The sequence below is a fragment of the Theobroma cacao genome, chromosome 8, assembly GCF_053813885.1.
Source record: "Theobroma cacao isolate CCN51 chromosome 8, ASM5381388v1, whole genome shotgun sequence".
Lineage (NCBI taxonomy): Eukaryota > Viridiplantae > Streptophyta > Magnoliopsida > Malvales > Malvaceae > Theobroma > Theobroma cacao.
Genome location: NC_142646.1, coordinates 24,860,566 through 24,932,281, shown reverse-complemented (window position 1 = coordinate 24,932,281; position 71,716 = coordinate 24,860,566). Strand labels below are relative to the sequence as shown.

General features: G+C 33.5%; 5 protein-coding genes and 1 long non-coding RNA gene across 8 annotated transcripts; 4 read left to right on the top strand and 2 right to left on the bottom strand.

Moving 5' to 3' along the window:
* Positions 1–10,463: 10,463 nt before the first annotated feature.
* Positions 10,464–12,211, top strand: LOC148761246 (uncharacterized). The gene is made up of 3 exons (XR_016027839.1): positions 10,464–10,596; positions 11,245–11,328; positions 12,164–12,211. It is a non-coding gene; the product is annotated as an uncharacterized LOC148761246 (long non-coding RNA).
* A 768-nt stretch (positions 12,212–12,979) lies between these two features.
* LOC148761245 (uncharacterized) lies at positions 12,980–20,374 on the top strand. The gene is made up of 4 exons (XM_088809273.1): positions 12,980–14,345; positions 18,484–18,615; positions 19,264–19,347; positions 20,183–20,374. Exons 1-3 carry the CDS (start codon positions 12,980–12,982, stop codon positions 19,311–19,313), a joined length of 1,548 nt encoding a protein of 515 aa, XP_088665399.1. The 3' UTR covers positions 19,314–19,347; positions 20,183–20,374.
* A 7,531-nt stretch (positions 20,375–27,905) lies between these two features.
* On the top strand, positions 27,906–34,425 carry LOC18592778 (vacuolar protein sorting-associated protein 9A-like). 2 transcript variants are annotated; one of them, XM_007019663.3, is made up of 7 exons: positions 27,906–28,167; positions 28,763–28,910; positions 29,346–29,516; positions 30,470–30,649; positions 31,403–31,709; positions 32,107–32,368; positions 32,746–34,425. In XM_007019663.3, exons 1-6 carry the CDS (start codon positions 28,079–28,081, stop codon positions 32,364–32,366), a joined length of 1,155 nt encoding a protein of 384 aa, XP_007019725.3. In that variant the 5' UTR covers positions 27,906–28,078; the 3' UTR covers positions 32,367–32,368; positions 32,746–34,425. The 2 variants fall into 2 exon arrangements, with proteins under 2 accessions (XP_007019725.3, XP_017981563.2); XM_018126074.2 differs by having other exon boundaries at positions 27,908–28,167; positions 33,894–34,425.
* Positions 32,405–35,656, bottom strand: LOC18592777 (RING/FYVE/PHD zinc finger superfamily protein). The gene is made up of 5 exons (XM_007019657.3): positions 35,112–35,656; positions 34,821–34,920; positions 34,496–34,714; positions 33,502–34,110; positions 32,405–33,410 (listed from the first exon to the last, which is right to left on the bottom strand). Exons 1-5 carry the CDS (start codon positions 35,464–35,466, stop codon positions 32,582–32,584), a joined length of 2,112 nt encoding a protein of 703 aa, XP_007019719.3. The 5' UTR covers positions 35,467–35,656; the 3' UTR covers positions 32,405–32,581.
* Positions 35,657–43,097: 7,441 nt separating this feature from the next.
* Positions 43,098–48,882, top strand: LOC18592776 (Leucine-rich repeat protein kinase family protein). The gene is made up of 19 exons (XM_007019654.3): positions 43,098–43,371; positions 43,805–43,928; positions 44,072–44,143; positions 44,316–44,390; positions 44,502–44,573; positions 44,669–44,830; positions 44,963–45,037; positions 45,122–45,193; positions 45,305–45,376; positions 45,462–45,530; positions 45,622–45,696; positions 45,779–45,850; positions 45,950–46,084; positions 46,181–46,653; positions 46,744–46,893; positions 46,981–47,120; positions 47,199–47,418; positions 47,736–47,971; positions 48,131–48,882. Exons 1-19 carry the CDS (start codon positions 43,287–43,289, stop codon positions 48,641–48,643), a joined length of 2,892 nt encoding a protein of 963 aa, XP_007019716.3. The 5' UTR covers positions 43,098–43,286; the 3' UTR covers positions 48,644–48,882.
* Positions 48,883–48,941: 59 nt separating this feature from the next.
* Positions 48,942–51,189, bottom strand: LOC18592775 (Galactosyltransferase family protein). Of its 2 annotated transcripts, none has more exons than XM_007019652.3 (8): positions 50,980–51,189; positions 50,803–50,867; positions 50,513–50,709; positions 50,116–50,373; positions 49,892–49,979; positions 49,630–49,755; positions 49,418–49,527; positions 48,942–49,321 (listed from the first exon to the last, which is right to left on the bottom strand). In XM_007019652.3, the coding sequence occupies exons 1-8, from the start codon at positions 51,169–51,171 to the stop codon at positions 49,173–49,175; spliced, it is 1,185 nt and encodes a 394-aa protein (XP_007019714.3). In that variant the 5' UTR covers positions 51,172–51,189; the 3' UTR covers positions 48,942–49,172. The 2 variants fall into 2 exon arrangements, with proteins under 2 accessions (XP_007019714.3, XP_088665150.1); XM_088809024.1 differs by having other exon boundaries at positions 50,803–50,891; positions 51,007–51,171.
* Between the last annotated feature and the right edge of the window lie 20,527 nt (positions 51,190–71,716).

The following is a 71,716-nucleotide window of genomic DNA, read 5'->3' as shown; positions in this document are numbered from 1 at the left end:
ATTTTGCCCCTGAGGTGGCAAAATTACCATTTTACCCCTATACTCCAAATTATACCGAAATTAAAATTTTTCACTTCTAAACCTCAAATCATACTTCAATAAGTCAAATTATACTCTAATAAGTCAAATGGGGTCAAAAAAATCTTTTCTAAAAATCCCATTTTGTCCCCAGGTGGCAAATGACCATTTTGCCCCTAGTTAGTGAAAATTCCGATTTGACTCCAAATTGATCCTCAAACTCCAAATTACCATTTTAAGTCATCCATGAACTGTGAAACTCTTAATCTCACCTTAAAATTCCTATTTGATCTAGTTCGAGGATTAAATAAACTTTGTTGTACCTCTAGGTACAATACCGACTTTTGTAAATTTTTCGGGACTCTCCTAGCATGCAATCATGCTATCATCACATGTATGTCATGAATAGTATTTTATAAGGTCGGGCTTTACATTTAATCCCTTGGCTTCCCTTACTATGCAAAGCAAAGTTCAAGCTCATCCTTAGAGCAGATTTATTTACTAACTTCTTACTTCATGACCACACATCAATTATAGTAATCATTGATGCTCACTCTCGAGTTAATTCATGTGCTTATATCCATGAACTATAATAGGTCCAATCAATTCTTGAAATCTCATAGTCCCTAAATCTTTTTCTAATTGACAACCATGAGTTCAATTATAACTCTACCAAATGAATAAATTATCACGGCCTATTTATCCAACTCCAAATTTCTCCATCCTTAATCAGAGGGATATATTATTTCATTAATCTTTCATTAGGAGCATTTGTCACGACCCAGAACTCTTATCGAGCCCATGACAACCGCCCCGACATCTCGATAAGCACTCATTACCTCGAATGCCGATCGGAACCCCGCAAGGCTTAGCATCAGCTTCCGCATCTCCCCGGTGAGCAACAATTATTAAATCTCGTCTTTCAAGAAATCATAAGTCGTTTCCAAATCAAAACAATAAAATACTATTTTCTCACTCATAGGGGCATTTTCGTCTTTTTTTTTAAATACCGAAACCCGCCAAAAACTTGGTGTAAAAGATAAACATGTTCATACATACTTTAAATTAAATAACTAAAGTATAAAATTACTTTTACAGTGACACGTGGGCCCCCAACTAACCAAGTAGGTGTAGGGCTACGAACCCTTACTTTCTAGGATGCAACTTCAAGATTAATTCTCGTCTTAATCAACTATCAACAAACTGTCCTGAGCTTGAAAAATGGATAGGAAGAGGGGTGAGATTATGACTACATAATCCCAATGAGTAAACATATACCATCTAAACTATCTAAAGGTGAGTAAATGAAAACGAATTAAAATATCCTTTTCCAATATATGTTTCATAACATGAATATTCAGTATACTCAATTAATCAACATGGCTTATATATCTCACAAAACTTGGCTCCTGCCAAAATCATTCCCGAGGATGCCTTGGCCTAGGCATCTGACCGAGACCACTAAGGCTATTAAATATCTTTACATCTGAAATTATAGCCATGCCTTGGCATTGGCTGAGTCTCACTCTCACGCGGTGGTCCACGTGAAGTGCACTAAAAAAGCCCACCTCAGGAGATACCCTATGTGCCTCTACGACCGAGGTGAGAATATAAAGGAGTTTACCATGCCCTTCTAATAGGTTGGTCCATGGAACCTCGCCACTGCAGTAGCTAATCTTTATTTTATCTACCACCTGATTTATAAAATCTTTATCTGCATGACATGGCAATTTATCACAATCTAGCCTCCCAAGGCTGAATACATAGTATATATATATAATTTTGATACAAATACCAACTTTGACATTCATGCTCACATATTGATATAAGACATATAATTTAAAACACAATTTATAACACAAGCAGGCAGTCTCCAATTACTCTACTTTCAAAATCAGTATTCAATTTTTCAGAAAATTTATAAAATCATTTTATGAAATCACAATTTTTCCTAAACCATAGCAATTTACCATTTAAACCCATTTTCCATAAAATTACACAATTGAATAAAACTACTCTAGATAATTAAGACGATAATAAGTTCACTCACAGTTTTCGAAAACTAAATTCGGGTACTCCAACTATTACTCCTCGGGTGCGATTTCTTTGCCCTTGCTAGAGGATTCGCTACCTTGACAAATTACACAATTAAGAGGTTTACTACTTTGGTACTAAACCAAAATAAACTAATTTATACTACTAATGCATGATATGAAGTGCAGAATGTCTAAATTTTGCCTAAACGCGATGTTAGCCTATTTCGGTCTTTTACCCGATAAATCAATATACGCGTCTGTTTAAACTCCAAATTAACTTTTTTCAGTTTCTATACCTCAATTGCACCCAAATTAACTTAATGTCCCTCAGTGTGGTGCAAATTATTAGTCCTGGCAATAAATTACGAAAATACCCCTAGTGGGTAAAAATTCGTATTTTTGCTCCGAAAATTTCCATTTTTTTTCTAGGCTCATAATTCATCATTATTCATCATAATTCCTCAAATAAACATCAAGATCAGCAGCCAATATTCCCCTAGAAAATTTGGCATAATGGGTTTCAATGGGAGAAAATTATTTCTCTAGCTTATTTTTACTATATTTCAATATAACCTAACTAAAATCACTTAATTCAATTAAAATCAACCAAAACTCAAGCTCAAAACTCATCCATGGAGGTTTGGCCAACATGGGTGTCCTTACCCACTTTCTAATTTTGCATGAAAATGAGAAAAAAATTGCATGGGTAGTGAAAATCATAAGGAAAATCAATGAAATTTACCTTTTTAATGCTTGATTTCTTGATTTCTCTTTATTCTCCCCAAATTTTTCAGCTAGGGTTCTTATTTCTTTTCCCCTCTTTTCTCTCCTGGTTTGGACGGCTTGAAGAAGATGAGAATTCTGGAAATTTTGACCTTTTTAAAGGCTAAAATAATATAATATTATTTTATTTGTTTTTTTAATGTTTTATTAATTCCTTAAATTCTAGCCATCCATTTGTTTCCAAATTTTCACCATACACTTGTCCCACATATCCATAGCTTAGATAAAATTCTCAGACTTATCCAAAGTCTTGGTGGAGTAATTTTTAAAATTTACACTTTTGCACTCGTAAAAGTTAAAAATTACATTTTTGCCCCAAAAACTGAAAAATTGCCCATAGACATATTTTTTATCCCTTATACTCATACCATTCTCCAATTTTTCAAATTTGATCTAAATTCTCTCAAAATCTCAAATTTTGTCTACGGGTGGTAAAATTACGATTTTGCCCATACACTCCAAAAATCACCGGAATTAAACTTTTTCACTGCCAAACCTTCAAATTATACTCCAATAAGTCTAATATAATCAATCTTCATCAAACGAGATTAAAAAATCTTTTTTTTCTAAAAATTCCATATTCATCCTCAAGTGGCAAATTACCATTTTGCCCCTGAAATAATTAAAGTTCGGATTAACTTCAAATCGGACCTCAAACTCTGAATCCTCATTTTAAATCAATCCATGGGTTTTAGTTTTCTCAAATTCATCCTCGATTCTCTGTTTCAATTAGTTCAAGACTTATTTAATTGAATCGTACCATTAGGGGTAATACAATCATTTAACTTGTTTTTTGGGGCAATTCAATATACAAACATGTTATCCAAAGCATGTGAATGATATATCACAGATAATTTAGGGTCTGGTGTTACAGCATTTGTTTTAAGATCTCTCTAATACTGGCTCGTGTCACAGGTGGCATCTCAAACCCGGACAACGGCCCTACTTATGACATTTGCATGACATTAACAAGGAAGTGGATTACTGGGAACAGGAGTTCATGTAGCTTCCTATCTATGACTTATGCTCCCATAAGATCTATAAGAAGAAACAGAACGAGTCTAAATAACTCCAAATTCTATATGCAGATGCACGTATTCTATTCTATCAAACTTAATTTAACTTAACTTAACTTGGGCCACACTGAAACTATAGCTTTTAAAAATAACTTTAAAACTAAAAGCTCTGATCTTTAAAACCAAAAGCTTTGATACCACTCGAATTGTCGCGACCCGAAACTCCCCTCGAGCCAGTGCAACCTCCGCGATGCCCCGATCGACACTCATTACTCGGATTGTCAACTGGAACCCCGCAAAGCTTTAATATCAGCTTATCATTTCCCCTGTAAGTAATTGTTGCCAATTACCACGTTCTAAAAGATTTTAAACTGTTTTCAACTTAAAACAAATAAAATAATAATTTTTGTCTCATAGGGGTATTTTGGTCATTTTTTTCAAAAATTTTGAAACTGGCTAAAATGTAATATATAAGTATAAAACACATAATTCATAATCAAAATGAGTTTAAAAGTCTAAAATCTTCATTTAAAACGAAATTACGATTATTTGGATATAATAAGAAAATAAAAGAAATATTAAGTAAAATATTCTATTTTCCTATAAAACAATATTTTTAAAGTTATACGTAAATAATTTTTGTAGCGTAAAAAATGAATAAATTCATACATACTGTAATACAGTGAGGCAAAGTATTTAATTTAATTTAATTTATAATATCAAGTGGGCCCACGAATAACTAGAAGTAAGGAAAACTGTGAACCTACGGTTTGGAGGACGCAAATCCAATGGTAGTCCTCGATGAAATGAGCTATCTACCGACTATCCTGAGCCTGAAATGGGTGGAAAGGAGGGTGGTGAGATTATATAATCCCAGTAAGTAAACAAATATCATTTAAAATATCTAAAGTCGAGTAAATGGAGACAGATAAAATAAATCATCATACTTTAATTTATCATCTTTCAACTCATTTCAACCAAAAAAAATTCAATTCATTTAAATCGAGTAATCAACATGGCTTATGAATTTCTTAAAACTTAGCTCATGCCAAAAATTATTCTCATACTCAGTTATCAGGGATACATTGACCGAGGGCTATCCCAAACCAAGTCCACCAAGGCTATTAAAAATTTATGTACACATAAATCATGTTTTTATTTTCAAAATATAAGAGTTCCTTGGCGTTGGCCGAGTTTCCCCTCACGTGGTGGTTTAGCGTGAAGTGAACTCTAAAAGTTATACCTCGGGAGTTACCCTACTCACCTCTCCAACCGAGGTAAAATATGTCAGGATTCCGTGCCCCTCTAATAGGCTAGTTCAAAGAATCTAGCTCACTGCAGCAAGCAATACCCACCATATAATAAAATTTTGACAGCATGATAGGGTTAATTTAATACTACCCAGCCTACAAATGTAAAATAGAACAATTCATACAGTTCACAAAAACCATAACCCAGCCAATCATGCCAACACATTAACATAAGCCATTTATTCAAATCATAAATTTACAACATATCAATGGTCTCCAATTACTCTATTTTTCAAAATCATTATTCAATTTCAAGACAATTTATAAAATCATTTCGTTTAAACACATTTTGTTTATAAAACATAAAGATTTACCATTTAAACTCATTTTTCATAAAATCATAAAATTGAATAAAAACCACTTTAGATAATTAAGACGATAGTAAGGTTACTCACTATTTCAGGAGTCGAATTTCTATAGTACTCCAACTATCGATCCTCGGGTACAATTTCTTTGCCCTTGTCGAATAACTCACCAGCTTGACACAGTACAAAATCGAGAAACTTACTACATTGGTACTCAATCAAAATTAAACTAATTTAGTCTACTAATGCATGATATGGAATGCAAAATGTCCGATTAATCGCTTAAATGTGATATTAGACCTAAGTCACACTATACTCGGTCTAATCGGCTAAAATCTCCAATTTAACTCCAAATCAATTCTTCTCACTTTCTACACTCCAATTATACCTAAATTACCTCAATGACTGTGAATGAAATTCAATTTATCAGTCCCAAGTCAATAATCACGCATATCTATACGTTGAGCAAAAATTTAGATTTTCACACCAAAATTTCCCATTTAATTTCTAACCTCACCAAACATCAAATATCACCAAAATATCATGCAATATCATCAATTTCAGCCTCAATATTCTCCCTAGAAAATTCGGCCTCTTATGGGTAATGGGAGAAAATGAATTTTTCTTATTGGCTTTTCTTGCTACACATCACTAACTAACTAAAAACACTAACATAACTTGAAATCAAATCAATCCAACATCATTCTCTCTCCATACCCATTCGGCCAGCCATGAATTCACCATGAAAACATGAAATTTAACCATGAAAAATAAGGAGAAATGCATGGGAAAGGTAGATCACAAGTCAAATCAAGAAATTTTACCTTTGATTGCTTGATTACTTGAAATCCACCAATTTTCTCTTGAATTTTCCCACCTAGGGTTCTTGTTCTTCTTTTCTTCCTTTGTTCTTCCTTTTGTTTTCCTTTGGCGGGCCAGATGAAGAAAATGGGTTGATTTTGTGCTAAATTTAAAGTTAAATAATAAATGGTTATAAACTTGACACATGTCACCTTATTATTGGTCCATGTGTCATTTCTTAACTATTAAGCTTTCTCTCTCCACCATATAAATTCCTTCAACTATCCATGATAATATTGGGTAAAATCCATGTGCTGGACAAGTGTTGGTGTGTAAAATTAAAATTTTGCCCCTGGGGTGGAAAAATTACCATTTTACCCCTATACTCCGAAAAATACAGGGATTACAATTTTTCACTTCTCAACCTCAAATCATACTCCAATAAGTCAAATGTGATTAAAATCTTTCAAAAAAATTTTCATTTTGTCCTCGAATGGCAAAATTACCACTTTGCCCCTAGATAGTGAAATTTCTAGTTTGACTCCAAATTAATCCTCGAACTCCAAATCACTATTTTAAATCATTCATGAACTGTAAAATTTTTAATTTCACCCTATAATCTCTATTTGATTTAGTTCGAGGCTTAAATCAACTTTGTTGTGCCCCTAAGTACAATACCGACTTTTATAAATTTTTCAAGACTCTCCTAGCATACAAACATGTTATCCATCACATGTATGTCCTGTCAGCATTTTATAAGGTCGGGCTTTACAATGGAGGATCAGAGTGGCTAGCTAGGGGAAAAAAAGAAGAAGGAAGGAAATAAAAAAAAAGTAATAAAAGAAGAACTGCCATTTAGCAGTAAGAAAGAAATCAAGAGAAGAATAAGGAGTGGCTGGCTGAGGGAAGAAAAGAAAGAAGAATGAGCGTCTGTCTGCTATGTGGCTAGGTAAAAAAAGGAAAGAAAGAAAAGAAAGGAGTGGTTAGGTTTTTTACCCTTAATATATTATTATTAAATTATAAAAATTAATATTATTATTATTTTTTAAGAATAAAAATCAATATTATTTTATTGTTTAGTAATTATTAACTTATATAATAGTAATTATATTCTTTATAAATGAACATAATATATGATATAAAGTGTATGTATTAAAAGATATTACAAGTTATATACTACAAAGGTGTGTATATATATATATTATAATTAATAATTTTAGAAGTTATAATTTTTATAATGTTAACACAAAATAAAAAGGTAAATATATTTATATTTAAAGTATATATATATATATATTAAAAGTATTTTAGTGTATATATATAACAATAATTATATTCCTTATAAATTAACCCAATATATATAAAGTATAGATATTAACAAACATTACAAATTAATTAATAATTATAGTTTTATTAATTAATTAATTATATGAGTTTGTCTTTAATTACATGAAATTAAAAAAAAATATCTAAGCTTCAAAACTATTCTAATCTCATAACTTCTTTTTAGATAACTAAGTTTATATAAACAAAGGTATATATATTATAATTAATAATTTTTTAAGTTATAATTTTTCTAATATTAACACAAAATAAAAAGTAAATATGTTTATAGTTAAAGTGTACACACACAAACACACACACACACACACACACACACACTAAAAGTATTGTAGTATATATGTAATAGTAATTATATTTTTTATAAATGAACCCAATATATACAAAGTAAATATATTAAAAGACATTACAAAGTAATTAATAATCATAGTTTCATGAATTAATCGAATTAATTATATGGGTTTGTCCTTAATTACATGAAATTAAAAAAATAACTAGGTTTCAAAATTATTTTAATCTCACAACTTCTCTTTAAGGTTTTTATATTAGAAGTTTATATATTATAATTAATAATTTTACAAGTTATAATTTTTGTAATGTCAACATAAAATAGAAAGTAAATATATTTATATTTAAAGTATATATATTCTAAAAGTATTAGTATATATATAATATAGTAATTATATTTCTTATAAATGAACCCAATATATATAGTGTATTTATTAAAAAACATTTCAAGTTAATTACTAATCATGGTTACATGAATTAATTTAATTAACTATATGGGTTTGTCTTTAATTATATGAAATTAAAAAAAAATAGATATATTCCAAAACTATTCTAATATCCAATACTCTCTTTAAGTATATATATTACAAGTTAAATTTTTGTAATATTAACATAAAATAAAAAGTAAATATTTTTATATTAAAAGCATATATATAATAATAATTATATTCTTTTGTAATATGATATGATATTTATATTATTTAAACATAATTAATAATCTAATAATTTTTTTAATTTAAATATATTAATGTCATCATATTAATAATTTGAGTAATCATACTTTTAATATATTTGTTAATTTTTAATAAAAGAAATTATTTGTAAAGTTGGTAAATGTTTTGATTGTTTTGTCTCTTTTCTTGGGTTCGAATCTAAACACCAGCAAAAGTGGATATTTTTTATTTAATTATTTAAATAAAAATAAAATATATATAAATGAGCATTAGAATCGAGTTCAGGGTGATAACCGAACCCGATATGGGTAGTAAAATCACTACTCGAACTAGTCTCAAACTCGATTATAAGATACCTTAATCCTATATAACCGAGTAAATAATCTAACACCAACAAAAGTGGATTTTTTTATTTAATTATATAAATAACACTAAAATATATATAAACGAGTATTGAAATCGAGTTTTGAGTAATACCCGAACTCGATACGGATAGTAAAATCATTACTCGAACCTGTATTAAACTCGATTATGAAATACCCTAATTCGATATAACCGAGTTGGATATCTACGAATAGCCTTACCATCCCTAGTTTTAAGTGTCATAAACCTACCTTGGAGCATTTGTGTAAAGCCCGACCTTATAAAATACTTAACATGACATACATGTGATGGATAGCATGTTTACATACTAGGAGAGCCCCGAAAAATTAACAAAAGTCGATATTGTACCTAGAGGTATAATAAAGTTGATCTAAGCCTCGAACTAGGTCAAATAGGGATTTTAAGGTGAAATTCAAAATTTTACAGTTCAATAATGACTTAAAATGGTGATTCGGGGTTCGAGGATCAATTCGGAGTCAAATCAGAATTTTTACTATTTAAGGGCAAAATGGTAATTTTGCCACATGAGGATCAAAATTAGAATATTGGAAGAAGTTTTTGATCAATATTGATCACATTTGACTCATTGGAGTATAATTTGAGGTTGATAAGTGAAAAAGTTATAATTTCGGTGTTTTTGGAGTATAGGGGCAAAACGATAATTTTACCGTCTCGAGGGCAAATCGGTAAATTTTCACCCCTGACACTTGTCAAGACCAAGGAATTTTATTCATCATGAAAATGGATAAACATGAGAAATGTGTGGTGGAGAATTAAAGAATTAAAAGTCAAATATTTAAAATTTGAACCAATAAGAAAATGCCATGTGTCATGTTTTTTATTATTTTATTGTTTCTTTATAAAAAAGGCATACAATGTAAAGCCCGACCTTATAAAATACTATTCATGACATACATGTGATGCTAGCATGATTGCATGCTAGGAGAGTCCCGAAAAATTTACAAAAGTCGGTATTGTACCTAGAGGTACAATAAAGTTTATTTAATCCTCGAACTAGATCAAATAGGAATTTTAAGGTGAGATTAAGAGTTTCACAGTTCATGGATGACTTAAAATGGTAATTTGGAGTTTGAGGATCAATTTGGAGTCAAATCGGAATTTTCACTAACTAGGGGCAAAATGGTCATTTGCCACCTGGGGACAAAATGGGAATTTTAGAAAAGATTTTTTTGACCCCATTTGACTTATTAGAGTATAATTTGACTTATTGAAGTATGATTTGAGGTTTAGAAGTGAAAAATTTTAATTTCGGTATAATTTGGAGTATAGGGGTAAAATGGTAATTTTGCCACTTCAGGGGCAAAATTGTAATTTTCCACCACCAGGATATTTTTTCCAGCACATGGTCTTCCTTGTCTTCATCTTTGACTCTTGACTAAACATGTGGTGGAGATAAAATGTTTAAATTTTTAAAATTTTAAAAACGGGCCAATGACATGATGCCATGTGTCATGCCTTTATTAATTTATTATTTTCCTTTTTAAAAGGCACAAAATCAGCCCATCTTCCACCCCATGGCCGGCCAAACCAGCAAGAAGAGAGAGAAAACAGAAAACAAAACCCTAGAGAGAGAAAATCAAAGAAAAAGTGTGAATTTTCAAGGAAATTAAGTGAAAAAGGTGAGTTTTTTCTATTAAGCTTGAGTTTTCTTATTCCCAAGCATTTCTCTTTATTTTCCATGATTAAATTACATGTTTTCATGATGAATTAAATTCTGGAAAAATGGGTTAGGAGAGAGAAAGTTGTTGGATTTATTTGATTTTAATTTATGTTAGTGTTTTTAGTTGGTTTAGCATATTTAGAAACAAAACAATAAGAAAAGAATTTATTTTCTCCCCCAACCATTAATGGCTGAATTTACCATGTAGTGAGTGAGGATGAGTTTAATTTTATTCTAGGAGAATTGGTTAAGGAATGATGAATTATGAGCCTAGAAAAATAATGGGAATTTTCGGAGCAAAAATAAGAATTTTTACCCACTAGGGGTATTTTCGTAATTTGCTGTTGGGACTGATAATTTGCACCACACTGAGGGACATTAAGTTAATTTGGGTGCAATTGAGGTATAGAAACTGAAAAGAATTAAATTGGAGTTTAAACGGACCCGTTAGGAATTTAATCGGGTGATAAGACGAATTAGGCCAATACCGAGTTTAGATAGTTACCAGTGCATTTTTGCATTCCATATCATGCATTGGTAGTCTAAATTAGTTTAATTTTGATTTAGTACCAACTTGGTGAAACTCTCGATTTTGTACTGTGTCAAGGTGGTGAGTCCTCCGATAAAGGCAAGGAAATTGCATCCGAGGACCAGTAGACAGAGTGCTTCGAAAGTCCGCATTCTAGACATTGTGAGTAAACTTACTGTCATTTTAATTATCTATGGTGGTTTTTAGATGCTTTCATGAATTCTATGGAAAAAGGAATTTAAAAAGATAAATTTTCATGTTTTATGAATAAATGAGTTTCAATGAAATTAAATTATAAATTGTTTTGAAATTAATAGTGATTTTGAAAAATAGAGTACACGGAGACTGTTAATTGTGGCAATTTGATTGTTTAAATTAACTGGCTTATGATAAATTGAGCATGATTGGCTAGTTGGAAATTGTATTGAAATGCGAATTGTTTGGTTACCTTGAAAAACTACGAATTACAAAATTGCCATATCATGTTATTGAGTTTTATTATATGGTGAATTATATATTAATTAATCACTGCAGTAGGGGGTTTCTGTGGACCAGCCTTTTAGAGGGGCACGATAAACCCCATTATATTCTTACCTCGAACGGAGAGGCGCGTAGGGTATCTCCTGGGGTAAAGTTTAGGGTTCATTTCACGCTAAACCACCACGTGAGGGGGAACTCAGCCAACGCCAAGGAACGGCTATGTTTTCAAAACAAAAACATGATTTATGTGAAATGTGAATTTTAATAGCCTTGGCGGTCTCGGTAGGATGCCTCGGCCAAGGTGTCCCCGAGAATGGATTTATGGCACAAGCCTAGATTTTTATGAGATTCATAAGCCTCTTTACGTGTTTCGAACAAAATGTGTTCTAATGCTATAACCCAGTTTATGATGATTTACTTTATTGTCTCCATGTACTCAACTCTAGATGTTTAGGATGATGTTTGTTTACTCATTGAGATTTTATAATCTCACCACCCTCCTTTCCACCCATTTCAGGTTCAGTATAGACTGTAGATAGCTGATCTCATCGAGGACTACAGTGGGATTTGCATTTTCCAAACCGTAGGTTCAAAGTCCTCTTTACTTTTGTTTATTCGGGGGCACTCTTGTTATTGTAAATTAAATTAAATATTTTGGCTTACTGTATTTAAGTATGTATAAATATATTTAACTTTTACGTTATAAAAATTATTCACGTATAACTCTATAAATATTGTTTTATAAGAAAATAGAATATTTTACTTAATATTTCTTTTATTTTCTTATTATATTCAAATAACCATAATTTCGTTTTAAATGAAGATTTTAGACTTTTAAACTCATTTTGAATATGAATTGTGTGTTTTGTACTTGTATATTACGTTTTAGCCAGTTTTAAAATTTTTGAGAAAAATGACCAAAATACCCTTGTGAGACAAAAAAATTAATATTTTATTTGTTTAAAGTTGGAAACAGCTTAAAATATTTTAGAACACGATATTTGACAATGGTTGCTCACAAGGGAACAGAGAAACTGATAGTAAAGCCTTGCGGGGTTTCGGGTTGACATTCCGGGCAATAAGTGTCTACCGGGACACCGCGGCGGTTGTCACGGGCTCGAGGGGAGTACCGGGTCGTGACAATTCGATTGGTATCAGAGCTTTTTGTTTTCAAGATCAAAGTTTTTAGTTTTAAAGTTGTTTTAAAAATTTACAATATCAGTGTGGCCCCGGATTAAGTTAAATTAGGTTAGGTTGAATAGAATGCATGCATTTGCATATAGAGCCTAAGGTTACCTAAACTTGCTCGTATATTTTTTTTATATAGATTATAATGCCTCCTCGACGCGGACGCCCACCTCTCACTAGATCGGTTGGGAGGGGAAGAGGTCGTTCCCAACGTCATCAGCCAGATACAGTAGAGGAGGAATCAGCTGCATCTACCATTCGGGCAGCACCTGCTGCTGAGCAGGCCGATAGTCCTCCACATCCTCCATCTCCTCAGCCACCTACGGGTATTCCCGCCATGCCTACTGAGGCAGCACAGGCATTGGCAGCTTTCTTTGCAGCAATAGCTGGTCAAGTTCCACTTGTAGTGCCTCCAGCTACTCCTTTAGTTCCACCACCAATACAGGATGTATCCATTTCCAAGAAGCTGAAGGAGGCTAGGCAATTGGGTTGTGTATCTTTCACTGGTGAGTTGGATGCCACTGTGGCAAAGGATTGGATTAATCAGGTGTCCGAGACTCTTTCTGATATGGGATTAGATGATGACATGAAGCTGATGGTGGCTACGAGATTATTAGAGAAGAGGGCTCGTACTTGGTGGAATTCGGTGAAGTCCCGTTCCGCTACTCCTCAGACATGGTCCGATTTTCTCAGGGAATTCGATGGTCAGTATTTCACTTATTTCCATCAAAAAGAAAAGAAGAGAGAATTTCTGAGTTTGAAACAGGGAAATCTAACTGTAGAGGAGTACGAGACTCGTTTTAACGAGTTGATGTTATATGTGCCGGATCTGGTGAAATCTGAGCAGGATCAGGCCAGCTATTTCGAGGAAGGGCTCCGTAATGAGATCAGAGAGCGAATGACAGTGATTGGTAGGGAGCCACATAAGGAGGTGGTACAGATGGCTTTACGGGCTGAGAAGCTCGCGATTGAGAATAGAAGGATTCGGACTGAGTTTGCAAAAAGGAGGAATCCTGGTATGTCTTCTAGTCAGCCAGTAAAAAGAGGCAAGGACTCAGCGACTTCAGGGAGCACTACTTCTGTTTCCGTGACATCTCCTCGACCTTCATTTCCACCATCACAGCAGAGACCTTCGAGGTTTAGCAGATCTGCTATGACTGGTTCTGGGAAGAGTCTCGGAGGTTTTGACAGATGCAGAAATTGTGGGAATTATCATAGTGGGCTATGTAGAGGGCCAACAAGATGTTTCCAATGTGGACAGACGGGTCACATTAGGAGTAATTGCCCACAGTTAGGACGAGCCACTGTAGCTGCATCATCTCCACCAGCTCGCACAGATATACAAAGGAGAGATTCTTCTGGGTTACCACAGAGACAGGGAGTAGCCATACGGTCTGGTGTGGAGAGTAATACCCCGTCACATCCACCTTCGAGACCACAGACTCGTACCGCGACAAGAGTTTTTGCTGTGACAGAAGATGAGGCACGAGTCCGACCTGGAGCAGTGACAGGTACTATGTCTTTATTTGATAAAGATGCTTATGTTTTGATAGATTCTGGCTCAGATAGATCTTATGTGAGTACGACATTTGCATCAATTACTGATAGAAACCTGTCACCATTAGAGGAAGAAATTGTAGTGCATACCCCTCTAGGAGAACAGTTGATTAGAAATACTTGTTATAGAGACTGTGGGGTAAGGGTAGGTGAGGAAGAATTTAGGGGTGACTTAATTCCTCTAGAGATCTTGGATTTTGATTTAATATTAGGTATGGACTGGTTAACTGCACATCGGACGAACGTGGATTGTTTTCGAAAAGAAGTTGTTCTTCGGAATTCGGAGGGAGCAGAGATTGTGTTTGTAGGGGAACGTCGAGTATTACCATCTTGTGTAATCTCGGCCATCAAAGCTTCAAAATTAGTGCAAAAAGGGTATCCGACTTATTTGGCATACGTGATCGATACTTCAAAGGGGGAACCTAAGTTAGAGGATGTCCCAATAGTAAGTGAGTTTCCTGATGTATTTCCTGATGATTTACCGGGAATACCTCCTAATCGAGAGCTTGAGTTCCCTATTGATTTACTTCCGGGTACCGCACCTATTTCTATTCCTCCATATAGAATGGCTCCAGCAGAGTTGAAGGAACTGAAAGCCCAGTTGCAAGATTTGGTGGATAAAGGTTTCATTCGCCCTAGCATTTCTCCTTGGGGAGCACCAGTCCTATTTGTAAAGAAGAAAGATGGCACTCTTCGATTGTGTATTGATTACCGTCAGTTGAACCGAGTGACCATCAAGAATAAATACCCTTTACCCCGGATAGATGATCTTTTTGATCAATTACGAGGTGCTATGGTATTCTCTAAGATTGATTTGAGATCTGGGTACTATCAGTTGAGGATTAAGGAGCAGGATGTACCTAAGACTGCCTTCAGAACGCGTTATGGGCATTATGAGTTTCTGGTGATGCCGTTTGGTTTGACTAATGCCCCGGCAGTTTTTATGGATCTTATGAACAGGGTGTTCCATCCATACTTGGATAAGTTTGTGATAGTATTCATCGATGACATCCTGGTTTATTCGAAGAATGATGATGAACATGCTGCCCATTTGCGCATTGTGTTGCAAACTTTGCGCGAGAGACAACTCTATGCCAAGTTCTCTAAATGTGAATTCTGGTTGAAGGAAGTGGTTTTCTTGGGACATGTGGTGTCCGGAGCTGGAATTTATGTCGATCCCAAGAAGATTGAGGCAATCTTGCAATGGGAGCAACCGAGAACGGTAACTGAGATTCGTAGTTTCCTTGGCTTAGCCGGTTATTACCGGAGATTTGTTCAGGGATTTTCTTTGATAGCAGCTCCTCTGACTCGTTTAACTCGTAAAGGAGTTAAGTATGAGTGGGATGATGTTTGTGAGAATCGATTTCAGGAGCTAAAGAACCGGTTAACCTCCGCTCCCGTTTTAACACTTCCTGTTAGTGGAAAAGAATTTGTGGTATATAGCGATGCATCTAAGTTGGGATTAGGGTGTGTGTTGATGCAGGACGAGAAAGTAATAGCTTATGCTTCCCGACAGTTGAAGAAGCACGAGACGAATTACCCTACTCATGACTTGGAGTTAGCAGCAGTAGTATTCGCATTGAAGATTTGGAGACATTATTTATATGGTGAGCGTTGTCGGATTTTTTCTGATCATAAAAGTTTGAAGTATTTGCTCACCCAGAAAGAGCTTAACTTGAGACAGAGACGATGGTTGGAGTTGATTAAGGATTATGACTTAGTGATTGATTATCATCCGGGAAAAGCAAATGTTGTAGCGGATGCCTTAAGTCGTAAATCCTCATCGTCGTTAGCAACACTTCAAAGTTCTTATTTTCCGATGTTACTTGAGATGAAATCTCTAGGGATCCAGTTGAATAATGGTGAGGATGGAACCCTACTTGCTAGTTTCGTCGTGAGACCTTCATTGTTGAATCAAATAAGAGAATTGCAGAAATCTGATGATTGGTTGAAACAGGAAGTTCAAAAGCTGCAAGATGGAGAAGCTAGTGAGTTTAGACTCAGCGATGATGGTACTTTCATGCTTAGAGACCGAATTTGTGTTCCTAAGGATGATCAATTGAGACGAGCTATTTTGGAGGAAGCTCATTCTTCCGCCTACGCTTTACATCCCGGAAGCACCAAGATGTATCGGACTATTAAAGAAAGTTATTGGTGGCCGGGTATGAAACGAGACATAGCAGAGTTTGTAGCGAAATATCTCACATGCCAACAGATCAAGGCGGAGCATCAAAAACCGTCAGGTACTCTTCAACCTTTACCGATTCCTGAATGGAAGCGGGAACATGTGACTATGGACTTTGTATTGGGTTTGCCGCGGACACAAAGTGGGAAGGATGCTATTTGGGTGATTGTGGATAGATTGACTAAGTCCGCCCATTTCTTGGCTATCCATAGCACGTATTCTATTGAGAGGCTGGCAAGACTTTATATAGATGAGATTGTGAGATTACACGGAGTCCCAGTTTCTATTGTGTCAGATCGAGACCCTCGATTTACTTCTCGATTTTGGCCGAAATTTCAGGAAGCTCTTGGAACTAAATTGAGATTTAGTACTGCCTTTCATCCACAGACAGATGGTCAATCTGAGAGAACTATTCAGACCTTGGAGGATATGTTACGGGCTTGTGTCATTGACTTTATCGGGAGTTGGGACAAACACTTGCCATTGGTGGAGTTTGCTTATAATAACAGTTTTCAGTCTAGTATTGGGATGGCACCATACGAGGCTTTGTATGGAAGGAAATGCCGAACTCCGCTCTGTTGGGATGAAGTAGGTGAGAGGAAATTGGTGAATGTGGAATTGATTGATTTGACAAACGATAAGGTCAAAGTTATCCGAGAGCGATTAAAGACAGCTCAAGATAGGCAGAAGAATTATTCGGATAAACGAAGGAAAGATTTGGAGTTTGAAGTCGACGATAAAGTTTTTCTTAAGGTTTCTCCTTGGAAAGGTAATAATTTGAAATTTCCAAGAATTAAATCTTATTTGATTATACTATTGTGATAATTTGTGGTATTTATTGGATGATGAAAGGTGTGATTCGATTCGCGAAGAGGGGAAAGCTCAATCCAAGATACATTGGACCTTTTCGTATCATTGAAAGGATTGGGCCAGTGGCTTACAGACTTGAATTACCCCCAGAGTTAGATCGAATTCATAATGTCTTCCATGTCTCGATGTTGAAAAAGTATGTTCCCGATCCCTCTCACATTTTAGAGACACCTCCCATTGAGTTGCATGAGGATTTGAAGTTCGAGGTGCAGCCTGTACGTATTCTAGATCGAAAGGATCGAGTGCTAAGGAACAAGAGCATTCCAATGGTGAAAGTATTGTGGAAGAATGCTCGAATGGAGGAGATGACGTGGGAAGTCGAGAGCCAGATGAGAAACCAATATCCACATCTTTTATTTGAATTAGGTAAGTGAAATTTTGAGGTCAAAATTTTATTTTAAGGGGGGTAGTGCTGTAAAGCTCGACCTTATAAAATACTATTCATGACATACATGTGATGATAGCATGCTAGGAGAGTCCCGAAAAATTTACAAAAGTCGGTATTGTACCTAGAGGTACAATAAAGTTTATTTAATCCTCGAACTAGATCAAATAGGAATTTTAAGGTGAGATTAAGAGTTTCACAGTTCATGGATGACTTAAAATGGTAATTTGGAGTTTGAGGATCAATTTGGAGTCAAATCGGAATTTTCACTAACTAGGGGCAAAATGGTCATTTGCCACCTGGGGACAAAATGGGAATTTTAGAAAAGATTTTTTTGACCCCATTTGACTTATTAGAGTATAATTTGACTTATTGAAGTATGATTTGAGGTTTAGAAGTGAAAAATTTTAATTTCGGTATAATTTGGAGTATAGGGGTAAAATGGTAATTTTGCCACTTCAGGGGCAAAATTGTAATTTTCCACCACCAGGATATTTTTTCCAGCACATGGTCTTCCTTGTCTTCATCTTTGACTCTTGACTAAACATGTGGTGGAGATAAAATGTTTAAATTTTTAAAATTTTAAAAACGGGCCAATGACATGATGCCATGTGTCATGCCTTTATTAATTTATTATTTTCCTTTTTAAAAGGCACAAAATCAGCCCATCTTCCACCCCATGGCCGGCCAAACCAGCAAGAAGAGAGAGAAAACAGAAAACAAAACCCTAGAGAGAGAAAATCAAAGAAAAAGTGTGAATTTTCAAGGAAATTAAGTGAAAAAGGTGAGTTTTTTCTATTAAGCTTGAGTTTTCTTATTCCCAAGCATTTCTCTTTATTTTCCATGATTAAATTACATGTTTTCATGATGAATTAAATTCTGGAAAAATGGGTTAGGAGAGAGAAAGTTGTTGGATTTATTTGATTTTAATTTATGTTAGTGTTTTTAGTTAGTTTAGCATATTTAGAAACAAAACAACAAGAAAAGAATTTATTTTCTCCCCCAACCATTAATGGCTGAATTTACCATGTAGTGAGTGAGGATGAGTTTGATTTTATTCTAGGAGAATTGGTTAAGGAATGATGAATTATGAGCCTAGAAAAATAATGGGAATTTTCGGAGCAAAAATAAGAATTTTTACCCACTAGGGGTATTTTCGTAATTTGCTGTTGGGACTGATAATTTGCACCACACTGAGGGACATTAAGTTAATTTGGGTGCAATTGAGGTATAGAAACTGAAAAGAATTAAATTGGAGTTTAAACGGACCCGTTAGGAATTTAATCGGGTGATAAGACGAATTAGGCCAATACCGGGTTTAGATAGTTACCAGTGCATTTTTGCATTCCATATCATGCATTGGTAGTCTAAATTAGTTTAATTTTGATTTAGTACCAACTTGGTGAAACTCTCGATTTTGTACTGTGTCAAGGTGGTGAGTCCTCCGATAAAGGCAAGGAAATTGCATCCGAGGACCAGTAGACAGAGTGCTTCGAAAGTCCGCATTCTAGACATTGTGAGTAAACTTACTGTCATTTTAATTATCTATGGTGGTTTTTAGATGCTTTCATGAATTCTATGGAAAAAGGAATTTAAAAAGATAAATTTTCATGTTTTATGAATAAATGAGTTTCAATGAAATTAAATTATAAATTGTTTTGAAATTAATAGTGATTTTGAAAAATAGAGTACACGGAGACTGTTAATTGTGGCAATTTGATTGTTTAAATTAACTGGCTTATGATAAATTGAGCATGATTGGCTAGTTGGAAATTGTATTGAAATGCGAATTGTTTGGTTACCTTGAAAAACTACGAATTACAAAATTGCCATATCATGTTATTGAGTTTTATTATATGGTGGATTATATATTAATTAATCACTGCAGTAGGGGGTTTCTGTGGACCAGCCTTTTAGAGGGGCACGGTAAACCCCATTATATTCTTACCTCGAACGGAGAGGCGCGTAGGGTATCTCCTGGGGTAAAGTTTAGGGTTCACTTCACGCTAAACCACCACGTGAGGGGGAACTCAGCCAACGTCAAGGAACGGCTATGTTTTCAAAACAAAAACATGATTTATGTGAAATGTGAATTTTAATAGCCTTGGCGGTCTCGGTAGGATGCCTCGGCCAAGGTGTCCCCGAGAATGGATTTATGGCACAAGCCTATATTTTTATGAGATTCATAAGCCTCTTTACGTGTTTCGAACAAAATGTGTTCTAATGCTATAACCCAGTTTATGATGATTTACTTTATTGTCTCCATGTACTCAACTCTAGATGTTTAGGATGATGTTTGTTTACTCATTGAGATTTTATAATCTCACCACCCTCCTTTCCACCCATTTCAGGTTCAGTATAGACTGTAGATAGCTGATCTCATCGAGGACTACAGTGGGATCTGCATTTTCCAAACCGTAGGTTCAAAGTCCTCTTTACTTTTGTTTATTCGGGGGCACTCTTGTTATTGTAAATTAAATTAAATATTTTGGCTTACTGTATTTAAGTATGTATAAATATATTTAACTTTTACGTTATAAAAATTATTCACGTATAACTCTATAAATATTGTTTTATAAGAAAATAGAATATTTTACTTAATATTTCTTTTATTTTCTTATTATATTCAAATAACCATAATTTCGTTTTAAATGAAGATTTTAGACTTTTAAACTCATTTTGAATATGAATTGTGTGTTTTGTACTTATATATTACGTTTTAGCCAGTTTTAAAATTTTTGAGAAAAATGACCAAAATACCCTTGTGAGACAAAAAAATTAATATTTTATTTGTTTAAAGTTGGAAACAGCTTAAAATATTTTAGAACACGATATTTGACAATGGTTGCTCACAAGGGAACAGAGAAACTTATAGTAAAGCCTTGCGGGGTTTCGGGTTGACATTCCGGGCAATAAGTGTCTACCGGGACACCGCGGCGGTTGTCACGGGCTCGAGGGGAGTACCGGGTCGTGACATACAAATCAGCCCATTTCTCCCATAGTGGTCGGCCAAACCAGAAGAGAAGAGAAACCAAGAAAGAACAAACCCTAGGTGGGGAAAATCAAAGAGAAAGTGTTAGAATTCAATGATTTGATCAAGCAAAGGTAAAATTTCTTTGATTTTGCTAGTGATTTACCTTACCCATGCATTTCACCTTAATTTTCATGGTTGGATTGTATGTTTTCATGGGGAAATCATGGCTAGCCGAATGGGTTTGGTGAGAGAAATGATGTTGGAATTGTTTGATTTTGAGTTATGTTGGTGTTTAGAGTTAGTTAAGCATGTTTAGAAACAAAACAATAAGAAAAGAATCTATTTTCCCCATGAACCTTCAATGGTCGAACCCTATGTGAAGTGTAGAAGTAATGAATTAATTTTGTGATCAAGTGAATTGGTTGAAAAATTGATGAAATGATGATTTATGGTGAGAAAATGGAATGAAAAAAATTTTAGTGATAGCGAACCACAATGGCCGAAATTTTCAAGAAGAATTGTGAGGGTCGTTAGGCTGAATTTTAGATTATTGGAATTGTATTTAGTGAATTGAAATATTATAAATGAAATGGAGTAATTTGGAGCCAAATCGGATACAATTGTCATTTAATCGGGTAATAGGCCGAATTATGTCAACACCGCATTTAAGCGGTAGTCGAATAAGTTGCATATTATATCATGCATATACATTGTGCCTGAATTAATTTTATAATGGTCAAGCATTAATGTGGTGAATTATGTATTGTACATTGTGGATAAGTGGTGAGCAAATTACACTGGTAAAAGTACAGAGATTGTACTTGAAGATTGGGATTAGGAGTACATCGACTCCTAGAATTGTGAGTAACCTTACTATCGTCTTAATTATCTAAAGTGATTTTCATCCGATTTTATGATTTTATGAAAAATTGGTTTAAATGGTAAACCTTTATGTTTATAAACAAAATGTGTTTAAATGAAAAGATTTTATAAATTGTCTTGAAATTTAATGATGATTTTGAAAATAGAGTAATTGGAGACTCCTTATGTGTTGTAAATTTATGATTTGAATTGATGGCTTATGTTAATGTGTTGGCATGACTAGTTGGGTTGTGTTTTTGGTGAACTGTATGAATTGTTCTGTTTTACATTTACAGGCTGGATAGTATTATATTAGTCATGTCATGCTGTCAAAATTTTGTTGTATGGTGGATTTAACCTGCTGCAGGGGACAGGTTTTCTATGGACCAGCCTATTAGAGGGGCACGAAATTTTGATATATTTTATGTAAAACCCGACCCAATAAATACATGTCATGACATACATGCATTGAATAGCATGTTATTACGCTAGAAAAACACCTAAGAATAGACGAAACCCGATATTGTACCTAACGGTACACTTAAATTGATTTAACCTCGAACTAGTTCAAATAGGAATTGTAGGATGAAATTTAATATTTTATAGTCCAAGAATGACTAAAAATGATTGTTCGGAGTTCGAGGGTTCATTTGGGATAAAATTAGAAATTTTGATATTAAAAGGCAAAATCGTCATTTTGCCACCTAAGATAATAATTTGATCATGGAGTGAAATTTTTGACCAAGATTAACTATTTGGAGTATAATTTAATGATAGGAAGTGAAAAAGTTTAATTCTGGTGATTTTTGGAGTGTAGGGGCAAAATCGTAATTTTGCCACCCACGGACAAAACTTGAGATTTTGAGAGAATTTAGATCAAATTTGACAAATTGGAGAATAGTATGAGTATAAGGGATGAAAAATATGTCTATGGGCAATTTTTCAATTTTTGGGGCAAAAATGTAATTTTTGACTTTTACGGGGGCAAAAGTGTAAATTTCAAAAATTACTCCACCGAGACTTTGGATAAGTCTGAGAATTTTATCTAAGCTATGGATATGTGAGACAAGTGTATGGTGAAAATTTAGAAACAAATGGATGAAATTTTAAAAATGGGCCAATGGGAAAGTGACATGTGGCATTTTTTTAATGATATAATATTATTTTAATGACAAGTCAGCCCATTTAAACCCAAATTTTAAGTGCTGGCCAGCCATAAGGAAGAACAAGAGAGGAAATAGAGAGGAAAGGAAGAAAAAAAGAAAAACCAAAGAGAAACAAGAAAATTCAAAGGGAAAACCGTTTACGCGTCTAACGGTAAGATTTTTCGATTTTAGCTTGATTTCTACCTTTCCTATGCCTTTATTTCCATTTAGCATGCTTGAGGAGAGAGATCAAAAAGTGATATCAAGGTCTGGACGAAATTCTAGGGGAGAGAAATTGAAATTTTTAGGTTTTGATTTTTAGTTAAATTGATAGTTTTAGTTAATTAAATGTGTTTAGAAATTAAATTGGGCAAGAAATCAGTAAATTTTCACAATACCCACTCTTGGCTGGATGCTCAATGCTGTACAATGATGATGAATTGATTTTATTCTAAGGAAAATGAAGAGAAAATGATGAAAAACAATTAAACGTGATAGAAAAACAAAGTAGAAAATTAACCGACTTAATGTCCCATTTTTGGCCGAATTTTCCAAGGAAGGGAGTGAGCTGATTTTGTTGTTTTTAGAAGGTTATTGGCTGATATTTAATGGTTAGAAATGTTGGAGAGAGAATGGGATGATTTAGAGCTAAAATGGAGCGCATTAGCAATTTATCGAGCAAAGTGTCAAAAATAGGTTAATACCGCGTTTAAGCCGTTTTAGGCTATTGCATTTCATACCATGCATTAGTATAGGATTTAAGTTAATTATATAGTGATTTAGCATCAATGTGATGAATTGTGTAAATTTTTGTAATGTGACTAGGAGGAGAGCCTTCCGAAAAAGGCAAAGAAGTCGTACCCGACGAGTAGTGATCGGGGCACTTAGAAAGCTTTTAGTTTGTACAAATGGTGAGTAAACTTATTATTATTGTAAATTATCTAGAGTTTATTTTTAAATACCCTTTATGTATTTTATGAAATGAGAACGAGTTTAAAACGGGATTTTTGATGTTTTAGGAATAAATGTGATAAATAAAAATATATTGTATTGATTATGAAATTGAGTAATTGGAGGCTGCAAACTGACTTGAAAAATATATATTTTCCTAGGAATGGCTTATGAGAAATGAGTATATATGGCTATATTTTGTGAGTGCATTTGGGAAATTTATGTAAGTTGATTTTACTATGCAGGCTGGATAAATAAATAAAAGTCACGTTATACTGTCGAAATTTTATTAAAATTGGTGGGTTAGTCACTGCAGTGACGGGTTTCCGTGGACTGCCTATTAGAGGGGCACGGTAAACCTAGTTATATAGTTACTCCGATTGTAGAGGCGAGGAGGGTAACTCCTGGGGTAGTATTAGAGCTCACTTCACGTCGAACCCCCACGTGAATGTGTAACTCGGCCAACACCAAGGAACGGCTAATTTTTAAAAATAAAAATGTGTTTCACGTCTGAATATTTTAACACCCTTGGCGGACTCAGTTAGATACCTCGACCAAGGTATCCCTAAGGATTAGTTTTGGCTTGAGCCTTGTTTTAATAAAAGACATAAGCCTTAACAATTGTTTTGGTAAATTACAAATATTTTATGGTTTAAGAAATAAATTGAAAACATTATGAAATGGGTTGAAATTTGTTGTTTAAACTTGCCTCCATTTTACTCGCCTTTAGATATTTATGATAATGTCTGTTTACTCATTGGGATTGCAAAATCTCACCCAACTCCTTTCCACCCATTTCAGGTTCAGTATAGACTGTAGATAGCTGATCTCATCGAGGACTACCATTGGATCTGCATTTTCCAAACCGTAGGTTCACAGTCCTCTTTACTTTTGTTTATTCGGGGGCCCTCTTGTTACTGTAAATTAAATTAAGTATTTTGGCTTACTGTATTTCAGTATGTATAAATTTATTTAGCTTTTACGCTATAAAAATTATTCACGTATAACTCTATAAATATTGTTTTATAAGAAAATAGAATATTTTCCTTAATATTTCTTTTATTTTCTTATTATATTCAAATAACCGTAATTTCGTTTTAAATGAAGATTTTAGACTTTTAAACTCATTTTGAATATGAATTATGTGTTTTGTACTTGTATATTACGTTTTAGCCAGTTTCAAAATTTTTGAAAAAAAAATGACCAAAATACCCCTGTGTGGCGAAAATTTTATTTTGATTGTTTTTGATCTAAAATAGTATATATTCTCTAAAAACTCAATATTTAACAATGATTGCTCACAGGAAAGGAAAGAAACTGATATGTAAGCCTTGCGGGGTTTCGGTTGGCATTCCGGATAATGAGTGTCAATCGGGACGTCGCGGCGATTGTCATGGGCCTGAGGGAGGTTCCGGGTCGTGACATTTTACCTCGGTTTGAGAGGTGAGTATGGTAACCCCCGAGGTATAACATTAGAGTTCACTTCACGCTAAACCACCACGTGAGGAGAAACTCAGCCAATGCCAAGGAACGGCTATGTTTTCTAAATAAAAACATGATTTATGCATACATAACTTTTAATAGCTTTGGCGGACTCGGTTGGGATAGCTCTCGATCAAGGCATCCCTGATAACTGGGTATGAAAATGATTTTTTGACACGAGCCAAAGTTTTAAGAAATTCATAAACATGTTAATTACTCGATTTATATAAATTAATTTTATTTGATTAAAATGAGTTAAAAGGTGATGAATCACAGTATATTAAACTATTTTATCTGTCTCCATTTACTCGACTTTAGATATTTTAGATGGTATCTGTTTACTCACTGGAATTATATAATCTCAGCACCCCCTTTCCACCCATTTCAAGCTCAATATAGACTGTAGATAGCTGATATCATTGAAGGTTACAGTTGGCTTTACTTCCTCAAAAACTGTAGGTTTGTAGCCTTCGTTCATTTTTGTCATTTGGGGGTCCACATGTCACTGTAAATTAAATTTCATACTTTAGTTATCTGTACTACTATATGTAAGAATTTATTTTGCTTTTACGCTGTAAAAATTATTTACGCAGTATTTTAAAAATATTGTTTTATAAGAAAATTGAGTATTTTATTCAATATTTTTATTTTATTATAATAGTAATAATTTTATTTTAAATGAAGGTTTTAGATGTTTAAACTTATTTTTGATTATGAATTATGTATTTTGTACTTACATACTATATTTTTAGTGGATTTCGAGATTTTTGAGGAAAAATGACCAAAATGCCCCTGTGAGAAAAAAGTTTTGATTTGAAAAATAATTATAATCTCTCAAAACATAATTTTAGTGACTATTACTCACAGAGGAAGCGAGAAAAATTGATGTTAAGCCCTGCGAGATTTCAATTGACATTTCGAGTAAAAAATATCTATCGAGACGTCGCGGTAATTGTCATGCACTCGATAAAAATTTTGGGTCGTGACAATTTGACAGCCAAACAAAGGAATAAATGTTAGAGAGGGAATCGCTAAGCCATTTTGCCAAACAAACATGCTAGTAATGGTTAAATTAGGGTTTGTTTTGTATTTCCTTGAAATTTAGTGAGATAGGCAAAAGGGGCAAAGCGATTAGTTCTATTACACTTACAGCACGTTTGGTTCGCGGAATATGCAGAAATAGAATAGAATTGCTATTCTGTGGGAATAGAATAAAGTGAGAATAGAATAGAATAGTTATTACTTTGTTTGGTATTGTGAATGGAATAGAGCAGGAATTGCTATTATGACTTATCACAGTGTTTGGTTGGTAGAAATAAGATTGGAATAAGAAAGGAATAGGTGATAAAAAGACAAAAATACCCTTGACCATATTAACAATTATTTTCATAAAAAAATAAAATTATCCTTATTATCATTTAAATACACATTTATCCCAAAAGATAATTATCCATCATAATTATATTTTTTCCCAATTACTAAAAATAATTATAATTTAATCACATATCTTTATAAATAGATAATTATTTAAAAATATAATTTAATTATATTATATTTTATCTATAATAATCAATTAAATTTGTGTATAGATTTTTTTTAGCCAATTCTTCATATATTATGAATCATTTACACTTGTGTTTAAAAAAAATATTGGAGAAGAAATATTAGGAAAAAAATGAAAAAACTAGTAGAAATAGAAAATCATGTTTTTTGATATCAATAATTTATTATTAAATTAGTAGTATGATTTTTAATTTTAACAATTTGAATCATTTTTCTCTATTTGTATTTTTCATGTCTTAACCTTTTAATTTACATTTTCATTAAACATCAATAATTTATTATTAAATTATTAAATAATTTATATTAAATTAGTTATATAATTTTTACTTTCATTATTTGAGTATTTTTCTCTATTTGTATTTTTTATTTTTTAATCTTTTTAATTTTTATTTTCATTAAAAATTAATAATTTATTAATTGATATAATTTTTATTTTATTTTATTTTCACTTTTTATTTTTTTTCTCATCTTTCCTTTTTCTCTTCAAACGTTGGAGAGCTAATTTGGCGTTGGCCCTGGCTATGTCTAGCCGTTGAAGCATCGATCTGGCCAATGGAGCCACCACAGCGAAGGACGACAGCGGATGTAGAGGAGGACGGTTGCAAACTTGCTGAGAGAGAGGAGAAGACGGGTAAGAGAGAGGGGAAGACCCACAGTTGAGATAGTGGCTGAGAGAGAGGACGAAAGATAGGGGAAGATCAGTTGAGAGAGTAGATGAAGACAGGGGAAGGTCGGCTGAGAGAGGAGATGCTTTTCGGGGGAAGGGCGGCTGAAAGTGCTGAGGAAGACGGAGGAAGGAGAAAGAGAGAGAAAACAAAGTAGGTTTTATATGAGACATAATCGTGATATTATGAATCAATTGAGGGTATTTTAGTCAAATGATATTTCAAACTTATTCCCCGTTTACGAAATAGATAATACCAAGGGAGGAACTGGTATTAATCATTTTCACCCCAAAGATAAATCTGAGAAATTTCTATTCCTTAGGAATTCCTATTCCTCACCTTGTTTGACAACCAAACAAGGGATGAGGAATGGCAAGGGAATAGAGGGGGAATAGCTACCAAACGTGCTCGTTGCATCCTTTATTCATTATTTTAGCCTCATTACACTTACTTCAACTTTATTTATTTATTATTAATTTTATACCTATGGCTTATTTCTTTCAACTCTCAAAGGCTGCTGTTACTCTGCTTTTTGTTTGTTTTCCTGAATTCAACAAAAGGAGGCTCTGATTTGTGTTTTTGGTTCAGTAATTAGTCATAAAAGAAATGGAGACGACTCACTCACTTCCATTCGACTCTTTTCTCGACAAAATGCGAAACCCTGCTTCTCTAGACCTTGTTCGATCCATCAAGAGGTTCTTTCCTTCTCTTTTGCAATTCTATTTTTTATCCATTTAGATTTCTCTGCAATTGCTCTTTGTTTCTTTTTGTTTTTGGTAATTTAGATGCGTTTTAGGGTTTTCTGGAAGAAATTCTTTTCAATTTTATATGAAAATATTTCGCTCAATCCCCGTGATCTTAACATTCGTTTCAATCCTGATTCCGAAAATCGTAATGTTATTCTTAGCTATTATTGAAGGAAAAAATTTTATTATAAGATAGCTTATGTTCTCCACAAATCTATTGTAGGAAATATTCATTCCTTTATGCTTACATTCTGAAGTAGAACTCTATAGCTTAAATAAGCGATTTGCGCTCAAGCTTGTAGTTGTTATCGCGGTCAATTTTCTTTTTATTTCTTTTTTCTCTTTGTTGTGTGGCAAGTTGTTATTGCAGTTTGATTTGATCTTCTAATTTAATAGGAATTTTACATATATTGTATAGAAAATTTCAGGTGTTCCGTGGAGTCCTCATGAACAAAAATAAAGGAGAAGAATATAGAAATTATGTTTCCTGGTTGTGCATTTTAGGTACCAGAATTCTTAACTTAGAAAATGTATTTTATTTCAGCTTCATTGTGTCATTTTCATTTAATGCGGGAAACCCGGAAAATGATGGGAAAAGGATACAGGACTTCTTTTTGACAACGGAAGCTGCTATAAGGGATCATCCTTTATGGGCAGGCTCCACCGATGAAGAAATTGACAATGCCTTGGAGGTTAGCATTTTATATTTGCAAATGATTTTCTTTATAGTCTTGTTGGTGTATTAACCAAATATTTCATACTTAATACAACAAACTATATGTTCGGATGGATTTTGCCTCTAAGTTGGAGTAATCAGCCATTTAACACATTTAGTAGTAGTAGTGGTGGTGGTGGTGGTGGTGGTGGTAGCACAACTTAGGAGGAAAAAAAGAATTCAAAAGAAGCTGAATAACATTAAGAATAAAAAAACCAGGCAAGCCTTTGTTGTTAGAATAGTGCATGTTTTTTAAGAAGAGAACTGTTCTAAGAACAGTGATAGGTCCAACTTTAGTTATATTAAATAATACTTTGATGTGCTTGTTAAATTAGGGCCTCTGAAAAACAAAAGGACTGCCCAAGTACATAAAGTTACAGTACTTTATATTGACGTGTGCTACTTACTGCAGGGTCTGGAGAAATATGTTATGACAAAACTACATTCGCGGACCTTTGCATCCTCTGCTGAGGACATCAAGATGGATCGAGAGATCTCAGAGAAGATATGCTTGTTGCAAACCTTCTTGAGGCCTGAACATTTAGACATACCAGTAGTGCTACAAAATGAAGCTTCATGGCTGGTATGCCTGCTGACCTCATTAAGTATTGGGAAGTTTGTTTTAGTGATTAATTCTAATGAAGCTATGCTCTTTTAATGTTTAGTTTACAGTCATACACTGGTAAATATTTAGTCAGATATTTTGTTGCTGCAATGTTGAGCATTTTACATAGATTTGAGAGCCTAATTTAGGAAACTTGTTTTCTGCCCAACTCTGATGTTACTTGCTTAATTAATTGTCAATAAATAAATTATTAACGAAATAATTTTCACTTAGAAATAGCATTAAGCATCACAGCTTCAATTAACTGATTAATAGTTCATTTACATTAAAACTATCATGACATATGGCATGAATGAAAAAGCCTGTAGCATTTTTTCCTAAAAAGACAAAACCTCATATAAAGCGTACCCTGTTACCTTCTGAAAGAGGAAAACTGTGAAAAAGTTTAGATGCTGGATAAAAGGTTTCTGATTTCACCTTAAAAGGAAAAAGAGGAAAAATAACAAAATGGTTCTTGATTTTAGTTTTAATTGGTTCACTTCAATCGTTGGACCTATTGTTGGATCTCGAAGGTAGAGGTTGTTGACTAGTTACAAAACTCTTGTATTCATGGATGATATCAAATGTGAGATAGGGAATACACATTATCTTCTTACATTCTGCACTATCAGGTTTTTCAAAATCTGCATCATGTCACATTACTTTTTATTGAGGTAAAGATCATCTACGCAAAATTTCATTTTTTGGCCACCAATGGAAAACGAGATTGCTTTTGGACTTAGGTTTACTATGACTGCATGGTTCTGTTTTCCTTTATCGTTTATGTTTGTAAGTGTTGAGATATTCTGCTGATCATGTTAGTGCACTGGGAATTGCTTTCTTTACTTTTTTGTTTTATTTATATTGCGTCAAGTATGTGACAATACTTCCTCCTAATAAGTAGTAGTCACACTTTTTCCTTCTGTCCCCAGCTTGCAGAGAAAGAATTAAAAAAAATCAATGCTTTCAAAGCTCCTCGTGAGAAGCTTCTGTGTATCATGAATTGTTGTAGAGTCATCAACAATTTACTGCTCAATGCATCAATTTCAGAAGATCATGTTCCAGGAGGGGCAGATGATTTTCTTCCTGTTCTTATATATGTTACGATCAAGGCAAGGTCTCCTTGGTAATAAGCCATTCTACCAATCATCATTCTCATTTTGTGGATTCTTATGTCTCACTGTCTCAGTCACAGTCCCATCATTGCAAAGTGTGGTTTGTGTTAGTATCATTTTTGTTTTCATTATACAGTGTCTGAGAATTTATGCTCAATCTATATATATTCTTGACATTTAATTCTTCTTTTGAATATGCACCGTGTTTTACTCACTGAAAATTCTTGATCTCTTACGTTCCTCATTCTGAAGTAATTAAGTAATCTAAGTAGCATGCTATGTTGTCTGTCATATTTGTATAGTTTTCTTATCCTTCTATTCTGCCTGTTGTCATCAATTTCAAAGTCCCCAAGTTATTAACAAAACAAACCTTTGATCCTTGTTATGGGTGGTTGCTATTATCTTCAGCAGTGGCTCTTCTCTTTTTGTCTTCTATGTGTGTGCATGAGTGGGTGTGGGTGGTGGCAGGAGTATAGTCTGCTGTTTCAGGATGAATTAGTTATCATTTATAAAAGTGTAGGTCATTTGGTGTTTTTGACCATGAATTATGTGATTTTAATGGCTTATTAATTCAAGTTTTTATATTTGCATTGGCACGAACTTTAATCTTCTAGTGCTTCAAATGATCACTGCATTCCTTTTAATCTTCAAAATTTATTTAGAAGGACAAAACACTGCAGATTATTTTGTTGCTTTCAGGAAGTAATGATTAATTCTCATTAATGTTAGTTAACTAAATCTCATGGACAGGCCAATCCTCCACAATTGCATTCCAACCTCAAATTCATCCAATTATACCGGAGGCAGTCAAAGCTTATCTCAGAAGCAGCTTATTATCACACGAATCTTGTCTCAGCCAAGTCCTTCATTGTAGACTTAAATGCCAAATCTCTTTCTATTGAAGAAACTGAATTTGAGGAGAGTATGCAAGCAGCAAGATTGGTCAATAGAGTGCCCCAAATAACCTCACCCACCATAGATAAGATATCAACATTTGGGAAGCAGACAGATCCTGGTCCATCAACAGAAATGCACAAAAGGAAAACTAACATTAATGGTAAGTTTGAACAAAACTACAGCATTTAATGTATGCATGATTTACTAATTTTTTTATTTTATTCTTTATCCATATACTCTAATATTCGCTCCATTCTGTATCTGAAAGGAAGTTAACCATAGAGAATTGTTTGATTGAAATTCTGTCTTGTACAACCTCAGTACACTGAACACCAAAAAGTCTCTACAAAGAAAAGTAAAGATCATTTGGTGCTGGAAGGGCTGACTCGTAGTTAGGATCCCCTCTCCCTTCGATTATTCAACCATCTCGTCTTCTCATATGAAATGAATAGTTCTCGCTCCTAGTCCCACTTCCCCAGCATTGAAGTTAAGTTCTTATTAAGAAATATCTGTGATTCTTTTTCATATGAATTGAATCTTTCAATGTTGTCAAACAGATCATCACATAGCCATTCTTGGATCAGCTGGGTCAAATTATCCTTACATGGAAGCTGAGGCTGGTGAACTGACAGTAGCTGATGTGGAGAGATTACTAGGTTTGTACAAGGATGTGGTAACTAAGTATAATAGTTTGTGCAACACTGTTAGACACCTTTCTATTTCCAAGACCACAGTTTCCCCGGCTTCAGAAGGAACTAATGACTTGTTAAGAGGGCGTAATGGAACAAGCCGAGACACAGATTGCAAAGGAGACTAAAGGTAAAATAGTCTGTGACATCTTTACAAATGAACCACTTTGTTTAAATAAAGGTTAAATTTCTTTAAAGTAATATTCTATACAAATTCCTTGGATAAAATATGTTGAACAAGCAGCTTATGGCTCCAAAACCGTGGGGGAGAAAAAGCCCTGTACTGATAATTGCCCTTTAAGCTAAACAGAAACTATTTACATGTTTACACACAAATATACATTCACCCTACTGTCAAGGCAGTAGTAAATCCAGGACCATTACTTCCGATTGCTCCCCTACAAGTGTCAAGTTGAGAAAACTTTCTAGCTTCCATTCCAGAATTTGGAATGCTTGTAGATTTCTTGTGAAGCGAGTTAGCACATCTCATGCATATGAACTTTGCAGGTATTGCATCAGCATTGTCAATTCCTGCACACCTTGTGTGCTGCCAAACACCACATATATCACAGGCCAACATTCTCTCACCGTCATCATCCTTTGCCCCACAAGTGCAGTCAACTGTCCAGTTATCTGTTCCCCTCTCCAGCCGATATCGGTTAAGTCCATGCTTTGATGGACATCTTCCTTTAACTTGAATTGATCCAGTTGTGCCAACCAATAATTTCAGAGTTATGTTGTCCTCTACAGAACCGTAATCTAGTAGATGCTCAACTTGAAACCTCTTAAACATGGCATATACATCTTCAAAAGCATTTGTAGCTTCAGATTTAAGATCACCGATGGTAGCATTAAGGGGTAAAACAATCAGTTCAGGGGGAGGAACTGGATCATCTTTAGGTTGATCAGAAAGCTCTAAATGACACCAAACACAAATGGCAAAGGGATTGTAAGCATATGGTTTGTAGTCTTTCACAAATTGCTTGCAATCAAGAAGCTTAGTAGCCGAGTCAATCACACATTCCCTTGTTGCTTGAGGTCTGTAAGTCAACATGGTTTCAGGGTGGAGCAAGGAGTCAAACAAAAATTTCAGATCACCCTTGATGTGCTCTTCTGATGGGCAATTTGAGTACAAGCTAGATTCATTTGGCACGGAACTAAGGGGCTGAAGCCTGTTTGGTCATTGTTGTGTAACAAGACATTTGTTAGTTACAAAGATCCAGTAAACAAGAGATAGGTTAACCAGAATTGAATTTGCCTCACCTGAACTCAATATCACTGGAGTTTGGATTGCAACGAGCCTCAACCACCTTGCCATTGGTTGCCAAATTCCCTCTCAAGTGCTTAAGGCAGTAATCAAGAAGTTCAGGGGAGGCTGCCTTACTCATGACGCCCTTTAGACCACGCCTGGTTACCCAGTTGGAACCTGGAGCTGTGGCCATTAGCACTTTAATCATAGCTTGCTGCAGTGATTCTACATCATTTCTTGTCCATGCACACAATACATTTGTGGAAGAGTCTGACATTTTGGATGTTTTAGGCATTGAGGTCCTGTGGCTTTCAGTGATGAGTCTTAGGAGGAATGAAAACAGATCCTTGAGTGTTGAAAGTTCTGAACATGACAAGGACTGATAAAAAGCAATGATGTTCTGCAGGCGAGTTCGGGTCTTACGCCCTTGGAACAGAAGGGGGGACAACGGCATGGTCGAGAGGTTATCCACTGCTCTCTTGTAAGCATCTTGTGTGAGGGCGTAGCTTCCAGATCCAAACTCATAACCCCAGTTACCATACCAGGAATGGCCTCTGGTAATTGCATGAAGCAGCCTGTATTCCATACCATATTTCTTTGATACATCCATCACGGTTACCTTCCTGTTCAACAAAATTACCAGAAAGTAGGATTGATGAAACACTCTACGGTGTTCTCAAGAGTCCTTAAATCCTATATTGAAGAAAAAGAGAAAATTCACACTTATTTAAGCATTTGTAATAAGTAGAATAGTAGTAATACAGTAACAACACAGGTGAAGAAAAGAAATGTACGGATAGACTGATGGCTGTTAAGACAGGTACAATGGGTTTAAGAGGATGTGAAAAGGCCATGTAAAGTATAGGCGAGGGTTTTTCTTTACCATCTTTACACAAGTAAATTAGTAGAAGGAAGTGTGAAACTGCAATAATTTTTTATATTTGGTATACTGATGAATAAACAAGCGAATGAAGGAATGAATGTGATAAGGTGGGTGGGTGTCCAAACCTGACAGAGAGAAGTGTGCAGAGGGAATCCCAGAAGTTCATGATGTGAAAACCAGAGAGAAGGTTGGAGCCTCCTTCTCTGCCATTGACAGTGAGAAGATGGCCGTAACCATTGGAGTGAACAACTCCATGCAGCAAATGCGTATTATCTTCAAACTGTGAATACTCCCATTCTTCAACATCATGGACATCATCATCATCATGATCCCCACTAACCACTCTGTTGCACAGATGAGATGAGATGAGATGAGATGAGATGAGATAGCATTAGTTATAAATAAAGCTAAATCCGAAAATATTAGACAAGAAAAATCCAAAATTTTGACCTTGACGGACAAGACTTGTTCTCGTACGAATTGATCCCATTATCACAAGACCTTATGATAAAATGGTATCTTTTTCGGCAAACAGGATGCCCGCTCCATCCTATCATTTCAAAACCCAACACAATTTAGTAGTTACTCTCTAATAAATAAAATCATTTTTTTCTTTTACTCTACTTAGTACTATCATTAGTACTCGAGTTAAGTAAAAGCTAGTTTTAGTTAATGTGTATACAGAAAAAGAATGCGAGCGAGCATGCCCAACTAGAGTGGACTCCACTCCACTCCACTTACCAACGACTCGGCACTGGTCGCAGTAGACAGATCTTGAGGATCTGGTGACGTCCTCCTCCACGATATAAAGCGCCGCGACGATCGGCGAGGGATCGTGGGCGTCCGTCACAGAATCACCCACTCTAAACAGGATCTGCCACGTCATGAGGCAGGGAAGGACTGGCGGTGCGAAGGCCGTGGTGAGGCGGGCGTGGGAGGATAGGAAGCTCCGGACGGCTTCACGGAAAGGCTTTCCGGAAAAGGCGGCGGTGGTGGAGGGGGAAGGGAAAGAGAGGAAATCGGAGAGGTCGGCAGTGACTCTGGTAGTCCTGCGAGCTCTCTTGAGTGGCCTGGCTGCGCTGTGGTGGTCCACCATTTCGTTAACGAAGAGGAGGGTGTGTTTGTTTGTTGTTTGGTCCAAGGCAAAGGGAGTGAGAGTGTGTCCTGGAAACGGGAGGAGTTGGAGGGGAGGGGAAGACCAACTTTGCCTTTTGTCCTTCACAAACGACGACTAGGGTTTTGGCCCTCGGGTCTGTTTTTTATTAGAGGTTGCCCGCGCTACGGTTGCCAAAAGACCAAAACTCATCATTTTCCCCCCTTTTCCAAATTTCTTTTCTTTTCTTTTCTTTTTTAAAGGTAACTTTTCGAATTAATAAAAAAATAATTCTTTATTTAAATTATATTATATAATTATTTTTCTAATTTTTAAAAGTTTTTATTTTCATGTTCTTTATACTATTTTCATTTTTATATAGGAATAATTTCTTTGAGCTCTCCAAACATCTTGATAGGACTCTTTTAATTATTCCTCACCTTAAGATATATGTTTTAAAAAATAAGTTTCACTATAAATTATAATTTTAAAATAATCATTTTTATTTAGCAAATGGCGGCTATCATTTACTTGAATTAAACACAATAAAAAAGAATAGAAAATAGCTGCTTTCAAACTTGGATATGGGCTTTTGGCTTGGATCAATCTCCATGAATCTTTTACTTATGGAAGATCCACTTTTGGCTTCTAACAATTTATCAAAGTTAGAATAAATCATACATATATTAAACTCAGGACAAAACATGTCAGGAATTTAGAACACGAAAATATACTTGATCTTTTATACCTAATTTGACAATAAAAACAATATAGATAAGATTAATTGTTCAGATTCAATATACTAAAATCTTCCTTCTTGAGCTATTACCTCTCCAATAGGTAAAAATATGTTTTTGTGTAAATAAGAGAGAATATTTAATCTTAACTTTGTGTAATGATCCTTAGTCCTACTTATCGGTCCTGTTGGAGTGCTAAAGGGATGAATGACACTAAAATTTTAAGGTATGCACTTTTGAGCTTGTAGAGCTCTTAATTAGCTGGAGGAAAAATGGTTTAGAACTTGTCAAAATTAAAAGATACCAAGGAAAGGTAGAGAAAAGTGGATAATATAAGAGTATTTATAGTGGTTCAGTCTTCTTAATCTACATCCATTACCTTAATTTCCCAATCAAGGATGTTCAACCCAACTTTACTATAACAGTGGAATTGACAACTTCCTCCAAGTTTTTACAAAGTGAGCTTTTAACCTAAACTGTAATCTCTTTCAATGACTTCTTGAGTGCTTCTCATACTTTAAATTTCCAAAAAAAAAAAGAAGGAAAAAAAGTACAACTAGGTATCTTTAGAAATCTGAAAAGATTACAACCAAACTCAAACATTTTTTCTCAAATAGGAGTAAAGAACAAGTGTTTTGGTGAAGGTCATTTAGCTTTTTGCTCAAAGTGGCTTTTGCTTCTTCAAAATCTGCTTCTTTGACCATTGAAGCTTTTCTTTTATACTTTGGGGGACAGATTTTATTATTCAAGATAGATTCTAGTTGTTAGGGACAACTTCGATGCCATTTTAGCTATTATTTTGTCTTCTAGTGTTTAAATTCAAATGGACAAATAGAGTTAGACTAACTGGTTATAGGCAGCTCTAACTGATTATAGCTTCTCTATCTTACACTGTCTTGTTACTATGTGTTATACGTTAGCCGATTATAGGAAACTCTAACCAATTAAGAGATCACTGTCTTCAAAGTTCTCTACTTCAGCATACTTATCTTAATTGGTTTCAATCTTAATTGATTAACACAAACTCTAATCAATTAAAAGATTTTTTGAATTTGAATTTCTCTATTTTGGCTCTTTTTAACGGTCAAACTTATTTTGAATTTAAATTTTTGATGCTTAGAGATTTTTCAGGTTTTGTGCTCTAATCGATTAACCACATGCTTTAATCGATTAGCACACTTTTGTTTTTCTTTTTCCAGTACATTCTTAATCAGTTAACCCTAGTGCTAATTGATTAAGATTTTTTTTGTTTTGCTTCAGCTTGTCAACTAGTCATGCCTTAACTAACTAAGGCTTTTTGTTAATCAATTACTAAAATTTTGTCTTCACTAACCCTTTTCTTCTTTCTCACTCTAACTAATTAACCTATCTATTATGTGATCTTGTCTTTAAACACTAATTTTATTGAGAGGATTAACTCTATTCTACACACTATAGTAGTAAAGTTAGACATTAATGAATGAGGAATGCTTTGTTATCATAAAAAATATATGGAGTCAACACTACTCATTATAGGTTTAAGATTTTCTACACATATTACACTCTTAAACCTCCATTTAATATTTGAGTCTATTCCACTTTATTAGATATTATCAACTATAATATTGTCTGCCACGACCCAGAACCTCCCTCGGACCCCATGACAACTGTCGCGACGTCCCGATTGACACTCATTACCCGAAATGCCAATCAGAACCCCGCAAGACTTACATATTAGTTTCTTGCCTTTTTTGTGAGAAATAGTTTTTAAGCATTCAATTTTAAACAATTTTCAGTAGTTTTCGGCTCAAATATATCAAAAGATAAAAATATTTTAAAAGGATTTATAGACAAATATTACTATTCAAAATATTGATTAAAATATAAAATTTTTATATAAAACAATATTTATAGAAATACATGTAAAAAATCTTTTATAACTTGGAAGTAAAATAAATTCATACATACAATAATTTACAAAGTTATAATGTACAATAATAATTACAATGACAAGTGACCCAAAATACACCAACTATTAGTGATAGTAACCTACTGTTTGTGAGATAGAGATGTCAATTGAAATCCTCGATAAAATAAGGTATCTACAAGCTACCACAGGCCTGAAATGTTTGGAAAGGAGGTGGGTGAGATTTTACAATCCCAATGAGTAAACAGACATTATCATAAATATCTAAAGGCGAGTAAAATGGAGGCAAGTTTAAACAACAAATCACAAACCATTTCATAAGGTTTTCAATTTCTTTCTTAAACCATAAAACATTTGTAATTTACCAAAACAGTTGTCAAGGCTTATAACCTTTATTAAAAACATGGCTCAAGCCAAAATCTAGTCCTCAGGGATACCTTGGCCTAGGCATCTAACCGAGTCCGCCAAGGTTGTTAAGATATTTACATGTTAAATACATTCTAGTTTTAAAAACAAGTCGTTCCTTGGCGTTGGCCGAGTTACACGTTCACGTGGGGGTTCAACGTGAAGTGAACTCTAACACTACCCCGGGAGTTACTCTCCTCGCCTCTACAACCAGAGTAACTATAAAACAGGGTTTACCGTGCCCCTTTAATAGGCAGTCTACGAAAACCCGTCACTGCACTGACTAAACCCACCAATTTTAATAAAATTTCGACAGTATAACGTGGCTTTTATTTATTTATCTAACTTGTATAGTAAAAGATAGCTTACATTCTATTCACAATGCAATTATAAAATATAGCCACATATACTCATATATCATAAGCCATTTATAAGAAAATATATTTTTCAAGACAATTGGTAGCCTCCAATTACTCAATTTCATAATCAACACAATATATTTTTATTTGTCACATTTATTTATAAAACATCAAAAATCTCGTTTTAATCTCATTTTCGTTTCATAAATACATAAAGAGCATTTAAAAATAAACTCTAGATAATTTACAATAATAATAGGTTTACTCACCGTTTGTACAGATGAAATGCTTCCTAGGTGCCCCGATCACTGTTGGTCGGGTACGACTTCCTTGCCTTTACCGGAAGACTCTCCTCCTAGACACATTGCAAAATTTACCTAATTCACCACATTGATGCTAAATCACTATATAATTGACTTAAATCCTATACTAATGCATGGTATGAAATGCAATAGCCTAAAACGGCTTAAATGCGGTATTAACCTATTTTTGGTACTTTACCCGATAAATTGCTAACGCACTCCATTTTAGCTCTAAATCGTCCCATTCTCTCTCCAACATTTCTAACCATTAAATATCAGCCAATAACCTTCTAAAATGACCAAAATCAGTTTACTTTCCTCCTTGGAAAATTCGGCCAAAAAATGGGACATTAACTCGGTAAATTTTCTACTTTGTTTTTCTATCACATTTAACCATTTTTCATCATTTTCTCTTCATTTCTCTTAGAATAAAAATCATATCATCATCATTGTACCTCATTGCAGATTCGGCCAAGGGTGGGTATTGTGAAAATTTAATACTTTCTTGCCCAATTTAATTTCTAAACACATTTAACTAACTAAAACTATCAATTTAACTAAAAATCAAAACCTAAAAATTTCAATTTTCTCACCCCTTGAAATTCGGCCAGCCCTTGATGTCACTTTTAGATCTCTCTCCTCAAGCATGCTAAATGGAAACAAAGGCATAGGAAAGGTAGAAATCAAGCTAAAGTCGAAAAATCTTACCGTTAGACGCGTAAACGAGCGAAAAACGTGAATTCCCCTTTGAATTTTCTTGCTTCTCTTTGGTTTTTCTTTTTTTCTTCCTTTCCTTTCTATTTTCTCTCTTGTTCTCCCTTATGGCCGGCCATCACTTAAAATGAGGTTTAAATGGGCTGACTTTTCATTAAAATAATATTAAATCATTAAAAAAGTGTCATGTGTCACTTTTCCATTGGCCCATTTTTAAATTTTCGTCTTTTAAACTTCAATTTTTCACCACTTAACATACCATAGTTGTTCATACCAAAAATAAATAAATCTTATGATTTTGACAAGTTTTGGGTGGTGAAAATTACGGTTTTTACCCCGGGACGACAAAATTACCGTTTTGCCCCTATATTTCGAAAATTGTCTGAATTAAAAATTTTCACTTCCTATCATTAAATTATACTCCAAAAAGTTAATCTTGATCAAAAATTTCACTCCATGATCAAATTATTATCTTAGGTGGCAAAATGACGATTTTGCCCCTAAACATCAAAATTTTTAATTTTTTCCCAAATGAACCCTCGAACTCCAAATAATCATTTTTAGTCATTCCTGGACTGTAAAATATTAAATTTCATCATACGATTCCTATTTGAACTAGTTCGAGGTTAAATCAACTCAAGTGTACCGTTAGGTACAATACCGGTTTCGTCTATTCTTAGGAACTTTCCTAGCGTAATAACATGTTACTCAGTGCATGTATGTCATGACATGTATTTATAAGGTCAGGTTTGACATTGTCACTTGATCAAATAAACTTAACCTATTTTTTATAAAAGGGTAAAATAAATTAAATAATGTAAGTTCATACTTTATTATCTAAAAAAATCTAATAATCTCCCACTTGGATTATATTATTTAAACTCAAAATTTGGAAACATATTTTCTTAAAATATTGGCGTACGGGCTAAGACAACTTGAAACTTAACAAGCTCAATTTATAAACAACTTGACACTTACCCTAAAAGATCTTTCTATCCAATAAAATTTGTGATATAGGAAAATAACAATAACTACATGTCTATCAAGATACACCACCAACTATAATCACATGTACTACCCAAGGACATGAAGTTAATGTGGTAGTGTCTCAATAAATAACAGCATTTCTTTAATGCTCTATTTCACGTGTTGTATTCATTTGTTAGTCATTTTGTTCTCTACTTTATGAAGCCCAAGCTTGCAAGAGAAATATTTTATGATTTATTCACTAAACCTATATGTCTACCTTACATATCTTGAGATATACATCATGTGTTAAAAACATAACAGTAAGGTTATAGATTTATGCCTCACCCTATGTCTTAAGTCTTCAAATAAATGTATAGAAACATAAATAATTTAGGAACGAATATACATTGTAAAGACTCCACAATACCTATGTCAAAATATGTTTCTTGAAAGTGATAAAGTGTAGTCCCTTGGTTTGGGGATCAACTACTATGTTATCAGTTTTAATATGCTTTTCTAAAATGTAACCTTTTTTTATAAGTTGTTCAATTGTCAAATCTCTAAATGCATAGTCTTTGTAATACCTCTATTGTTGTCAATGAACAAAAATGCTACAACATTATCAAAGTACAATTGTATGGGTTTAACAATAGAGCCAGTCACCGATAAATATTGAATGAGATTTCTCCACTAGATAGCCTATGTAACTATACCATAACGTATTATAAATTTTACGTGCATTGTAGATGTGATCACAAGTTTTGTTTTATACTTTTCCAAAATATTGCAACACCTACCAACATAAAAAAAATATATCGTAATGTGAATTTCTTATCTTTGTCAAAATTCATATGATTAACTTAAGGTTTTCAACGTTTAGATGAACTAGAGTACAATTCATAGTTCTGTTTAAATATCTCATTACTTTTTATCGAGGTTGAATAGTAAAAAAAAATGGATTTCTTGTGAAGGATAGTTGAAATTGGTGTATGTTGCAAGTGAAGTGGATAATGTTAGATAAGTTAATGGATAATGATGTTGATTTTGGGAAAGCTCCAACAATTAATGGAAAAACAAACCAAGATTAATGAGAATTGAAATGAGAATATCAATGGGGTTGGTAATGGGTAACCTTCCAAATTGAATTCAATGCATTCGAAGTTATGTTTACTTTGGTTTTTTTTTATTACTTGCTTTTTCTATGTTTCAAACTAATTTCTAACATTTTCTTTTTTATCTTTTGATATTGAAAACTATATTTTTTAAATTATAATTTTAAAAAAACCCCAAAAATACTAGACCCGTTCCCGTGCCAAATCAAAGTCAAACATAAATATTCGATTTCAAACTGTGAGTAATTTCGTAAAGTGGTTTATGGATTTTACCAATTGCTTTGTAACTATTAATTCTCTTTGTTTTATTGATGTTTTAATTAAATATGAAAATCATTGGCTTTTTGGATTGTATTATAAACAATAAATTATATCTCTTAAAACTTTTAAATTTGTATATCAAGGTTTAATTGTTGACCATTTTGTTTCTTTCTTCTTTTGTTGGTTTTTCCTTTTTTTTTTTTATGAATAGATAGGTAAGCTAAATATAACTTAAAGGGCAATATGCATAATATGTAGCTAATCATCATCAATACTTACTAGACAAGTAAGTTTGAAGTGGGTTTACTATTCTACTAAAGCCCAAGTGTGTTCCTATATCAACACTTGGCAATTTCAGTGCCTAATTAATTGCTTAAACTTTGGGCCTTCTAATGGTGGGTTGGTGTTGGGTTTTTTTTTTTTTTTTGTTGTTGAAAATATCTCCTAAAATTAGAAAACCAAGGATGTTAAGAATATACATTATATTACCATGGGACCCCTCTGCACCAACCATCAAATTTGCTTGCTTCCATGGAAATAAAACTGTAACTCATACCCATATCAAGCCATAATTATTGTAATTCCATGCTTAAACCTGACTCAGGAATCCCATTGGGCCGTTCTAAAAGATGAGAAATTAGCCAGTACTTTCATTGTCAAACACTACTCTGTGACATTCTGTACCTGCACTTGATGATGATTTCAAACGTATCCAACACACTTCTACACCTACACTGACAAAGAGAAAACAGTTTTTGTTTTTTGGTTTAATGAAATTAAAAAAGAAACGGAAAAAGAAAAAAAGATGATGATAGCTTCATATAACTTTAAGTGTAGGGGTTATTAGATTAGCTTCAAAGCTAAGGCAAATCGATTAAAGGAAGCCGTGAAAAGAAAAGGGTAGGCCACTGCCTTGCTCCTCTTTTGCTGCTACTCATATTTTTGGGCAGAAGCAGTAACACATTGTGCATGCTTGTTGGTGGTGAACATGATCAGCGACTGTGGAGTTTGAGAGTATTTGTGGTGAAACGAAGCACAGCAAGAGTCAGGTTGCAGCCATGACAGCCCTCTCATTACTCTTATTCCTGGTTTTCTTTTGTGCAGATGTTAGCCTTATTTCTGCTTTTACAGACCCTCACGATGGTAACCTTAATATCCTTGCTCCTCATTTCTGCCTCTTCTAACATTTTGTCATATATTTTCTCTTTTGATCAGTATATGAAATGCGTGAAAAGCAATATTGCTGCGCGCAGCCTTCTAAAGGTCAAGAAATTCAAGCTGTTTGTATAGCATTATAGTTAAATTATAATTATGTGATGTGTATAACTTATATTCAGTTTCTGACAGAAAAATGGGTGAAGGGGAAGGCCAAGAGCCATATCTTCTGTAACTATCCTCAATTGGCAATGCAACCTGTTTTTGAACTTCTGTTTGTACTGATAATATGCTTCAGATAATTTTCATTTCAATGATTATATATAGTTTTATATAGACAAGGGACAAGGGTAAGGCATCACAGGGAAACATTTCATATCATCATTTGCAACATCAATCTTTGTTTGTGCTTTTGCTGCAGCTGCTGCTCTCCAATCTTTGAAGGATTCATGGCAAAATACACCGCCAAGCTGGGATAAGTCGGATGATCCTTGTGGAGCACCATGGGAAGGAGTCACGTGCAACAGCTCAAGGGTGACTGCACTGTGAGTATTGTATAACAGTGGGTGTTTCTTTCTCAAGGCTGAATATGGACTCTGAGGAGTTTTTCTTTTCTTTTCAAGTTTAACTACTTCTCTTCTACTGGTCATTTGGATCATGGTCATTACTTATGCTCATGTGATCTCAGGGGATTATCAACCATGGGTCTTAAAGGGAAACTAAGTGGTGACATTGGGGAACTAACTGAATTGAGATCCTTGTGAGTTTCCTTCTCACCATGTTTTTTCACCTATTGTACTGAACTATGCATGTGCAGGATTACTACATGAAGGATAGTCAATATGGAATTCTGTTTCTCATTCGTCTATGAACAATTCTAAATCGCATCTATTACATATATTTTTCTCACTTTTAAAATTATTTAACTATAGGGACCTGTCATTTAATCGGGATCTCACCGGTTCTCTGTCTCCACGTTTGGGGGATTTGGAAAAGCTGAATATCCTGTAAGATGGCTACTTTACTGATTTGATGAATCCAGCTTTCTGCTCAACTAGCTTCCTCATGATATGAATTTATCTTCTGCTTATTTTCCTTTTGGTATCCCATTTTTTCAGAATCCTAGCCGGCTGTGGCTTCACTGGTAATATTCCAGAAGAGCTTGGAAAGCTGGCTGAGTTATCCTTCCTGTAAGAGTTGCCATTACTACTAATAAAACTACATAAATCAGTGCAAAGTAAAGACCTTTTATGCCTATTCATTTCAAAACTACCCTTGTTTGCAGTGCCCTGAATTCAAATAATTTCACTGGTAGAATTCCTCCATCTTTGGGAACGCTCTCTAAACTCTATTGGCTAGATCTGGCAGACAATCAGCTGATGGGATCTATCCCAGTTTCGACACCCACCTCCCCAGGATTGGACCTCCTTTTAAAGGCTAAACACTTGTAAGTTTACTTTCCCAACATACCTTCAGTGTGAAAGATAAGAAAGGATGAAAGTACCTGATCATTATGTAGTTAGAAGTTCAGATCACTGAGTATTGACCAAATAAGAGTTTCATTGTTGTGAACTTGCAGCCATTTCAATAAAAATAAGCTTTCGGGTACCATTCCACCAAAACTCTTCAGCTCTGAGATGGTACTAATTCACATGTAAGTTGATATCCATCCATCCATCCATCAATTTAGTTTGTATGGCATTCCTCCTCCTAAAGGTTCATAGCGTTACAATGTCAGACTATTTGATGGAAATCAATTTGCTGGGAACATCCCGTCCACATTAGGACATGTTCAGACTCTCGAGGTTCTGTGAGTAAAAACTCCATTGACCTCATTTTCTTTCCTCTGCAGCTTTACTTTGTTATATTAATTTTCCTCTGTTAACACTAATGGGAATGCACACATTCCAATCCAAAACAGTCGACTTGATAGAAACGCTTTGACAGGAAAGGTCCCTTCAAATCTCAACAACCTTACAAACATCAATGAATTGTGGGTATATATTTTTTACTTTTTCAGTTTGATAATGTTGTGGTTAATGAACTTACTTCCTGATGCAAATTTTGCTTTCCTTCAGGAATTTAGCTCACAATAATCTAACTGGCCCTTTGCCAGACTTAACCTCAATGAATACACTCAATTATGTGTAAGTCAGAAGAATAGGAGTTTCCTTCTTCAGATGTGATGGTTTATTTGTTTTTCATAGTAATGAATCCTGACTCCATTTCACTTTACAGGGATCTTAGTAACAATTCATTTGACCCAACAGAAACTCCAGTCTGGTTCTCAACCTTAGCGTCACTCACTACTCTGTGAGTAATTTGTAGTCACCAAAAAAAAAATCTGACTCTTCCTTCAACTGTTGTAACTTATGCAAAATTTCATAATTTGCAGAGTTATTGAACATGGATCACTTCAAGGGCCTGTACCGCAAAAGCTTTTTAGCTTCCCGCAGATACAGCAAGTGTGAGTAGTGACTCGAATTTAAAAAACCATTCTAAAAAGCTTATTTTAAGAAAAGAGAAGGTGCATGACTCAATTCAGGTCATCTTGATCTTTTGACAGGAAACTACGAAACAATGCCTTTAATGGCACATTGAACTTGGGTGACAAAGTTGGCACTCAACTAAAGCTTGTTGATTTGCAGAACAACCAGATTTCCTCAATAACACTAGGATCTGGATATGCGAATACTTTAATGTAAGACATTTCATTGGTGTTAATTTTTTTCATCTAGAATAATAATCTATATTTCCCCCCCCCACCATACTTATTTGTCACTGTTATGTGATTCAGTCTTATAGGCAATCCCGTGTGCACAAGTGCTCTCTCAAACACTAATTACTGTCAGGTTCAGCAACAAAATACAAAACCCTATGCCACCAGCCTAGCTAATTGTGGAAGAAAATCATGTCCCATTGATCAGAAGCTTAGCCCTCAGAGTTGTGAATGTGCCTATCCATTTGAAGGAACATTGTATTTCAGAGGACCCATGTTCAGGGAATTGTCCAATGTGAATATGTTTCATTCATTAGAAATGAGCCTTTGGGTGAAATTGAGCCTAACTCCTGGTTCAGTTTTCCTTCAGAATCCATTCTTCAATGTTGATGACTACCTTCAGATCCAGCTGGCACTCTTTCCACCAGATGAAAAATACTTCAATAGGTCAGAAATTCAGAGAATTGGATTTGATTTAAGTAATCAAACTTACAAACCTCCTCCAGAGTTTGGACCATACTATTTTATTGCTTCTCCTTATACTTTCCCAGGTAACTGAAACCTTCCTATTCCTAAGAATTTAACTTTGATCTTAACCTATAAGTGATGGATTGACAAATCAAACCACAAATTTGCTTCAGCCTCAAATGGAACTTCTGTTAGCATTGGAGTAATCATTGCCGTAGCAATTGGGGGTGTCATTTTGGTTCTAGGCTTGCTTGGAGTTGGAATATATGCTGTTCGGCAAAAGAAACGTGCAGAAAAGGCCATTGGGTTGAGTAAACCATTTGGTAAGTAATACTTGAAATTTGGTATAGAAACAGGTATCTGGTATTGTAAAATTGTTTACTTCTGTATTGATCTTCTATATGTTCCAGCATCCTGGGCACCAAGTGGCAGAGACAGTGGTGGTGCACCACAGTTGAAAGGAGCAAGGTGGTTTTCTTATGATGAGCTTAAAAAGTGCACCAATAATTTCTCTGAAAATAATGAACTAGGATTTGGAGGGTATGGCAAGGTAAATCTCCAAGTTTATCTAACGAGGTTTATGGATTACTGTTAGCAGTTGCTGAAATAGCCTTCATGTCCTCTGCAGGTATACAGAGGAATGCTCTCTGATGGACAATCAGTGGCAATTAAAAGAGCTCAACATGGATCAATGCAGGGTGGGCTTGAATTCAAGACTGAAATTGAATTGCTTTCAAGAGTTCATCATAAGAACCTTGTTGGTCTTGTTGGATTTTGCTTTGAGCAAGGAGAACAAATGCTGGTTTATGAATTTATGGCCAATGGAACACTTCGGGACAGCCTGTTAGGTTAGTTTACCTTACGTTGCAGGTACAACATGTGAGTTAAAGATGAAACAATGATTAGTAATTGTCTAGGTGCATGAGATTGATTTGTTAATCGTGGGAGAGTGCCTGATTTTAGCATTAAAAATGTGGTGGTTGTCTTTGCAACAAGGTTTCATCTCCTGCACCACCAGAGAATCAGTCTTGTCTTTTGTATTTTTCACCTAGAGCTTCACTTGTGTGCCTCATGGGAAGTCCATGGAAAGTCACCATTAATTTATGATTCAGGTTCTTGATGGCTACCTCATTTAATAAATGACATGGAATCACATTTGTTGTAGGGAGATCTGGCATATACATTGACTGGAAAAGGAGACTCCGCATTGCTCTTGGCTCAGCTAGAGGACTAGCTTACTTACATGAGCTCGCAAATCCTCCTATTATCCACAGAGATATTAAGTCCAGCAACATTTTGTTGGATGAAAATTTAACAGCGAAGGTTGCAGACTTTGGCCTGTCGAAGCTGGTATCAGACAGTTCAAAGGGCCATGTTTCAACCCAAGTTAAAGGCACATTAGTGAGTACTCTTGAACATGTTACTTAAGATGCTTTTGGAATCGGATTGATTTTTCAGTTTTATGCTCTCGCTTCAATTATACCCATGCAATCCACTCAGAGTTTCCAACTATGTAGAATATTTTTATTTCTCTAACTCTCAAATGATATTTTGTTGCAGGGTTATCTGGATCCTGAATATTACATGACCCAACAATTAACTGAGAGGAGTGATGTTTACAGTTTTGGCGTGGTAATGCTTGAACTTATAACAGCTAAGCAACCGATTGAGAAAGGTAAGTACGTTGTGCGGGAGGTGCGAACAGTGATGAATACGAAGGATGAAGAGCACTATGGCTTGAGGGAGTTAATGGATCCAACCATCAGAAGCACAGGAATTCTTATAGGATTTGGAAAATTCTTGGAGTTGGCAATGCAATGTGTTGAGGATTCAGCTACAGACCGTCCAACAATGAGCGAGGTGGTAAAGGCCATTGAAACCATTTTGCAAAATGACGGGATGAACACAAACTCAACTACTTCTGCTTCATCATCTGCTACTGATTTCGAAGCTGCAAAAGGTTCTCTTAGGCATCCTTATGGCGATAGTTTACCTAAAAAGGATAACAATGACAGCGATGCTTTCGACTACAGTGGTGGATACACACTTTCTGCAAAAGTTGAACCCAAGTAGATGATCCTTTCCTCCTTCCTCTTACATTTGTTTTTTCTTTTGTTGTCTTCTCTTAGAATGAATCTTCACAAGTTTTTATGTTTTAGATGAGCTATCCTTGTTATTAAGAGAGATGTTATATGTTTACCATGATAAATTGTAGTTTGTCAAATTAAAGAAAAGAAGATGTAAGGGAGTTATTGTTGTGTAGCTAGGTCATAGAATTTCCAAGCATATGCAAGACTGACTGCATTGTCCTATCCTTGGTTTTACTTTTACTTTCGCTGGTAGATATGTAAGTAAAACCATTTATCTGTAGTATCGTATGAACCTCTTTTGTTTTAATCTCAGGTTTCCATATTTGGATAATTATTAGGCAGCACAACCTCTAACTTAATTTATTCTTCTATATGTATATATATAGTGTCCTCCATGGTACGTATGTGAAACAGAAATATATAGGCAAAAACAATATCAGCTATGCTAGAGTCTAGGCCTTAGCTCTGAACACATGTACGGTATGGGGGCAGGGCAGTAGGCTGTAGCAAACTCAAAGATCAACCTTCCAAAGTGCACCATCTCCTTCTCCGCAAGAGGAATGCACATATTTCATTCTCTCCACTGAATTGCATACTCCGCTGCACGACCAATCGAATGACGCCACGCAGATATTCCCTGCTTGAGCCTTCCATTCACAATCTGACAGGCACAACATTGTTGGTTTTAGTTAGTTGAGGAACAGCAAAGATATGCATATGATTTGATGACCCAAAAGAGAGAAGAAGTTTTGCATACCTGGAGGGGTCCCACAGCACATGGAACGGTCGTCCACGTGTTCAACTTCTAAGCCAATCAACCATGATCCCAGAGACACGTCCTCATTGGCGTATCTATGCAAGATGGGGCTGCCAACCATTGAGAAATTCATGCCTCAGTCTGAAAGCGTTCCATAAAGAGAGAGAGAGAGAGAGAGAGAGAGAGAGAGAGGTGTAGAAGCAAAGACTGACGAGTTGATGGAAATATAGGCAGCAAGGTCCTTGGAGATGCCATATAATTGTCCAGTGGCATGCCTGAAGTACTTGTTTCCATCCTCTCCAAATTTCCAGTACTCTGGTTCGTGATATTTCACCCCTCTGCCGTACAATTACTTGTTATTGTATTATGATTAATTTTCAGTACTATGATTAGTTTGTCTTGTTATTTTTTTTAAAAAATAATTAAAAATATTTTGCTAGTATACAATAATTATTAAAAATATAAAAAACTTACTTGCGAGAAAGAACTGGTCCAGACTTCATGCACCCGATATACACTCTGGGCTTGGATCGGTACTGTGCAAGCGTGCTGGCTAGCATACCTTTGCAATCAAAACAACAATACCAATATATATATATATATATATATATATATATTCCATGACTCATTGTAGTACTGTAAGATTATTGTATTACTATAAGATTGAATCAAAAAAAGAACAGAAGAGAAATGCTAACCTAAGTTGAGATGGACATCATCATCCACCTTCACATAGAATTGGGCGTCCCATATGGCAACAGCAGTAGAGAAATAGAGTCTGGTCTTGGTGGACAGCTGGTGGTATCCTTCTACGTGTTTCAGCCTAAGAAAGTCCTTGTGCTCTGCCTCTTCTCTGTCCAGTGCTTTATCCAGAACACCCCCTGGTGTGGCACTGTGCCCTATCACAAACCTTATAACAATCCCTTTCTCTCTCTCCAATTTCTTCAGTTTTTCTCCTGTAACACCACAACAACAATTCTCAACTGCTTAATTTTATGACCCAGGTCTGGTACAATCCATTCATGCAAGCACATTTTCCATAAAGAAAAATTAAGGATCCAAAAAGACATGTTATGTTAGGAGACACCGCAGGACCTCTAGGCATCCATGTTTCTCGAACGGAGTCTCTTCTTTTCCTGCTGCTAAATGCTGTGTTAATTCCAATAACCACAAAAGCCTTCTGCAATGTCTGATTAGATTTGCTTTCCAGGGAAATTCCTCCAGCACTAGTCTTGCTCATACGAGCTACTGCTAATTCCATTTCCAAGTTGGAGATTGTTTTGTCAAGTGACCTACGTACGGTGCGGTTGGACATAAACATAATTAGATGGCATTTACTGAAACCGGAGGTTAATTTTGCACAATAACAAGAGGTATAAGCTCACTGGATAGCCTTGTGAGTTTTTAAGACTTCCCCCATGATATCTTCTGCCTTTCCTTCAGCCAATTTCTGATTAGAATGGGAAAAACTGATCTCAATCTGATAGGTTGCAGGCAGCAACATATATATGATATATAATAATAAAGGAATAAATTGGATAAACTCTAGTTAGCATGCATACACGTTTGCGATCAAAGTCACGGGCTACTTCTCCCAACTTATTGCTGGCATGCTTTTGAATGGGTGGAGTAGGATGATATTTGTCATGAGAAGTGTAAGCAGTCCACGTTCGGCTGGTAAACAGTGATCCTGCAAGAAAGCTAGCAAGACATAATACGAAAATGGCTTTCCCTGAAACTGCCTTTCCCCGCATTTTCTTGGACTCGTTGTCAAGCTGCCACGGGCACAAGGCATAATAAAGACGCTGCATGCGATCCTGAAGTGATCAGATTCTTTTAAGGTTGCAGCACCTTATTGTTCGTGGTCTTCACAAAGGCCCTTGAAGAAAACACAAAGGAAGAAGAAACTTAGGCTATTTATTTTCAGGTGAAGCTAAAGCTTGATATATAAAAAAACACATGCGCTCTATACCTATATGTATACACCATCACATGCTATTGCCGTTCCTATATAGAATTAGTTCTAGAAAGAGTAGATCGAAATAGGGAAAGAAATCCCATTTTTGTGAAAATTTTATGTCTATGATACTTTGTCGATTTGATTGAAACAACTGCCAATGGTTTGCTAATGCTAGCTTTCAATCCCCCCCACACCACTGAAGCCTATGATTTGAGCATATGGTCTCTACTCAAGCATGTCATGTGAGGCTATGTGCAAAGTTAAGGTAAAGCCCACCCAATATAGATATTCAAAGTAAAATTCTCTTGCTTAGAGACACTCTTTAAGAAGAAATGAAATCTCTAAGCTGATATCGCCCCAACAATTCTGAACAAATTAGGATTCTAATGCTACAAAAAATATGTGCTGTGCTTTGAGTCTTCCTGCATAGCTAATGAATCCCTTTGATTATCAAGATTCATCAATCAAAGGAAGGAGTGGGAAAATCATAACAGTCCCTTTGATCATATGAAGCCGGCATAAGAGTAAAACTCTACAAGAAGAAAAAGAGAAAAAGTTGATTTGAAGAAACAAGATGATGATGTACATTGATGTACTTACCAGTTAAACATTGCTTCAATTCTATTGTTAATATAATTAAGGATAAGCAAATACTGAAAACAACATAACCAGAATAAAATATACTAGTACCTTTCCGAATCATTCAGGATTGGGGCATCATTGACTGAGAAACGTTGCTATCGATTGCTAGCTAACGGCCATCCTCAAGCAAAACTTCTTATGTTGTAACTTTCCCTTACTCTATATATCCTAGCTAGTTTCAAATTACCTGAGCGCGCGGCCCTGGTTGCTGGGTTTGGCAGTTGGACCATGTTGTTTTCATGGTTCAACAACCTGTCAGCAGCTATTACAGAAAAAGAAGTTCATTTGTTCGAGGTAATCGGTGACGTTTACGTGTGTATTTGTGTGCGCGCGCGTCAAGATGCTTCTTGTTATGCTTGGTGTGTAGCATAAACTCAATTAAAACATTAAGCTAGCATATGTTAGCTTTAACTTTCGTCAAGTGTTTGATCTGAACGTGGACCTAAATTTATGCTGTTTGGATGCCTTATTTAGAGGGTTTATGTCGAAGATCTGTTTATGTTAATATATAATGCATGCAAGGAATAGGAATGATATATCACACTATTCTTGTTAAGCTAATTAGTAGCTAGCACACACCAAGCATGCCTGTGAGACAAGGAGTACCTTACATACTTGAGGATCCAAGTTCTTTAATGCCGAAATTTTCGGTCAGTGTTATATATTTGAACAGAAAGCATATGCACAGGACCAGTTAGCCTATAGATCGAGTATCACCAAAGAAAGCAAAAAAAAAGAAAAGGCATTATTGTCATAGAATTCATGTTAGTTAAGTATTCTCTATTGAAAAGCGTAGAAACTAATTACGTGTGTTTAAACTGAAAGTTAATCAAGCGAATGACTCAAATGCTCTATAGAGATGGGATCAAATTTTGTATTAATATTACTGTTGTACACCAATTTGTATTGTATTTTATTGTGTGTAAAATATTGTGACCTGAGAGAAAAAAAAAACACCAAAAAAAGGGAAAGGAAAATATTTGAAATATCATTTTATTCTCTTGTCACGTACAATACAGAAAACCCAACTTATATATTAGCCTGGGTAACAAACTTGTAACAAATTTGTAAAAAGAGGCAGAAAAATGTCTTAGAGATCTTAACATTAATAGTTTATTTACATAGTAATTACTAAGTGCGTGACTATAATAAAAGTTTATTTACATAGTAATTACTAAGTGCGTGACTATAATAAAAGCCTAACTAGCTATTTACTATTAATAATTCTTTAACAACTAATGTAGAAATCAATAATACAAAAGCTATTATCATCTAAAACTCCTATGCTTTTTATCTTCACTGCTTCTCAACAAATTTGTCATGTAATATCCTTCATTAAATAAATAATTTATCTCTAATACTCTCCCTCAAGATGAGTGTATATGTTAATAACACTCATCTTGATGAGAAGAGCATGATAAGGACCTAGTTGCAATGCTTTTGTATAGATATCCACTAACTCAGTAAATAGATGTCATGGCTAAATAACTCTAGCAATGACCTTATCTCTGATGAAATAGAAGTCCATTTCAATATGTTTCGTACGTTTATAAAAATAGAGTTTTTACATATGTGAAGGGCTGATTGATCATCACAATATAGCTCAATAGCACCAAGATGAGAAATTCTGAAATCTTGTAGCAAAAGTAACAACTACTGCACCTCACAACACATTGCTGCCATTGCCCTATATTTAGCCTCAGTGGAATTCCTTGCCTCTACTGATTGCTTTTTAGATTTCCAGCTTATAAGTGATTTACCTATAAAAACTCCATAACCAGTGACAGATATTCTAGTATCCAAGCAATCTTCCCAATCACCATCATTGTAAATCTAATCTGGTATCTGAATATGAAAATAACATGATACCTTGCCTTGGTGCCCCCTTGAGGTACTTCAAAACTCTAAAAGTTACTTGTAAGTGAACACTACTTGGTTGTCCATATATTGAGACAATATATGAACTGCATAGGCTATGTTCAGTCTTGTAAAGGTCAAATATAGTAATTTACCAAAAAGTTGCTTATAAATAGTGCCATCTTGCAATAATTATTCCTCTTTTGCCCTTGCTAGCTTTTGATTGTAGTCTATTGGTGTTGTGACTAGTTTTCCACCAAGTAACTCATACTTTTCAAGCAAATCTAACACATATTTCCTTTGGCATATAGAAATGCCCTTATCAGACCTTGCAACTTTAAGACCTAGGAAATATTTTAACTTCCCTAAGTCTTTTAGTTTGAATTTGGTTTTCAAGTAATTCTTCACATCATTAGTAAGTGCAATAGATGAACTTGCAATAATTATATCATATACATACACTAAGAGAGCAACAAAATCTCCATTGTTCATAGATTTTTTAAATAAAGAATAACCACAAGACTACTTGTAAATACTGCATTTATTGCACTTACTAAATCTCCACGACTGATTTTATTTTCAAGAAACTTTTAGTTTTATTGCCAAGCAAACAACAGTGAGCTATTGCAACGATTAAAGGTTAGTATCTTGATTAACTTGATATAAATAATGCATTTCTCAATGGTGATTTGCATGAAATAGTATATATGATGCTGCCACAAGGTTATAAGCCTTATCTTTAGGGGGAATATACAATATCACAAAATTAGAATTTAGTTTGCAAACTCCACAAATCACTTAAAACTTCGAAGCTAAGAATTTATAGAATCAATGGTTAGGTTATTGTCAAAAACATTATTTTTTGGAGAAATGGTATTTTGGGGATCATAATTACTTGTATCAACTTCATGCTCTTGATGGTTATGTAAGGGATGAATATGTGAATGTGAAGTGACATCAGGTGAATCAAAAGAATAAAGCAAATCAAATGGTGATGAAGCTCTGTTATGCAAAGTGGGAAATGAAGTATAAGAATCAACTATTTGTTGCAAATATTTAAAAAGAAACGCAGATTCATGAAAAATGACATCCCTATAAACAAAGACATTATGTGTCTCCAAATCATATAGCTCGCAGCCTTTTATGCCTCTAGGATAACCTATGAAAACACACTTTGTAGCTCTTTTATCAAATTTTTTTTCTATAACTTGAAATGATAGATGCAAAGCATAATGATGCAATCACTCTAAGATGTGAATATGAAGGAATTTTATTAAACAAGATTTCATATGGTGTTTTATTTTGTAAAACATGTGTGGCAATTCTATTTATAATGTGTGCAGCAATTAAGATTGAATCACCCAAAAATTTCAAAGGTACTGATGATTGAAATATTAATGCCCTTGAAATGACTAACAAATGCTAATGTTTACATTCAACTACTCCATTTTGTTGTGGAGTATCAATAACGCAACATAGTAAAGTAGATGTAAAATTTCTTTAGAAGAATAAAAATCCAAAAGTTTAAACTCATTCTCATTATCTGACATGATTTAAAACCATATTATAAACAGTAGGTATGATAATTGAAACTTTAGATTTATACTTCATTAGAAAACTCCATGTAAACCTTGTGTAATCATTTACTATTGTAAAAAAATAATGATGGTTTGATGATGTTGCAACAGACTAAGGTCTCCATATATATGCCTTCCTGTATCAAATCAAAAGATGAATTTGAAAAAGTACAATAAACAGGAAAAAGTAATGGTTTTTGCTTTGCTAATAAACAAATGTCACAAATCAAATCAGATTTACATTAAAAACATCAAAATTGTTTTAATGAATCAACCTAATTTTGCTCAAAAGGGTACGTCCTAACTCGAAATGCCATAAATCAAAGTCCCTTGGTGTTGAACTACAAACATTTGCTAATGGTTGCTTGGGAATATTTACATTCTTATTTTTGCTAAGCTTTTTCAACAGTTGTTCATCTAGCTTGTCTTGCATGATATACAACTCATTGATAACCTTAGTAACCTTAATCATTTTCCAAAAAATTGGGTTCTGTATGACAAAATATTCATATAAAAGAGTTAAACAATATTTTCTTGATTTTGTATGTGAACTTACTGTAATCAAATTATAGGTAAAAAGTGGTACATATAGCACATTTTCCAATATTAAAGATCTTAGTTGCACAATTCCTATGTGCGAAATAACAACTTTGGTTTTGTTTGGTAAGTGAACAAATGCATTATGGATTGCCCTATATGAAGAGAAAGGCTTTAAACTACAAGTTATATGGTCTGTGGCACTTGTGTCTAAGATCTAAGTATCATTAAGAAAAAATAAATAATTTATAGTTTGTATATGGCTTACAAAAGCATGATGAGTGCACAAGTAATTGTGATTAGTAATTGTACCTGTTTGTGCAGAGTTTAAAAATGAGATTTTGTTACTGTGGTTACTAGTACCTGCATTATCATTAACAACTGCTGAAGGATGCTCATTGATTGAAGCTAAAATTTTCTAAACTTGATCTTTAGGAAAATCTCTTTGAAAACCAGAACTAGTATTACCATCTCCATTGTCGTGATGATCTTTTTAACCAACAGTCATAACACTATTTATACTATAATTTTCTTTTTTTTTCCAATAAACTTGCCTTTTGCAAACTTGAAGTCATATGGAAATCCCACTAGCTTGTAGTATTTTTCCTTATAATGGCCCTTCTTACCATAATTTGTACAAACTATATAGGATTTACCCTTAGTTTTATTATAAAAAATAATCATATTTGTAGAGGCCTCTATAAAAGGATGAGTTTGTAAATTTATACTACGTTGAGATTTTTCTCTAAAGATAATACTACAAACTTCATCCAAAGTAGGAAAAAGTTTCATCATAATAAGTTATGACCTAAAAGCAGCATAAGATTCATTCAATCCATTAACAAACTTAAACACATTATCTTTTTCAGTCCTATCAATAAACTTATGAAAGTTTTGATTACAATTTCCACACTTATAATAAGGCAATGGTATAAAATTTCACAATTCCTCCTAGTTGGAGTTAAGCTCAGTAAAATAACCATCCATAGATTGTGTACCTTGTGAGATATTGTGAAAAGAATGTTGAAGATTGAAAATCCTCACATCGTCTAGTTGTGCGAATCTCTTGAGAAAATCCCATTTCTGAGCGATATTGTTCATATAAAAGGCATTTGATACAATTTGTGGAGTAAGTGAATCCAACAACCAAGCAACTATAAGGTTGTTATATCTTGTTCATGCCATGTACATTTTATCAGAAGGCTGAGGTGGTGGAATTGACATAATAAAGCTTGTCTTAATGCAGATTGAAAAAGCTAGAATAAATAAATGACTTTATGAGTAACAGTTGTTTGAATTGAGCTTAGGTGTAATTACCACCAATCCATTATTATTTGAATGGTGGAGTAAATAAGGAAATGTATAAGAATCATCCACCATAGAGATTATTGGCACGATTGGTGCCTCAAAAGAAGTTGCCATAATGAATCTTGACTTGAATTGAATCAATCAAAAATTATCGAAAAGAATTTCAATTAAAACAACCAAAAAAATGAATCTTGATCTTGAGAAATCTTATATCATGGCTCTGATACCATGAAAATATTGTGACATGAGAGAGAAAAACTTAGAAGAAGAAAAAAGAAAAAAATTAGAATATTATTTTATTCCCTTGTCATGTTTATTATAGAAAATCTAGCTTATATATTAATTTGGGTAACGAACTTGTAATAATCTGTACAAAATGGTAGAAAAATGTCCTAAAGATCTTAACAATAATAGTTTATTTATATGATAAAACTACCTATAGTAATTACTTAAGTGAGTTACTATAGTAAAAACCTAACTAATTATTTACTATTAGTAATTCATTAACAACTACTGTAAAAATCAAGAATATAAAAACTATTAACATTTAAAACTCCTGTACTTCTTATCTTCACTGCTCCTTAACAAATCTATCATGTAATTTACCTCTGGGCATTTGGCTCATTAGTTGATGCATGATCTCTCTACTTAGAGAGTAGGGTTCTAATCCCCTTTTCCCCAATTAAAAAAAATCTATCATGTAGTTTCCTTCATTAAAGAAATAAATTCATTTCTATTATTGTGAATGGATGTTACAGTGTGATATGAGTTTACAAGGTTAGTTTTTAACATTTAAGTCTTAATAGAGTAGGTCATTAAAGGTGAAAAGATAAAAAAAAGTCGCTATCTAGATTTGTTAGCTTTGGTCCATCACCTTAACTAGAGATGGATCCATAGATTACAAAGGATCTAATTTCAGTCTATCACATAAATTATATTTTAATGGATGACATATTTTTTGACATTGCACAAGATTTGTTGTGCTAACTATTCATCAAGGAGTTATAGTTCTTTAGTTTCTTGTTGATCAAATTATTTTAAATTATGTTTAAACTTTAGACTTGTTATACCTCTAACAAATGATAGAATCCTTTAACTCCACTATTGAGGTAATAACTTTAAAGTAAACAAGTGAGTGTAGAAAACAAGATACATACACTAAACAAGATCTAACTAAAAAATACTAAATTAATTTATCTTTATCAATAATTAAAAGGTAGCTTTATTACAATTTACTAATTGTTATTATACTTAAGAGGTAAATATATTTTATCTGGTATCTATATGACTTTAATATTACCAACAAATGATGAAGAATTTAAAAATTATAACCTAATACATTGTATTAATAAATTATATCTTAATAAAGAGTACATCATTCTCTGTTGGAAAAATATGACATAATACTTAAAAAGTTCCTCCAAATATTTAGAAAAATTCAAATAAGCTCTTATTCTGGTATTACATTCATTAAATTATTTTATTTTTTAGATCAACTAAGTCCTTATAACTAATGATTAACTAACTATTATTAGTCAAAACACCACATGTGATTTTATGCCATATGGTGTTAACGTGATATGTTTGCATGTGATGATATGACAAGATCACGTGGTCACATGGAAAATTAGTCAACCATTAATCATAAATGCCTATTTGATCTAAAATAAAAGTAGAGAAGTTTAATTGAATACAATATATAACAAATAAAAGTTTATGTAAATGTTCTAGGATACTTTATAGGCTTTTTAAAGCATTATGTTACAAAAAAAATTCAAATGATTTGCATAAAGTTATTGGAATCAAGAATTTGATTGTATGTTTTCTTAAGTTGTTTTAAACTTTTATTATTTATATTAATTTTATATATAACTAGGTGAAAGACCCAAGCATTGCTACGGGTTGTTCAATTGATGAATATTGAATATTAAAAAAAAATTTATAATGTTTGGATATAGTATGTTTTTAATAATGTTGTGTGCTTAATAAATTTAATATTTCAACTTTATACATTGAAAATGGAGAAGACTTTTTAGAATCTATTTACTAACACGCCAAACTCAAAGTTGAATGTAGAAAAAGAACATTCATATAGGTGGTCATACATATTTTATATTACAAAATATTAAAATGATATTATTCCAACAATTAAAGCAACACAGCAATCAGTTGTGGTGTACAAAATTTGATTGTTCTTGTATTGTGTGTACATTTTTACCATAGCAGTTGTAGTACATTGGAGCTACAAAAAACTTGCTCCATCTATGGTAAAATTTACCTATTTTCTTTATAGTGAAGGTATCTGCAAACTATTGCTTTCTTTACAATATGCTTGAACCTCTTGTTTGCATATCATCAAGTATGATATGAAGTTAGTTGATAGTTTCTTTATACTAATTTAAATAAAAAATACTATCATTTTGGGTAATTTACCTATTTTCATTTTTTTCTAGGTGACTCTTCCGAAAATAGTTCCTTTGAAACTTGTACACTTGTCAAAGATGGTGGTAGTTTCATTTGAGGTTCTTCAATGCTAAGTGGAGTTTGACCGATAGTCGGTTGTTGACTTGAAGAACTTGTAAACTCTTGGATTAGGGGTACTTGAAGCCACAATCTACTTGACACTGTTACAGTCAAAGATTTTAAAAATTATGTATTCATGATCGATGGCTTTTCATGTGAGTCCTACTCTAAATTTTTTTCTAGTGTTGATTAGTGCCTTCACAAGAGGAGGAAGAGTCGTCTTGTCTAATGTTTTAATTGCAGCAAATTTTGTAATTGTAGCTCTAATCAATTTTTCAGCTTGTTGTCCAAAGCTTGCAGCTTAATGGTACCAGTTACATCTTGGACCATTAACTACCAAATCATTCTATAAAATATTTTAAAATGTGTTGTTAGATTCTTTGTTTTGTAAGGATGCAGTTTTTACTAAATTCAATAATAAATAAGTATTATGTTACTTACATAGGAACCAATGTCTTCTTATCGTGTTTCGGGCACGAAAATTTGCCAGCAAAAAATCGTAGACCTGCTGCACATTAATCACAAGTGTTATAGCACCATCCATTTGATGCTTCGACATTGATAATTGCCACTGTGACCTTAAATTTGGCATTCTGGCATGGAAAAGAACAAAATTTTTTTTATATATTTAATTGTTTTATTTTTCATTTGTGAACAACATATAAATATTGATTGTCATCAATGTTATAGTACTATAAATAGATAATCTTACCAACACTTGCTTTGGATCCATAGCTAATAAATCTGCTACTGTTGCTTTTGAAAGACTTGTCTACTGAGTTAGCTGTGAATGTGTTTTTGTCTCTAATGCTTGTAATTTTTTTTCAATTAAAATTCTACTACGTAAGTATACGTATCGAATGTATAGTATACAAGCAAGCAGAGTATCGATCCCACAGAGAATTAATCTAAAATTTTACTAAGTACTAAAGTTAGAATAATTTAGTTTTATTCAAATAATTAAAATCTAAATTCTAATTAAACTAAAAATTACTAAACTAAAACTAATTTGATAAAAAATTAAAGCAACAAGATAATTGGGTAAAAAGCAAATCAAACAAGCCTAAAATTATAATATCACTCACACTTCATCTAAATCTTACCTCTCTTCCACAACTTATTTCAATAGGTTGAATTGCTAACCTAAAATCCTCAATTATTGATAAGGGTCTCCTTACTCGTCTTATAAAAATATCTATTTTAACCAAATCACTATGTCCCTATGTAAATTGAAATTAAAATAGACTCATTAAGTTTAGTCTCTAATTTTGGTTACATATGGCATATAATAATATCCCTATCCTATACACAAATCAATTAATATGATCATATGCTATTCTAATTTTAGTCTACACTAAACTCCTTGTTCCAAGTTATATTTAGGTTCCTAGATCAATTTAATTGGTGGCCAATCAATTAAAAAGCATTAAGAACAAATTGGAATAAACAATTTAAATCTCATTAAAGATAAGCAAGAAAGAGATTAAAAATTTAGATTACATGTGAGTTCAATTGCAATCCTAGAAAAATTGTTTAGTTCATAATATCTAATAAAAACTTCATCCAAAGAAAATTAGTCATTCATCGAAGTCAAAGAAAATAAGAAAAACACAAAAGTAGAGAGAGAAAACTAATAATTGAAACTTTATGATCTTTATTCTCCCTCCAACTCTTTTGCTTTCTTGCTTCGTTTTTTGTTCTTTTTCTCCAAAAAAATTGATTGCTGTCTTCTCCCAAAAACCTTTGAAAAAGGCTTCTTAAATAGCCTTCAAAAGCCTTAGCTTCCAAAATCCCATAAGCTTATTATTTTTGAAAAATACATTGAGCGTCGTGACTATCATTTCTTAGAGCCACGACTCTCAAAGGTTTTGTCTCAATTCTGTTTTTCTAATGCAGTACTTTCACTTCGACAAAGATTTTGACCACCTTTCAATTTTAACTGGACAAAGTGGTAAACATAAAAGTTATAGCTCTTAGATTTCTAATGGTTTAAAAATCATGTCATTTGAACTTTTGTAGTGTGAGATATGCTCAAAAAACCGAAATATATGCAAACATAGCACCAGTTCATTATGCACCTTTCTTCATCAATTGAAATTATTTTTGATCCAACTCCTGCAAAAATATAAAAATAAATATAAATAATATAAAACTAACATTATTAATGTAAAATCAACATTTAAACATAAATTAAACTAAACTAATAAAATAACTAAAAAACACCTAAATCTGATCTTAAATCTAGTCTAACTTAGACTAATTAAGTATTTAATCTCCCATTAAATATATGTATTTGATGCACACATCATGGTTGTAATGCTTTTTCTTCATATTTAACAGTAAATGTAAGATTGAATATTGGTACAATAAATTGATAGTTGTTATTGATTGTAAAATGCCACAGTAGAGTTGATCTATACATTACCTTGATTTAAGTTCAAGGGCCTTTGAAATGTCTAGATCTATTTAGATTCTTGTAAGTGGATAAGTATCCTAAAATGAATGACTAATTAAAGATCAATGAAATTTGTGTGAACGATGATTATTATAGTAAGTAAAAGAATAGTGAGAATTATACTCACACTGGTAAGTTTTGATCATTAGTCTTGTAAATGCAAGAATGACATTTGTGTTGTTGCAGAGAAGATGTTCCTGTTTTATGGTTGATGCTAAGTCTCCATAAAACACTATTTTCAGAGTCTCATAACTATTGAAAATAATTGTAAAATATAAAAGTTATGCATACGAACAAAAGTTACTTCGAAGTGTTTTAAGTACTTGTTTATTTACTTTTCCTGCTTTGAGTCTTGAATGTATATGTTATTGAGGTGTGTTCTTGGACAGGTGTGTTCTTGGACAAGTGTGTTCTTGTTATTGAGGTAGACATTTGTTATGGGAGTCATTGTTGTAAGAACTTCAATTACATCTACAACATTATTAGACATAAACATAAGCATGCAAGTTAGACAATAGATTATACAACACAATTTTATTATTGAGTTTTTTAATAGTAGTACCTGTCAACACTTTCTTTTGGTATATCTTGTCATGGAGAGCTCCGTAATCTCCAAAGAGAAAATGGTGGGAAGGATATACAATTTTATCTTCATGAATTTCTTTAACTTCTGTTATCCTTGAGAAAACAATCATTAACTCTCCAAATAACACATTAAAGTTGTTTTTGAGTTTTATGACTCGAAACGTGTCAATCAAGTATAAACCACCTTCCTTTAGTATTGGTACAAAGTGTGATGCATCTAAACCTCCAATCATCACTTGCATCACATTTTTCTGTCATTTGATAGAACAAATTATGGTTAGTTTAATATTAATTTATGATTATGCAGATATATGTAATATAATGAAACAAAAGTTGTTTAATAATTTACCTTTTTGTCAACAACTAAAAAGTCGAGGCTTAGTAAATTCTGAGGATTATTTGAGGTTGTGGGTTGCCACATCCTCTATACCTTGACAATTATGACACTTGGTGGTTTGAAAAGTTGCAAATTAGTCAAATATTGCTGGTTCATTTGCAACTGATCAAGGACATTGAATAAAATTAGGTTCATTGAATGTCAAATGTTTGTAGAAAATAAAAGACTTCATTCACGCAAGCTTTTACATTTCAATGTGTAGAAATATTGCAATCTAAAATCTCAAATATTAAGTAAATTTATGAATTATAAACAGAGAAAATGTATAAGACAAAAGAATTCAATATAAACACAGAAAATCAGAAAGACTAAGAAATAGAGTATAGATTAATCAAGTAATAGAATGTATTGATGATGAGTGCATTGTATAAAAGAAGTTACTTCAGGCAAAAGAAAATAAGAAAAAGTAAGAAAATACAAAGTAATAATTTTTCTAGCAAAGGAAGAAATCACAATAACCTATTTCGAGATTGCCAAAAATTTCTCTGTAAACTATGTTTTTTGTACAATTTGACTATTGTTTGTCATCATTCAAAACAATAATCTTCAACCATTGTCGTGATATTACTCTTGATAAAGCTACATACAACTGACCATGTGTAAACATAGGTTTTGGCAAATATAAACTAACAATATCTCAAGTTTGTCCTTGAATTTTATTTATTGTCATGTTATAAGATAGCTTAGTTGGGAACTGTTTTCTTTGAAATACAAAGAGCCATTTCTTTTGTTTGATTGTCATGACAATTCTTGGAATGAATACTGTATTATTTGTAAAATTTCCTGATATAATTTTTCCTTCTATGACTTTACTACTTAATTTGATAATAAAAATCCTAGTTTCATTGCATAAGCCAGAATTCTGGTTTATGTTTCTTAACAGCATCACAACTGTATTTACCTTCAGATTGAGTTCATGATTTGGAAATCAAGAAAGTTAAGTGAGTTAACGAATTTTACCGGATATAATAGTTCATGTTTCGAAGAATGATCGGAAGCTTTTGAAATTTCATCAATGTTATAATACAACTTCAATGTACCTGGAACCAAATCAAGCACACATAAATTTATCAAATCGACGATTTCACTATATGGAGTAATGATTGACCTTTGATTTAGATAACCTACTTCTGTAAAATTATCTTGAAGATTAGCATACACTGTTGAACAATATTCTTTATTGATTTTCACTAAAAGGTAATAGTAAATCTTCAAGCAACTTTATTCATGATGACTCTTCTTCAGCCTCATAGGAAGAAGCCTCAATTTTTCCATCTTCTATATCTAATAACCATTGAGCAAAAGTAGAAATTTCTAACTTAGTTTTTTCATCAAGATTAGGCTGTAAAAGTCTCATGTTTGTTTTCAATCGATATATGCAACAATGTTTCCATAATAGAGATTGACTTATTAATCAATTAACTATTTCTGATCTTGTTCCAGCTTCTACTACAGGCAAAATTTGTCTCAAATCTCCTCGTTATAACAATATTGTCTTTTCACCAAAAGGTTTGTCTGCACTTGTAATATCATTGTTACTAAGCAAATCTCCTAAACTTCTATCCAAAGCCTCAAAAGAATATTTATGTACCACATGAGCTTCATCCCAAATAATAAGACCGGTACTCTCAATCAAGCTAGCAAGTTGTGTACATTTCTTTATTTGACATGTCGAACACTTTTCAATATATAATAGTATCTTGAATCTAGAATGTGTCGTCCTTCCTCCTAGCAACAATAAAGATGTTTTTCCAAATGAAACAACAACAAGCACAATTCTTCCTATAAATCTAAATTTTGAAATTATTGTGTTCCATAAGTATGTCTTTCTTGTTCTACCATGTCCATGCATAAACAGCATCTGCCCCTCATTACTTTCTATAGATCGTTTAACAACTTTATATATATGTAACTACTCTAAATTTAAGTTTGCTAAGTATTGTAAATGCACTTGTTATAATTCATGTAAGTCGTATTTAAGCTCTTATTGAATTAGTTTATTATCCAAAACATACATTGAACTTTCTCTTAATGTTGGTAGGTTAAAATCTAAAGCAATTTCTGTTGAAAATTTGCTTAAAAGCTACCAATGTATAGTTTTTATGATCTCTATGTGGAATTTCATAACGATCGGCCCTAAAAGCTTGCTTTAATTTATACTCAATGTCTTCATTAAGTAATTTCCAACTCTGTTCCCATAATTTCAATGGATCTCTAACTTGACGATATATAATGATTGTAACAAACAGTTCTTGTGTTTGTTCACTTGTTGCCCATTTTGAAGCTTGTTCAATTGCATCAATCCATTCACGATTATCCCCAAGAAGACCCAATGCCTCACACTCTGCTTGAAATGTAGGGTATACCACACCTTCTATTATCCTTAATTCTTTAAAACTTTTCAAACCTTTGACAACATGTAATAACATTCTCATGAAATAGAGTTCGCCTATTGCTAGATGAATATAAGTGATCATTCCAATAGATTTACCTCTTTTTTGCTTCTTCCATATTGTCTCAGACTTTGACCAAACCCATTCTATTGGAAAGTTAGCATACATAGGTTTTCTTGCTTCTTCACACAGTTGATTTGTTTGAAATCACTCTGTTAGCATTGTTTTTCTTACATTGGGTCTTTGCATTGGACAAGTCATCTGTCACACTAAAACACATATTTTGTTCTTCTGGCAAATGAATGATTAATCTTTCCACTGCAGGTTGATGATGATGTATATCAAATGCAAACTTCTCCAACATGGTTCGTATGCTGATAAACATCGACAATCTAAGTATGTCCTAACTTCATCAAAATTTCTAGTTGCATCATTCTCATGTCTATCAATATTCAAATTACCATTAAGAATCATAGCCCTTGCTCTATCTGAACCTTTGTTAATATACTTAAATAAGTACTTTATGGCCCTTAACATATTGCACAGTTTCACATTAACATGAGCATGATATTTAACAACTAAATCTACATTATGAGGAACAACAAACCTATTGTCTAATTCCATAATAACAAATGACTTGTCTATTGTTTCTCTTCTCTTATAAAGAGCATATCCATCCTCATTCACCATAGTTTCAGACTTATACTTTTTCAGAAAAAATTTAAAACATTTACCTTTGACCATGCATGGAAAAGAAAGATTTAGAATGCCGCACGGTCCATGAATTATGAGGTTTGTCACAACTTTATAGCCAATGGAATCATCATTTTTACTTGGTATCTTAGCTGATATAATTCTATTCACATCATTTCCATTTCTATGCTTTGTAGCAACATCTAACCAAAGTAGTATGTGAACATGTGGATGGCCACGTTTTTTAAATTCAATGGTATATGTCACTACCTCACATGCAAAGAAAATAAAAAAAATGTTAGTAATATACAACAACTACAACATAATAATATTTATATTAAAATAACATTTAATAGACAAAACAAATAAAAGAAATGTACCTTCACACGCTAGTCCAAAATGTTTTTTCTTAAGCAAATCTTTCATAAAATAATGTAGTTTTAACTTAACACTCTTGAAACAATATTAGGTCTATCTTGTGCTCGTTACCAAGTATGATGGATAAAGGTTCATCAATTTCTAACCATCTTGCATTATAGGTAAATATGATGAACAAATTTGGGCAACCATACTATCAACAAATGGCCATCGCATCGTGATAACTTTGGAATTAATATCGAGCACTCTCAGTAAACATTGTAAGCAAAATGACTTGTTTCCCTACTGTATTAGCTTGTATATCACTTTTCAAAACAACATCCCTCAACCTTTTATAAACTTCAGACCTTAAACTCTTTTGATTATCCCTTATAAACTGTAACCTCATTTCCTTAATCGCAGTAAATGCATCAACAATAAATTGTTGAAATAACCTACCATGTAAAACCCGACCCTATAAATACATGTCATAACATACATGCACTGAGTAGCATGTTATTATGCTAGGAAAGTCCTTAAGAATAGACGAAACTCGGTATTGTACCTAACGGTACACTTGAATTGATTTAACCTCGAACTAGTTCAAATAGGAATCGTAGGATGAAATTTAACATTTTATAGTCAAGAAATGACTAAAAATTTTTTTTTGGAGTTCGAGGGTTCATTTGGGAAAAAATTGAAAATTTTGATGTTCAGGGGTAAAATCGTAATTTTTCCACTCGTGGATAAAATTTGAGATTTTGAGAGAATTTAGATCAAATTTGACAAATTTGAGAATGGTATGAGTATAATGGATGAAAAATATGTCTATGGGTAATTTTTCAATTTTTGGGGTAAAAATGTAAATTTTCACTTTTACGGGGTAAAAGTGTAAATTTCAAAAATTACTCCACCAAGACTTTGGATAAGTCTGAGAATTTTTATCTAAGCTATGGATATGTGGGACAAGTGTATGGTGAAAATTTGGAAACAAATGGATGAAATTTTAAAAACGGACCAATGGGAAAGTGACACATGGTATTTTTTAATGGTTTAATATTATTTTAATGAAAAGTCAGCCCATTTAAACCCCATTTTAAGTGATGGCTGGCCATAAGGAAGAACAAGAGAGGAAATAGAGAGGAAAGGAAGAAAACAAAGAAAACAAAGGGAAACTAGAAAAATTCAAAGGGAAATTCGCGTTTTTCGCCTGTTTACGCGTCTAACGGTAAGATTTTTCGACTTTAGCTTGATTTCTACCTTTCCTATGCCTTTGTTTCCATTTAGCATGCTTGAGGAGAGAGATCTAAAAGTGACATCAAGGGCTGGATGAATTTCAAGGGGGAGAGAAATTGAAATTTTTAGGTTTTGATTTTTAGTTAAATTGATAGTTTTAGTTAGTTAAATATGTTTAGAAATTAAATTGGGTAAGAAAGCATTAAATTTTCACAGTACCCATCTTTGGCCAAATCTGCAATGAGGTACAATGATGATAATCTGATTTTTATTCTAAGAGAAATGAAGAGAAAATGATGAAAAATGGTTAAATGTGATAGAAAAACAAAGTGGAAAATTAACCAAGTTAATGTCCCATTTTTGGCCGAATTTTCCAAGGAAGAGAGTGAGCTGATTTTGGTGATTTTAGAGGAATATTGGCTGATAATTAACGGTTAGAAATGTTGGAGAGAGAATGGGACAATTTAGAGCTAAAATGGAGCGCGTTAGCAATTTATCGGGTAAAGTGCCAAAAATAGGTTAATACCACGTTTAAGCCGTTTTTGGCTATTGCATTTCATACCATGCATTAGTATAGGATTTAAGTCAAATATATAGTGATTTAGCATTAATGTGATGAATTGAGTAAATTTTTGCAATGTGTCTAGGAGGAGAGCCTTCCGGTAAAGGCAAAGAAATCATACCCGATGAGTAGTTATCGGGGCACCTAGAAAGCTTTTAGTTTGTACAAACGGTGAGTAAACTTATTATTATTGTAAATTATCTAGAGTTTATTTTTAAATGCTCTTTATGCATTTTATGAAAGGAAAACGAGATTAAAACGGGATTTTTGATGTTTTACAAATAAATGTGACAAATAAAGATATATTGGGTTGATTATGAAATTGAGTAATTGGAGGCTGTTAACTGTCTTGAAAATTATATATTTTCCTATGAATGGCTTATGAGATATGAGTATATGTGGCTATATTTTGTAAGTGTATTGAAAAATTTATGTAAGCTGTTTTTACTATGCAAGCTGGATAAATAAATAAAAGCCACGTTATACTGTCGAAATTTTATTAAAATTGGTGTGTTGGTCACTGTAGTGACGGGTTTTCGTGAACTACCTATTAGAGGGGTACGGTAAACCCGGTTATATAGTTACTCTGGTTGTAGAGGCGATGAGGGTAACTCCTAGGGTAGTATTAGAGCTCACTTCACATCGAACCCCCACCTGAATGTGTAACTCGGCCAATGCCAAGGAATGACTTGTTTTAAAAATAAAAATGTGTTTCACATGTAAATGTTATAACAACCTTGGCAGACTCGGTTAGATGCCTCGGCCAAGGTATCCCCGAGGATTAGTTTTAGCTTGAGCCTTGTTTTTAATAAAAGACGAAAGTCTTAACAACTGTTTTGGTAAATTACAAATATTTTATGATTTAAGAAATAAATTGAAAACATTATGAAATGGTTCGTAATTTGTTGTTTAAACTTGCCTCCATTTTACTCGCCTTTAGATACTTATGATAATATCTGTTTACTCATTGGGATTGCAAAATCTCACCCACCTCATTTCCAAACATTTCAGGTCTGTGGTAGCTTGCAGATACCTTATTTTGTCAAGGATTCCAATTGACATCTCTACCACACAGACAGTAGGCTTATAGCACCAACACTGGGTGTATTTTGGGCCACTTGTCATTGTAACCATTATTGTACATTATAACTTAGTAAATTTTTGTATGTATGAATTTATTTTACTTACACATTACAAAAGATTTCTTACACGTGTTTCTATAAATATTGTTTTGTATAAAATACTATATTTTAATCAATATTTTGAATAGTGATATTTGTCTATAAATCCTTTAAAAAAAATTTCTTTGGATTCATTTGAGTCGGAAACGACCGGTAATTATTTTAAATGGAATGTTTAACAACGATTGCTCACAGAAAAGGAAATATACTAATATGTAAGCCTTGCGAGGTTTCGGTTGGTATTTCGGGTAATGAGTGTCAATCGGGACGTCGAGGTGGTTGTCATGGACCCGAGGGTGGTTCCGGGTCGTGACATACCACCTATCAACAATGTGTTCTATGTAGGATTTCATTGTTGAATTATATAAGCATAATATTCTTTTATTATGACCTGCTTCTTTTTTTATTGTTGCTTCACAAGGTAATCGACAAAACTAATATCTAGCATATATTGATCCTCCTCATAAGGATATAACAGAGGATACTACATTGCCATAAAAGAGGGATAAAGCTCACTTATTCGTTTAACACCATTAGTTTTATGCTCAACAATAATATTACGATGGCTATCTGATTATCCTATATCCCCAACTATCAATGCAGCAACTGCTGACATAGTAGGAATTGCAAAAGTTCTATCACAAACATTGCGAGATCCAATTAATTTTAGCTGAACAAAGGAATTATCCGATTCTCTAAACCTGTCTCTTGCTGTTCTAAACATTTTAACTTTTTCGTTAGTTTTATCAAGCATTTTAATTAAACTTTTTACTATAGATCTATTGATGATGTTATTGGAATGTACATGTCTAAAAATATACATTTTATTTGAAACCTCATTTCAGTATCATATATATAAAGTTGTGCAGATTTTGGTCTGTAGCTTAATGTTGGAAGGAAATAACCAATCCAATGATGGTTTTGTCCATTTATTTTAAAGCTATACGAACCTAGAATACTATTTACATTATTATCTATCCTACCTCCTATGGATGTAAACTGAAACATAGAATTGTAAATGTTAATATTTTCTCTAAAATGACAACTCAAGTACTTTCTTGCATAATTTAATAAAGAGTTTAAAAAATCAGATGCACGTCTAAACAAAGGTAATTGAACCGTACCTTGTTGACAACATGATGTAAATGTACAAAAATGTGTAGTATGAGTTGTATGAACTCTTTCTTCATACCACATCATAGCAACACAAAAAAGACAAATACAATTTGATCCTCCAAAGCTAAAGACTGTTGTACCTTCCTATTGTCGTAAAAGAGAACAATAAACTACTAATCACAAAAATTGTAGAACTAATTGCGCTAACTTAAATTAGTTAAAATTTAAAGGTCACTTACTTGTATGTCCATTATTCCTGAACTCATTTGACATTTTAATGTGACTTTGAAGCTATTCAATGTTAGAATTAATAATTTTACGACTACCTTTTTATTTTGCAAATAAACAAAAAGCATAAATTGGTAAATACCAACAATACTAAACATTCCTTTAACAACTATCAAACAATTGTCTATGTTAAGCTAGTTATACAAATATTTGTACATATACCTTGAATGTTATTCATGCCTCGATACCACTGGTTGAAGCAAAGTCCACCGCAAATTGATGATCCATAATAGGCACATTATACGGACTTTCAAAATCAGAATTGCATCTTTTTAAAGTTTTTACTGACAGATTATGTACAATTGGAACATCATATAAATTTTTAAAATAAAAATATTATGTTCAGTTGACATACTCACAATTGATTGAACTTTGAATGTTCAAAGTTCAATAGTTTCATAGTTAACACTGACAATAACATTCCTATCTATTACTACAGAAGAATAACCCATAGTACATGGCAATTTTAAATGATCTAAAAGAGGAACATCATAACGCTCATCAGAAAAAAATCACTATAATTTGAATGATTAGCAGTTTGTATTTATCTTATTCTTTTCCTCGTACCTCCATTTGACATTGCATTTGTACAATATACACAATACACAAATTAAACTTACAAAACTTATATA

Excerpts from the sequence above, each read along its gene's own strand:
- LOC148761245 (XM_088809273.1), top strand. The coding sequence starts at position 12,980 with ATGCCTCCTCGACGCGGACGCCCACCTCTCACTAGATCGGTTGGGAGG. Across the intron at positions 14,346-18,483 it reads CCGACCTGGAGCAGTGACAG|GCACAAAATCAGCCCATCTT; the intron begins GTACTATGTCTT and ends CCTTTTTAAAAG. Across the intron at positions 18,616-19,263 it reads AAGGAAATTAAGTGAAAAAG|GTGGTGAGTCCTCCGATAAA; the intron begins GTGAGTTTTTTC and ends TACTGTGTCAAG.
- LOC18592778 (XM_007019663.3), top strand. The coding sequence starts at position 28,079 with ATGGAGACGACTCACTCACTTCCATTCGACTCTTTTCTCGACAAAATG. Across the intron at positions 29,517-30,469 it reads AAAATGAAGCTTCATGGCTG|CTTGCAGAGAAAGAATTAAA; the intron begins GTATGCCTGCTG and ends TTCTGTCCCCAG. Across the intron at positions 31,710-32,106 it reads AAGGAAAACTAACATTAATG|ATCATCACATAGCCATTCTT; the intron begins GTAAGTTTGAAC and ends GTTGTCAAACAG.
- LOC18592777 (XM_007019657.3), bottom strand. The coding sequence starts at position 35,466 with ATGGTGGACCACCACAGCGCAGCCAGGCCACTCAAGAGAGCTCGCAGG. Across the intron at positions 34,111-34,495 it reads TGCACACTTCTCTCTGTCAG|GAAGGTAACCGTGATGGATG; the intron begins GTTTGGACACCC and ends TTTGTTGAACAG. Across the intron at positions 33,411-33,501 it reads TCCAGTGATATTGAGTTCAG|GCTTCAGCCCCTTAGTTCCG; the intron begins GTGAGGCAAATT and ends ATGACCAAACAG.
- LOC18592776 (XM_007019654.3), top strand. The coding sequence starts at position 43,287 with ATGACAGCCCTCTCATTACTCTTATTCCTGGTTTTCTTTTGTGCAGAT. Across the intron at positions 44,831-44,962 it reads CTTTTAAAGGCTAAACACTT|CCATTTCAATAAAAATAAGC; the intron begins GTAAGTTTACTT and ends GTGAACTTGCAG. Across the intron at positions 46,894-46,980 it reads TGGGTTGAGTAAACCATTTG|CATCCTGGGCACCAAGTGGC; the intron begins GTAAGTAATACT and ends TATATGTTCCAG.
- LOC18592775 (XM_007019652.3), bottom strand. The coding sequence starts at position 51,171 with ATGCGGGGAAAGGCAGTTTCAGGGAAAGCCATTTTCGTATTATGTCTT. Across the intron at positions 50,374-50,512 it reads AGAAACATGGATGCCTAGAG|GAGAAAAACTGAAGAAATTG; the intron begins GTCCTGCGGTGT and ends GTGGTGTTACAG. Across the intron at positions 49,980-50,115 it reads TGATGTCCATCTCAACTTAG|GTATGCTAGCCAGCACGCTT; the intron begins GTTAGCATTTCT and ends TTGATTGCAAAG.